At 39.3% G+C, this 72,089-nt stretch overlaps 1 protein-coding gene, 1 non-coding gene and 1 pseudogene across 2 annotated transcripts; 2 read left to right on the forward strand and 1 right to left on the reverse strand.

Annotated features, from left to right (window-relative positions):
- Positions 1-6,149: 6,149 nt before the first annotated feature.
- LOC100755049 lies at positions 6,150-27,257 on the forward strand (annotated as a pseudogene).
- Positions 6,584-6,775, reverse strand: LOC113831588. The gene has a single exon (XR_003484749.1). It is a non-coding gene; the product is annotated as a U2 spliceosomal RNA (small nuclear RNA).
- Positions 27,258-48,788: 21,531 nt separating the features above from the next.
- Positions 48,789-49,724, forward strand: LOC100754758 (olfactory receptor 8B12). Its single transcript, XM_027412220.1, has one exon. It carries the CDS (start codon positions 48,789-48,791, stop codon positions 49,722-49,724), a length of 936 nt encoding a protein of 311 aa, XP_027268021.1.
- Positions 49,725-72,089: the final 22,365 nt, after the last annotated feature.

Consider the following 72,089-nt stretch of genomic DNA (forward strand, 5'->3'; position numbering starts at 1 on the left):
CCTGGCAGCAGGGTCAGCTCAACACAGACCCCCACTACTGCATCAGGGCCATGGACTAAGACATGGCCATTGGCAGTAGCCAAGGCCTGGGAATGTCCTTGGGTGGTAAGCAAGTCATCCATGTCAGTCCATTCCTCACTACCTTCACCTCTTTAGATCTGTTTCTCTCCCCATCACATGAAATGCTCTCTCTCTCTGTCTCTCTGTCTCTCTGTCTCTCTCTCCCTCTCTCTCTCTCTCTCTCTCTCTCTCTCTCTCTCTCTGTGTGTGTGTGTCTCTGTCTCTTTCTCTGTCTCTGTCTCTCTGTCTCTCTGTCTCTCTCTGTCTCGGTGGCTCCCTCGCATTTCCCCATCTTGTACTCACTCACCAAAATGATGCCCGACCTGAGGGGAGTGATGTGGCTGTCCTCCACTGCACTCAGACCTGGAAGCACTGAGCATCTCATGGTGGATTCTGCTTCATTTATTTACTAAAACACCCTTTGCATATTGGTTATTTCCCCCCATTTTAACATCAAAAAAAAGGAACTCATAGTAAGATAAAACAAAATTCCAAGATCACACAGTTGGTGAGTGGAAAAACCAGATTTGCGTTGAGGAATAAGATTTCAAAGTTCATATTATAAATACTTAATTAGGATACAGAAGGAGCTAGTAACATTTTCCCTGGGATAATAAGTGTGATGACTCACATTGGTTATAGCCCAATAATAAAGGCTATTGAGAAATCTGCTTCAAGGAGGAAAGTTGTGTCCATCTTTGTACCCAGGTTCTGGGATGACTATAAGATGGACTTTTAGAAATTCCCAGAAAAAAATTGGTTACTATGGAAGAGCAAAAGTGAAAGTCCTTGAACTAAATTCACAAAGCGTGAGAGCCTTCTATAGGGAGGTATTATTGAAATCAGAACAACTTTTTAGGTGCTTAATTGGGTTTTTGCAGGTTTGGGGTTGTTGGGATGGCCTCTCCCCCTCAAATTAACTCTGGGTTCTCTCTTCCATTTCCCCAGTAACTCACTACTTTTAAGGATGGGAAAACACCACAACTTCACTTCTTTGAATTTGAAATATCATGTGAAGGAGGGAGGGACATAATTATCACTTCCTCCTCCATTAAGATTTAAAATACTATGCGAAAATGGGGAAGATAGCAGGGATTGTTGAAGCCCAGTAGGGAAAGGCTATTTTCTCCCAATAAAACATGGATATTTTATAGACTTATTATTTTTTAAATTTTTCTTTGACTTTTTTACATATGCTGTTATGTGATATTTGGTCACAAGACTGGAATTTGGGTTCTACCTCAATCCATTAGTGGAGTCATGCTATTTAAATACTCCAAAATTTCGTGATTTCAAAGACATGCTGTTGTCTCTTCCCATGAATTAATTTAAATGGACCTGTCAATCATGTACACAAGAAAACACCCCTTAGAAATCTGTAACTTGAAGAAATATGGTATGTCTGAAAATGTGATGAAAAGCTTGAAGGAAAACTACCACATTAATGATGTAATAGTATACAAATCTACCTCCAAAGGCTCTCCCACCTTGATGAAGTTGCTTTTGTCTTCTCTGCTTATTTTTTTGAGGTCTAACTCTGAAATTTTATTTTATTTTTATTTTTCCTCTTTGTATCTTCTTGAAAAAAAAAAACAGTTTGGTAACTTTTTATGGAATTAATACTTTCCCTATGACCCAGAAATTCCATACCTGGATAGTTACCCTAGACGGAAACATATGTCAACACCACATCCTGCTTATTTATTTGTTTTTTTTTTATGTTTTGAGATAGGGCTTTACTCTGTGGCCAAAAGGCTAGTTTTGATTGCTCTATGTGGTAGTTAACACTGTAAACATGGAAGAATCTAGAATCACCTAGTAGACAAGCCTCTGGCATGTCTGTGAGGGATTATTGAGATTACCATACTTGAGATAGGAAGTCTCACTTTAAGTGTGAGCAGATTAATTCTACTGATTTTTCCTGAGGTGTGGCCATGACAGTGAAGTCCCATATGCTTCTGTCTCTTCTCTCTGGCCAGGTTTGTGCTGTTTATTCTTCTGTTTTTCCTTTTATGAAAATAGATTTTCCCCCTCACATAATATACCCTGGTTATATTTTGCCCCCTCTCTACACCCAGTTCCTCCTTTCATTTCTACCCATCAGGATCCATCTCTGTTTCTTCTCTCATTAGAAAACAGGCTTCTAAGGGATAATAATAAAATACAATATACTATGAGATAAACAAAAACTAACACATTAGACTAGGACAAAACAAACAAACAAAAGGAAAGGAGCCTAAGAAAAGGCATCAGAAACAGATACAGATGAAGAGAATCACTCATTTCCTTGCTTAGGAATCCCATAAAACACTAAACTGTAAGTCATAATAAAGGACATATATGGTAAAAAGAGAGAAAAATCTATAAATGAAATAAAATAAAAATAAAAAGAAAAGTCCTGAGATGACATTATGAGACAATGAACTTCCCAAGATTCTGTAGAGTTCATTTTCTGCTGGCCATATACTGCTGGACATGCAGCTCAGCCTTAGAGTGGTTTGCTCCTCCTGTGAGACTCCCTTGGAGAAAAGTAAATTTTCATTTACAAGAGGTTATCAATTGGAGACAGCTCGGGTTGGGAATGGGGTGTGTGTTCATTCCTCCTTTCAGCTCTAGGACCCCACCAGGCGCAGACCTGGGCAGATCCTATACATCCAGCCTCAGTTTCCCATGAGTTCACATCTGCACCCATCCTGTTGACTTAGAGGACATTGTTTTCTTTCTGATCTCTATTCCCCGTGGCTCTTACACTCTTTGTACCTCCTCTTTGTCAGGGTTCTCTGAGCTCTGAAGGGAGGGATTTTTATGGAGACTTATCCCACTTAGGACTGAGTGTTCCAAGGTCTCTCCCTCTCTGCAAAATATCTGACTGTGGGTCTCTGTATTTGTTCCCATCTGCTGTAGGAGGAAGATTCTTTGATAATGGCTGAGGAAGGCACTAATCTATGGGTATAGCAGAGTGTCATTAGGAGTCATTTTATTGCTACTGTTTTTCATTTTTGAATGATAGCATTTGTTTTGCCCTGTGGTCCCTGGGCTATCTAGTCTCAGGTTTTTGATTACTCAAGCAGTGTTGGTTATGGGCTCCATCTAATGGAGTGTGCCTTAGGTCAATTCAGAAATTGGTTGCTTATGCCCATAAGCTTTGTGCCACCATTGCACTAGCATACCTTGCAGGCAGAACATCACTGTAGAGCAAAGGGTTGTGGTTGGGTTGGTGCTTACATTTCTTCTTTGGTAGGATATAGAGTAACTTCTTGTGCTAAAGATGCTAGAATGTAGGGTTGAAGACTGTATGTAGCTCGTGCTTCTTCTAATGCAAAGTAGAACCTCATACTTTCAGTGATTGACTCTGGAGTGTACTTGCAATCCATGGTCCCTGAGAAGCCTACGACCTGGTATACATGAACATATATGCAAAAATATTGCATACGAAACATCTTATATTCTACAATGTCGAGACAATATGTAGTTTAAACCAGAAATAAATAAAAGAAGGAAGTCAGTTTTCTGACACTCTAGCTTTGGAAGCTGGAGATATCACAAAAAAGGAGGAAATGTCAACATAGTTGTTTTTTGCTTGCTGTATGCACTGGAGCAACTCATTAGGTAACATGGTTTTAGAGAAGCCTGTCTAAGATTCATTTGGAAGTGAAGTAGTCATGGCAACTGTATCTGAAGCAACAGACAAAATCCCCTCAGAGCTTCCAGAGAACCTCCAACGTCATCTTTGTACTTGGATCCAAGAAGCCTGCATTATGGGCTTATTTTAATTTTGTTTTAATGAATTGCCTTTACCTTTCTTTTTTGGAGTGGGACTGGAATCCTTTGGACTCACTCTGGGATGTGGACAATTCTGTGTGTTTGACTGATGAAGCATTGTCATTGTCACTGTTGAGCCAAGGGTGAGCAGGTTTTCACTGATGTATACATATGGCTTCAAAATCTGCCCAGGCCAGTGTGCTGTGATTTTAGGTGTGCTCATCTAGAAGAAGATGGACTTCTGCCCTTATAAGGGTTTGTCATCTTCCCCAAGACCATTTCTGTCATTATTTTGGAGCAAAACCCTACTTAACATTGTAGCTCAAATTTCCCTAAATTGAGAGATTTGTTTCATGGCTACACAATCACTCATTCTTAAATACATATACACCCTGGAGAGCAGCAACAAAGCCAAGTTTCTACAGAAAACTTTACTAGGCCCTTTATTCATATTTATGGAATCACTTCTTTAAAATGGTTTTGACGTTATGGACAGCTCAGGGAAGAAGACCTGCTGCTGAAGGACAGAGTTGAGTGCTGTTAGTAATGTACCTTGACTTTGAGGAGCCCAGTGGGGTTGACTCAAGATTCTTCATTGTATTGTCTGGGTGTTCCACCCTTTTAAGTGGGGAATGACAGATCTTCCTTATGAAGCTGTTGTCAATAGTTAGTAGGACAGAATTATTTGTACATTGCTATTGGATCCTTTGTCTCTGCATGAGGTTCCTGAGCCAGAAGTGGTGTTTTGTATTTAGTATCAGTACAGAATAGCAACAATGTATTTTCCCATAGTGCTTTGTTTTTAATTGTGCATATAAAAATGCAACTTGAATGCTCAAACAGATTATTAAGAGCCACATGAGGCAAGGGTGGTTTTGTGTGTGTGTGTACGTGTGTGTGTGTGTGTGTGTGTGTGTGTGTGTGTGTGTGTGTGTGTGTGTGGGTGTGTGGGTGTGTGGGTGGTGAGGGCAGATTGCTGACAATGGATCTGTGAGCCCTCTGCAACTAGCTCCCTGAGGTCTCTAATCCAGAATCAAAGTCTTTCCAGCCCTGTGACCTGCCAGGACACTATGCTACTGTTCTGTGCAGAGACTGTACAGGAGCTCCAAGGAAAAGGCAGAATCAGAAAGCATGTTCTGCACTTTGGCTAGGGAACTAAGAAAAACTAGAGCGTTTGGTCCTAAAAGCAAGGAAGCAGAAGCAGACTGGTAGGAGCTCTCCCTTATTTTTCTCCAGGAGCTATTTGTGTTCAGAAGCTGCAGAGAGAAGCCATGTGGCTACAAACTAAAAGAGTAAGTGCCTGACTGGCCCATGGTGTCTAGCTGGAACTAGTTAGAGTTTGAAAGAAAGGAGCCTGAAGTTCAGAGTTCACTGCTCCTCCAACTCACTGGCCAAAGACTTGGTACAAGTGGTTTAGGCCCAGCATCCTCCCCTGTAAAATGGGCAGAGTTTTAATGCCATACAGCATTAGACATATTCTGTAAACATTTCCTTTCTTTTAGCTTTTAATGAATACTTTCACACATTTACACAATTACTATTATTGTTTAATAATGGTAATATAGAACAAGACTTTGGGTTACACAACTTCATCTTCATGCTCTGCTTACTATAGTCCCCAGTATAGATGGAAGGTCTGGACAGTGTCAAATGGCTTCCATCTCTATAGAATCACTCTAGAGAAGAGACTCAGGTTTTAACCAGTTTTATCTTGGCTGCAGAGGGAAGGGAGTACATAGGGGAGGCACTATGAAAGTTGGTGTGTCTAATTTGTCTATCCTGTCTCAATCCCTACTCTATATAGATCATGTGGACTCTCTGAATTGTATCAACATTCACTCTTCAAGATGAGTTTCACCGAGACAGTTCCCAGAATAAAAGCACTTGGCTACCATGGAAACAGAAAGACAAGGATAGAGAAAGACCACATTGTTAAAACTCTAAAATCTCTGCTCAGATGCTGTTTCCAGGAATGAGGGGATTTGAATCTTTCCATGACTCCTCATTTCTCTCACTGGACTTTCTGGGGGAGAAGGATGGCTAAGAACTCCCCATCCATGGAAGGCCCCTCCCCTGGGTGTCACTGACAAGCTAGCACTCCAGATCGAACTCTTACTGCTCTGAGGTCTCCCCATCACTATGGTGGGGAATGGACCTGACCACTGTGAGAGGACTGAACTCTCACCCTTGTACTTTTTCCCTTTAACATTGTCCTTTGGAAAGATTTAGCTTTCACTATTATCCCCTCTAAGCTAACAGATGATTTCCTTTGTAGGGTGTATGACTAAGCTTTCCGTTTATCACCTGAGTTCCTCACACTGTTAGCGATGGTATATGACAAGTGAGTATCTATCTGTAACCCCTGGTGTATGTACATGGGTGTCGTGCCTTCTCAGATCTGCTGACTTCACTAGCTACTTAGGTGTATTGACGATAAGGAGTTTTACAGCTATGGCATGCATAAGGAATAGTGTTTTCTGACCTTTTCTAGACAGTCTCATTTATGACTATATGTGGCATAATTTTCCTCCTTGAGTTGCCCTGCAATCAATTCTTTTTTTTTTTCCAGGTTACTTTACACTGTTTTATTTGGGAGGGAGTCCCATGTTCACTAATCAGTCATAGACTTCACTATTTCTCATGTGCTTCTTCACTCATTAATTCATCCAATACTGAAGGGTTACTAAGTGACATTTCATCAGCCAACTGTCTTCATAATAGGATTTACTGATGAGCCCAAGGTTTGCACTGTTCCCACCCCGGGACATGTACCACTCCTGGGAGTACTGCTATTTCAGGTCAATTTGTGGAATGGACAGAACAAGTGCCTCATTCCAACTCCCAGCTCCAAAAATCTATTTAGTATACTGTCCTTGGATAGAGGACATAGCAGACATTCAGCTGATGGGAGCAGATACTACACTTGATTTTAGCCCAAAGGCTGAAGAGAAATATCAAAACCAGATTTTTTTCCATTGCTGCAGCCACTGGCATCAAGGTTTTCATTGTTGCTTGATTTCTCTCTCCCCCCTCATCCCTTTCCCTCCTCCCATCCCTTCTCCCTTTTCTTTTTCCTTTTTTTCTTCCCTCCCTTTTGTCACCTCCAATTCACTCTTTTAAAAGACTGTCTATGTAGCTTCAGGTAGCCTGGAACTTGTCATGTAGAACAGGTTGACTTCAAACTTTTGGTGAGCCTTCTGCCTCTCCCTCCCAAATTCCAGGATTGCCACCACAAATGACTTTTGATTTTTATTACTCATATTCTCTGATCTTCTTTTTCATATTAGCTCCTGAGGTAAATGCTGGGAACTGGAGTCTTTTGAAAGAGCTGTACATGATCTTAACAGCTGAACCATCTTTCCAGCCCAGAATAAGCACTCTTTTGTTAAATTAATTTTTATTGAAATTAAAAACAATCTTATTTTACATACCAATCCCAGTTCCCTCTAATTCCCATCCTCCCACTATCCCCACCATCTCCCCATCCCACCCCAATCCACTCCTGTGGGAGGACTCCAAAAGCCCATTCAGACACTAGGGATAAATACTGGCTCCACTGCCAGAGGCCTCATACACTGCCCTGGCCTCCCAGTTGACACCCATGTTCAGGAGGCCTGGTTCAGTCTTATGCTGATTCCCCAGCTGTCAATCTGGGGTCCAGAGCTCCCATTTTCTTAGGTCAGCTGTTTCTGTGGGTTCTCCAGCATGGTCTTGACCCCTTTGCTCATCACTCCTCCATCTCTACAACTGGATTCCAGGAATTGGCTCAGTGCTTAGCTGTGAATCTCTGCTTCTGCTTCCATCAGCTATTGGATGAAGGCTCTATAATGGCATTTAAGGCAGCCTCTCCACTATTGCTTAGATTCTTAGTTGGGGTGATGCTTGTGGATTCCTGGAAATTTCCCTAGTTCCAGGTTTCTCGTTAAGCCTACAATGGCTCCCTCTATTAAAGTATCTCTTTTCTTGCTGAGCTGGCAACGGAATTGTGTTCCCCCTTTTCCACATCCTCTCCAGCATAAACTGTCCTTGGTATTTCTGATTTTAGCCATTCTGACAGGTGTAAGATGATATCTTAGAATTGTTTTGATTTGCACTTCCCTGATTACCCTAGATGTTGAGCACTTTCTTAAGGGTCTTTTGGACATTTGAGTTTCCTCTGTTGAAAATTCTCTGTTTAGATCCATACCCCATGTTTTAATTGGATTTTTTCATCGTGTTTTGGTCACTAGCTTCTTGAGTTCTTTGTATATTTTGGAGATCAGCCCTCTGTCAGATGTGGGGCTGGTGAAGAACTTTTCCCATTCTGTAGGCTGACATTTTGTCTTGTTGACTGTGTCCTTTGCCTTACAGAAGCTTCTCAGTTTCAGGAGGTCCCATTTATTAATTGTTGATCTCAGTATCTGCACTACTGGTGTTATGTTCAGGAAGCAGTCTGCTGTGCCAAATGTTCAAGGTATTTCCCACTTTCTATCTAAGAGGTTCAGTGTGGCTGTATTTATGTTGAGGTCTTTGATCCATTTGGACTTAAGTTTTGTACATGGCAAAAGATATGGATCTATCTGCAATCTTCTACACGCCAGATCCAGTTATGCCAGCACCATTTGTTGAAGATGCTTTCTTTTATTCCACTGTATGAATTTAGCTTCTTTGTAAAAAATCAAGTGTTAATAGGTGTGTGGATTAATATCATGGTCTTCAATTCGATTCCATTTGTCTGTCTGTTTTTTATTTTGTGCCAATACCAAGCTGTTTTCATTACTATAGCTCTATAGTAGAGCTTGAATTTAGGGTTGGCGATGCCTCCAGAAGTTCCTTTATTGTACAGGATTGTTTTGTCTATCTTGGGTTTTTTTTTTTTTTTTTTTGCAGAATAAACACTCTGAAGACTGAAAATTTGCCTCTTATCCAGGAACAAAAATACCTGTGCTGGCATTGGGATCCTGGCTTGAATCCCAATGTACTATGATTTTTATTATGAAATATTTTCTTGCCTTCCCTTTTTCTTGGAAGATTTAATTTCACATGCTAGGTAACCTAACATATTTAAGTAATTTCATGTTCTTTTTCACAGGATAATCTTAATATACCACACTTCACAAGAGTGTAAGAGGTGAAATACTTTGTTGAGTTGGCTTGGCAAAATGACAAATTGGTATTGGATGAATTTTTAGTGAGTGTGAAGGAAGCATATTTGATTTTATATAGGAATAAATGATTTGCTGGGGTGGAGCCCTAGGCAAACCTTATTAGAATACACTTTTTTTTTGCCTGTGTGTGAATAGATTTTTTACCCTTTTGTAAAAATTTAATTTAGAAACAAGCTTGTTTTACATGCCAATCCCAATTCCCCCTCCTCCCCTGCCCCCAACCGACCCCTTACCCCATCCCCTTTCTGCTCCCTAGGGAGGGTGAGGCCTTCCATGGGGGAATCTTCAAAGTCTGTCATATCATTTGGAGCACTGCCTAGGCCCTCCCCAGTGTGTCTAGGCTGAGAAAGTATCCCTCTATGTGGAATGGGCTCCCAAAGTCCATTCCTATGCTAGGGACAAATACTGATCCACTACTAGAGGTCCCATAGATTGCCCAGGCCTCCTAACTGACACCCATGTTCAGAGAGTCTGGGTCAGTCCTATGCTGGTTTCCCAGCTATCAGTCTGTGGTCCATGAGCTCCCCCTTGTTCAGGTCAGCAGTTCTGAGAATACACCTTCTTAAAGAGACACATATGGCAAGAAACTTATATTTAAAATATATGAAGACGTCCGATGTTATCTGAAAGCCCCTAAACAAAATAGGCTATTCCATTGCTTTTGCTTACCATAACTTGATGGCAAGACCATGTTGCTGACAGTGTCTCACAGTTTGGTCAGAGGACATAGAGAAATCAAGCTGATTCAGAAACTTCCTCCCTGATGCTTTCACAGACGGTGCTGTGCAGACTGCTGGAGCAGAAAAATCAATAGGCTTACCCAGTAGTGAATCTTGTGGGCTACAGTAATGACAGCTGGGCAAGATATGTCCATGGGTGCAATCATGACATGGATGTTATAGAGCAACAAACCACTTCTTGACTGGCTTGCTGAACAGGAAGAAATGGATGCCTGGTATTCTCTCTGGCCAAGAACCCATGGCTGAGGGCTCATAGCCTCCCAGGGTGAACCTATTACTGTTACTTTGTTAAATGGATACAGTATACTAAACCAAAATTTAAATACATAGCTACGTACCAGCATATTCCAGCTCTCAGTTCTCTCCAGAGAAGCCTTTTGTGCAATAAACAGTAATTAATGCAGAAACTCACAACTTGTCAAGTATAGGGAATATGTATCATGTCTGTGGCATTTTCAGCCACAAATGGGACATCTACATCACACTCCTTCCCTCCAAGGCTCAGGGAACATTATAGAAGAGGAAGCAGAATGTCTGGGAGGACCAACATAAAGCAGTGTCTTCTGGGTATGACAGATTGATGAATCCATAGCAGCTGTTGTTGCTTGCACAAGACTTGCATAACATCAAGCCAATCAACATTCCAGCATGGAAGGCAGAGGGACTGATGAGCTCTTACCCCTCCCTGAGGAGCTATTGACAGTTGATGGCAACTAGGGGAATAAAGTCAGTTTTCTTTAAGGATGTGGCCCTTTGTAGACCAACTATGATTCAATGGGTGGTCCTATACCTGTGCTTACATGGATAGTACAAATTGAACTCAAATAAAAAGGAGTAAATGAAACTTTGGGTGGAGGAAGAGGAGGGTGGAATTGAAAGGAGTTAGGGAGAGGAGTAAATATAGTCAAAACAATACTATTGGGACACAAATATAAGAATGCATTATATGCATATATAAAATTCTTAATTAAAACATATTAAACACACATATGAATGAAATTTATAGCTTGAAAGGAATAAAAAATATGCAGTTAAGTCCTCAACAATGGTTTGGTTAGTTTGTTTATTCTAGGTAGTATCTTTGATAGATAAGGATTAATATAATAAGGAGTCTTAATTGGGGTGGAGACTGGGAGGGCTGGGAAGAAATATGGGGGGTGGATAACTAAAATTAAAGGCCTTTATACACTAATCAAAACTGGCATCAGACAAACATAAGCAACAAAATAGACATGAACACATACACTTAAATTGGGACATTTGATTCTTTTTATTAATTCTTGTGTTTTAATCATATTTAGCCCCTCCCCAACTCCTTCCAGACTCATCATTCCTTTCTCTATCCACCCAACTTTGTGTCCTTTCTCCCCCAACAGGGGGAGACTAAATCCAACAGACTAAATCCAACTTGTGCTGCCCATATATTCTTCAGTGTGTGGCCTTCCATTGGAGTTTGGTCGACCTTATAGGGTCAATACTTTTGACAAACATAAGCTCTCCCTTTCCCAGCAACTACCAATTGCCTTTAGCTAGGGGTTGAGCTTTGTCTCCATCTCCTCTCTCTTTGCTGAGATTTAGTCTGGTTTGAACTTACACAAGGCTTGTGCATGCTGCCATATTTCTGTGAGTACATGTGAGTAGCAGTCCTGCTATGTACAGGGGACACTCTTTACTTGTATGCACTCATCACCTCTGGCTCTTACAGTCTCTTATCACTCTACATTTACAATGAATGATCCTTGATCCTTGAAAGGGTGGGATATGATATAGATGTCCCATTTAGGGATGAGCTTCTGTAGTCTCTCATTCTCTGTATCTTGTCTGGGTGTTAATCATTGCCTACTGCCAATAGAAGCTTCTTTAATGAGTGTTGAGAGATTAATCTATTAGTATAACAATAAGTCAATAGAAATCAATTTAATATTATGTTCATTTAGCAGCATACTAGTGGTAGGTTCATGCCCAGAGCCTATAATCTATTTATCCACATACTCTTGGTCTATCAGTGATATCAGGTATGAGTTGCATCTTTTGGAGTGAGCCTTAATCCAATAAAAGTGGTTGGTTACTCCCGTGATATTCATGCCACTGTTGAATCATGGCATGTCTTACATAGCCAATCCAGCCAATCAGTCAAATGTAAGCTCTCCACCTTTATTTACCTTTAACAAGTTGTTTTAGTTACATTAGATACTTAACATTTTAACTAATTTTTAGTTAGCTCATAAATTCCTGTAATTGCCCCTCCCCTCATATTTTGATGGAGATAAATATATGGAGGGCATGCAGTTGTAGTCTCCGTATCAATAATTGGGAGTGACTATTTTAATTTTTCCAATGTAGCATCTTTTAAAATATTCCAAGTTTCCAATGATAATTGAAGAACAACTTTTTGCATTGTTTTGCATTTCTCTTATTATGAGAAAGATTGAGAATATTGTTGAATATTCAGTGTCTACTGAGTTTTTATATGCAGTATTTTTGTATTCTTTGCTCCTTTTCTTCTGAGATTTTGCTTCTTTAGTTTTCATATGAATATTGGAGATATTAATTTATACTTATATTAGAGATATTACCTTCTACTTGAGGTATAGGTTCCATGTATTTTCCTTCATTTTGTGATTTGAATTTTGACTTCTCTTTTATTGTTTTAAAAACTTGCCTTTGGTTAAATGTGTTAATGTTTTATAATTTCTGATATTTTAATCACAGAAATCTTTATATCTTCCTAGTTTATGAAGTCATTTACCTAGTATTCCATTTTGTTTGTATCATTTCATGTTATTGATGTATAGTGTGAATGAATCCAACTTTATCTTTTTCCATATAGCTGTCCACATACCCCATTGCCATTTACAAAAATGCCCATCTTTTTCTAATTTTGAGTGCCTGCCTTTATCCTACAATAAATGTCAAGGAAGTAGGGCTATTTCTGTGTTTTCCATCCTGTTTGATTGGTCCATAGGTCTGCCAGTAATCTAATCCACACTGCTTTAACTATAGAAACTTCATTATGTTCTCTTATTGTCAGTGTGACTTCCTACATACTCTTCTTGGGGGATTTGCTGACTATTCATGTTTAGCCATAACTTCTGTAATTAATTTGGCTAGCTTTCACAAAAAATTCTGATAGTATAGACATATTAAGATCTTTTTTATTCTAAATTGACAAGTGAACTAAGGAGGAGGCTTCCCACACTCTGGATCTTGAAACTTCTAGTTTTAAAGCATCCCATTTCTTCAGGTTTGTATCAGTATCTTTGGCAATGATTAATAATTTGCTTTATTTCTCTTTTGCATACATTTTGTTGGTTTTATGTTTGGGAGTGCTATTGTGATAGCAATGAGAGTCTTATCTTACATTAGGTTTTCTGATTATTATTTGGCTATATGAATGATACTAATAAATATGTCAGTTTTGTACTTTGTAATTTAATTTGTCATTTACAGATTTTTATTTTTAAATGCTTCTTTTTGATTGATATAATAACTGTGGATATGAAGTTCAATGTGATGTTTCAGTCCACATATTCATTGCCTAATGATCAGATCAGGCTAATTAACTTAACTGTTACCTTAAACATTATTATTTCTTTATGGTGAGTATATTACAAGCCTGCAAAAGTTTGTGCTTATTTACTTCCAACTTTTATTATTTCCCCATTTACACCAACATTTTCTAATACCTTTAATATAGTGTTAAACAATTGTGAAGACTTTGAGCTTTGTGGCTTTATTCTGTCTTCTAATTAGGAATGAATTTCAAATTAAGTTGCTACCTTTTGATCTAAGATTTATGTATTTTGCTATTGATTTGTTTGGATCTGAATGTTCCCTAAATGCCCATAGGCTAAAGTCTTGGTCTCCAAAGCATGAAGCTTCTGGGAGGTTGTGGAATCTTTAGGATGTAGGGCCTGCTTGGAGGACCTTTGGGCCACTAATGTGTGTCCTCCAAAGAAATATCAGGACTCTGGCCTTTTTTTTCTTGGTTTCCTGTTAGGTAAATAGGCTTCCTCTGTCATGCACTCCCACTATTGTGTCTTCAGAAGCTCAAAAAACAAAAAAACAAAAAAACAAAAAAACAAAAAAACCAACCCCAAATGCAAAACAACCAGCCAACCACAATCACAGCAAAATAGCATATCCTCAGAGACCATGGACTAAAACTTCTAAAATAATGAACAAAATTAACTTTTTCTCTTCCAGGTATGAGGTGAAAGGAATTGTACTTTTCAACCTCAATTAGTTATTTAATTAATTGTTATTGAATCTGTCATTTTGGGGCAATTGCAGAATCCTAGCTGACTGTGAGAAACAAAGATCTCATGTACCTTTTACTCACTTTCTCCCACTAGTACGCTTTAGTAAGACTTCAGTACAATATAACAACTAAAATATTGCACTTGGTACAGCCAAGATACAAAACAATTCATCGATGCAAGGATCCCTTCTTTCCATTGCTTTTTCATATCTACACCTTCCTCCTCCAAAAAGGAACATATTATTCATGCACATTGCAACTTGGGTAAATTTCAATAGAACTATGCTGTATGAAAAAAGCCAATCTCAAAGATTAAATACTGTATGATTCCATTATATAACACAGTTGAGAGGAGGAAAGGATAGAAACAGGGAACATGTTAGTGGTTGTCTAAACTGAAATTATCCCTACTCTTCCCACTCCAATTTTTAAACACTATCTTCCCTCAAATTTTTATGGGAAAAATATGTAGCATTATTTAAGAAGGTAAACTTATATAAACAGCATCATCATTTGGTTGATATCATGTTTTAGAAGAAAACATTTTTAGTAATTGAGTGAAATTTAATTTATATTCACTTAAAATGCAGAAATTATGGAAATATGGAATAATTACTGAATAGAAGCATGAATCATTCATACAGTGAACTTATACCTTAGCCAAAATAATGGAGAATATGTACTGAATCTTGTCTCCCAGCATGAGGTATCTTTAGAAAAATGTCACTGTGATTACGCATGATCCTTCCCTGCTGTCTCTGTGTAGAACATCACTGATACCACAGAGCCAAAGGTAAGATGACATTTACTCCTCTCTCTTCCTCAAGCACTGGTTTTGAGTGCATTTTGGGAGTAAGTTTCCACTGTTATTTGATAACATAGAATCTGGAGGGTTTAAGAGTTGTAGGCGCTGGGCGTTGGTGGCGCACGCCTTTAATCCCAGTACTCTGGAGGCAGAGGCAGGCGGATCTCTCTGAGTTCTGGGCCAGCCTGGTCTCCAGAGCCAGTGCCAGCCTAGGCTCCAAAGCTACACAGAGAAACCCTGTCTCGAACCCCTCCCCCCCTCAAAAAAAGAGTCGTAGTTATTTTACAGAAAAAAACCATCACTATGAGATATTTTGCTCTGGAGAGGCTGTAGGTGCTTTAACTGAGTGATTGCCAGTTTCCTAGACTGCGGCATTGAATGTTCTTTGCAGGAAGACTCAGTAGGAATTCTAGCTGTGACCCAGCCTTGCTCCTCAAGCTGGGTCTAAAGAAGCTCATGCTTCTACCTTGGGATCCGCAGTCTTCTTGGGTAAAAAAATCCCATACAGAAGTAAAAGCGTGTTGTTACAGAAGTGTTTAGGTGAGTACGTGAAGAAGATGTCTCTGGGTTTCCTTTTAGATCTTTGATCTATACAAATATAAAGGAAGCCCCCCCCATATAAATCCTAATGGTCCAGGCATCACGGATGGATGGTGCTTGCTTTCTTCCGTTATGGATGACTTTCCAGAGACACAGCTGTCTTGAGATCATGGTCCCCATCAAACTCTGTTTTCCCAACATTTGTTTCTTAAGCTGATGGGTTTTATGATTCTGTACTTATGACTGACCATCTTTATCTCAGGCAAACTATCCTTTTTACTGTAGTAACCACTCCTTATCCATGGGATTATATTTCAAAGCTTGTCCTATGCACAAATATATTTTATGAGTTTAATTTATAGAGTAAGCACATTAAAAGATTAATAACAATAACAATAATATAGAATAATCAAAACAACATACAATTGTTTCTTGGAACCCATGGAGATCAGTTCCACAACCTGCCATGGATATCAGAATCCAGCTCTGCTTCAAGCTCTGAAATTAAGTCCCTTGTACACAGTGGTGCAGCATTTAGATATAATATGTGCAAAATTTCCTGTATAATTTAAACTATCTCTAGATCATTTATGATGCTACATATAATGTAAGTGCTATATTATTTAGGAAAAGTGTACATGTTCAGGGCTCTTTTAAAATATTTTTTATTTCATGGGTTGTTGACTTTGTACATACATAATCCACAGATACAGCAGGGGACTGATTGCACTGTAATAAAAGTTATTTTAAATCTACAAGTTGGTTGATTATGAAATTTCATAGCTGACATTCTTTTTATATCAGTTTTCTATTTTTTATTTATTCTTTCTGTCTTTTACATCGTGCATCTCCATCCCATTCATTTTCCCATCCCTTCATATCCATCCTCTGGCTTTGTAACCTCCTTCCCAAAATAAAATAAAATTTAAGAGAAAAAAAGAAAAGGGAAAAAAGTCAATCTCATCATGGAAGCTGTAGTGTGACCCAGTGAGTCACACAGTATACCCTTTTATCCACGTATCTTTACTTGCAAGTGTTCATTGCAGAGAGCCATTGGTCTGGTTCAAGACTACCAATGATGGTCCCTTACTGGAATTCCTCTTGGTTATCCTGCTGTTTCCCTGTGTTGTGGAAATCCTGCAGCTTTGGGTTTGCAGGACTGGTCCCTTCATGGGCTCTAGAAGATAACAGATGGGGTGGATATTGGGATGGGCCAACACATAACCCTGGTTCTGGACCTGGGTAGTTGCAGGGTTGGTCAGCCCACCAGCTCTCCCTGACCACTATGATGAACTTTCCTGCAGTGCCCTCCTGAGTTCACCCCTTGCAGTGATGAGCAAGGGGTGGGGCCAGTTTTCCTGCTTTCATCTCCTCAGGGTCAGATCCTTTGCACCTACACCTTCAGGGTCAGCTCTACTGTGTTGCCTATGTGTGGTTTAGTGACCACTCTCTTGAGTGGTGCAGCTGATGAGGGGCAGGACCAGATCTCCCACCTACCTTGGACATTGATAGGTGGAGTGGGGCATCTCTCCCCTGCCCATGCCGCCACATGACAGATGCACCCACACCTCTGCCAACAGGATAGGCTCTGTTGTGCTGCCTAGGTGAGGTGCAGGGCCTGCTCTCCTGAGTGTAACCACAGTTTTAATATCAGTTTATTTTAACAGACAAGTTCAGAAATACATGTAAAAAAGAATACACCATTGCAATGGTTATCTATTTAATGGATATATATATATATATATATATATATATATATATATATATATATCTCCCTGATGCTTTTGGCTTATTATTGAAAATAGATTCTCTCACACAGATTCTTCTCTCATACAACACATCCCAACCATAGTTTCTGTTCCCTCCACTCCTCCTATTACTCCACTTCCCCCTTTACTAGATCCTCTCCTCCATGCCCTACACTGTCTGGATGCCCAGGGACCTGAGACCAGATAGCCCAGAGTCCTAGAGTAGAACCATGACCTGAAAAAAAATCAATGAAATGATTCCTAATGATCTTCTGCTATAGTCGTCATTCCTCAGAAATAAGATGGGAACAGGAACAGAGACCTACAGCCAGACATTATGCAGAGAGAGAGAGAGAGAGAGAGAGAGAGAGAGAGAGAGAGAGAGAGGAGAGATCTTTACTGGGTCCTTCCTATTGGAGATCAGGAAATCCCTCTGAAGTGGGGGTGGGGATGTAGGAGTCAGAGAAGGACACCAGGAGGACACGGCTCACAGAATTAACCAATCAGGGTGCCTATGAGCTCACAGAGACTGAGATGACAAGCATGAGGCCTGCATGGGTCTGCATCAGGTCTTCTGTGTTTCATGGTTGTTAATTTGGTGGTTTTGTGTGATTCCTAGCAATGGGAGCTATTGTTTTTCTGACTCTTTTGCCTGATCTTGAGGCTCTTTACCTCTTATCAAGGTTGCCTTGTCCAGCCTTGATATGAGTGCCTTTGCCTAGTCTTGCTGTGTCTTGTCTTGTTTGGCTGTTGTCTCTTGGAGGTCTGCCCCTTTCTGAATAGCTGACATTTGTTGACTGTCATTGACTGTGGACGACTGAACCCATGACTACAGGTGGACTTCTATAATGACATACCTGGCAGAGCATCTAAAATGCAGATTGTGGGTCCCTCATCTAGAATCTATAGTTTGGTGGGATTTGAGTGGTATTTAAGAATGTTTTGTCATTTTGTGTGTAAGTATGTACGTTCAGGTGCACATAGTGAGGCACACACAGGGAGGCCGGAGGACAAGGGTGAAATAATTTCTCCCCTTCTGCCTTGATGTGGGTCCCAGGATTGAACCTAAGTCGCCAAGCTGACATGGCAGATGCCTTTACCAGCTGAGCCACTTTTTTTTTGGCCTGGACTTAAGAAGTTTAGTTGCTAAAAAGTTCTGGGGTAATGTTTCTGCTTCTGCTCTGGAGCCAGCTTCAGAACACACAGTTACTATGTAGTCTCCTCCATCCACATAACCGCATTGCCAGCTACCTACTCAAATGCTACTTCCTCAGTTTTTCCCCATGAGTTAGGGGTGTACTGATGTGTAAAGTTTATCTGTTTTTGAAGAAATTATGATATGTTCTGAATTCTAAGCATCTTTCGTCTGGAAAGAAGTGATGAAAGAATTTCAAGTAGTTTGGTCTTCCCTTTGCTTCTGAGAAGCACTCATCACTATTTGGTTTCCCTTCCTCTTGCGGAAGGATCATAGATAAAGTTCAACAGTCACGGTCAAGACTCACTTCAAGTGACTTCTTTGGGAGTTGTGATGGCTAATCCTGGTTGTCACCTGACTTCATCTGGAATTGATGAAAACCCAATCTGTTGGCCACTGATTTGGGAGATTTTCTTATTAGATTTTTTGAGTTGTGAAGATCCATCCTAAATCTGATCTACATCTTCTATTGGAAGCCCGCATAAAAGGACGTAGAAGGAAGCTTTGCTTTTTGCCTGCTTACCCTAACTGTCACTTGAAAGCTCATTTACCATGTTGCCATAGCTGATACAAACCCAAACTCTCCAGGTTTTCAGTGTAGAATGAAAATCAGTGGCCCTCCAGGACTCCTCCAGGACTCCAGGACTAGACCGAGACTGCAGAGACATTCAGTCTTGAGGATTGAACAACTAGTGGATTATCTGCCTTTCCTTTGGGAGACAGCCATGTTGGGCTAGTGGGATTATATCCTGTAAATTAGTCTAATAACCCCCCCATTTATTATCAGGTCTATCTACTGTGCTCCCCTAGAAAAATGGGACTTATACAGGTGCATTGCAGGCAAATCCTGTAGAAGAATGCAGAACTGAGGCAGATTGAAGAATACCAAGAAAACCACATCAAACAAATTCTAGGAATAGCTGACTGTGACTACCCCTGCACGGAGCTGCAACACCATAAATAAAAGACCCAGAGACAGATATTGGGGTTCAAGCTTCAAGCTGAGGATCAGAAAAGCAAAGCTCTTACCTCTGCCTCAGACGGAAAGGCGATCCTGGATCCAGCAAACATCAGACTGCAATTCCAGACTGCTAATCTCTCCTCAACATGGCTGGAAGATCCTGAGACTAATCTCAGAATGCCTTCCTATCCTCAGTGTGCCTGGAGAATCCTGAGACTAATCTCAGAATGCCTTCCCATCCTCAGTGTGGCTGGAGAATGAATGCCAGCTCTGAGACCCTGCTCCTGTCTTATATACCTCCCTAATGCTGAGATTAAAGGCATGCAATTACAAGTGCTGAGATAATATTTGTGTGAGCTGTTTCTCTTAGCATTGGATCAATTTTAGGTAGTCAGTGTGGCTTTGAACTAAAAGAGATCGGTCTACCTCTTAATCCTGAGTCCTGGGATTAAAGATGTGTACCTGGTTTCTATGGCTTATGGCAGACTTTGCTTTCTGAATCTTCAGGCAAGCTTTAATAAATCATAAATAAATAAATAAATAAATAAATAAATAAATAACATGGGGCCTTTGAAGACTATAACATGTCTCAGAATTGTCCTGAGCAGGGTTCAGACATCTGTAGTATTTTAGGCTTGCATACTGCAATCATGGCCTTGGGGAATACTTCAGGAAATATAACATTCCAAGCTCTCTGCACTCTTCTGGCCAGGGAATAGAATTCAGGCACCTTGAATGGAACTCTCTGGAAAGTAGCAGCAGGTGTTTGCCTTTGGCAGTTTGTGGAATATTACTCCAGGCTGGTGTGCATCACCAGAAGGACAGTATCTGGGTGTGGGTGGCTGGGGCACTGTGCAGTGATTGGCACACTTCCTGCCTGACATTAAGGAGAGAAGCATTACATCTGAATTGGTCATTTATCATTTGTGCAATGAGCTTCTCTCCTTCTGGATATATTTTCTGCTTTTTATACATGATCATGAGCAAAATTCATAACAGCATATGTATCTTTATTCTGATGCTTCATCTGTCAGGGAAGATTTTGGTTTTATTAATAATGACTCAATCACTTGCCTGTGGAAAGAAAGACAAAAGAATTGTTTGCTGTTGGTGGTAACTTGGTTTCCTCTGCCTTTGCTCCTCCCTGACACTGAGAGCTGGAGTCACTGACTGTGTCCCACTTAGGCTGGCCCAGTTCCATTTTTGATCAGGCTTGGTGATTTGCAACAGATTCTACTCCCTTGAGGGTCTTCAATGTCTCCTTCCTGCTCCTGGCTGTCTTGTCTGGCATGTGTGGTATTTGCATATGACCTGTCTCTTCTCATTTTGCTTCTGTTTTCCAGTTTGTTTGCAGGGCTGTGTTTATGATTAAGTTGAGTATTTTTGACTTATCTCATGTAAGTGCTGTGTGCTGAGTCCACACATGAGGGTGCCCTCCATAGTTTTCTGCTTGTTCATGTAAGCATATGTGTGGTAATGATGTCTACTTGACTTGGGATCCTTTTTGATTTCTTTAGATTTTTACATCTTACACCTATTTCTGCCATAGTTCCTATTATCTCCACCTATCCAGACCATATATATTGTTTCTTCCCTAGACATCTCATACGATAGAGGGTCCAATTCTTCAATAGTATGTTTTTCTTTTAAAGACAGATTCTTTTAAAATTATTTATGCATTGTTTTTGGTTTTTTGAGACAGGGTTTCTCTGTGTAGCTTTGGAGCCTATCCTGGCACTCGCTCTGGAGATCCACCTGCCTCTGCCTCCCGAGTGTTGGGATTAAAGGCGTATGCCACCAACACCCGGCTATTTATGCATTTTTAATGGGTTTTCTGTCTACATGTATGCCTGAATATAATATCAAATCCCATTATAGATGGTATGAGCTGGGAATTGAACTTAGGACCTCTGGAAAAGTAGCCTGTGCACTTTACTACTGAGCCATCTCTCCAGTCCCTAAAGACAGGGTCTTTATTGTCATCAGAGAGGCTTCTTCCAGAAGCTGATGGGAGCAGATGCAGAGATCCACAGCCAAATATTAGACAGAATTCAGGGCATCCTGTGGAACAGGAGTAGGAAGGATTGTAAGAGGCAGTGGGGTTAGGGACATTAGGAGAACATGGTCCACAGAATCAACTAAGCAGGGCTCATAGATGCTCACAGAGACTGAAGCAGCAAACACAGAGATTGCATGGGTCTGCCCTAGGTCCTCTGCATCTTACATTATGGCTGTTTAGCTTTTTTTTTTTTTTGTCGGATTCCTAACAGTGGTTGTGGATGTATCTCTGTCTCTTTTGATTGATCTTAGGACCCCTTTCCTCCTACTGGGTTGCTTTGTCCAGAATTGATATAAAGGCTTGTGTCTAGTTTTACTGCATCTTGTCATGGCATGTTAGGTTAACATCCCTGGGAAGCCTGCTCTTTTCTGAAGAGAAATAGCGAAGCAGTGGATCGGGAGGGTGGGGGACGTGGGGGAGGTACTGGGAGGAGTGGAGGGAGGGGGAGGCTACAGTGGGGATGTACTGTATGAGAAAAGAACAAATGCAAAGATGAAAAGAAAAATAATAAATACAAGGTCTTATGTAACCAGGCTGCCCTTAAACTCACAATGTATTTAAGGATAATCTTTTGATTCTCCCTTATCTAGCTCCAAAGTGCCGGGACTACAAACATGTGCTATTATAGTCAATCTATGTGTTACAGGTGATTGAGCCCAAATCTTGTGTATGCCAGGCAATCAGTATAAAAGTGAAATATATCTGAGCTCAATACATTTTTTTCAAAAATCTTCTCTGGGCATTTTTTTTCTATTCTTTCCTCTCACAAATAATGACAGAGTAGAATGCTTTCCCTGAGCTTAGGAATGTTTTTTGCAAGCTAATGCCACAAAGTCTACTGTGTTATTCAGTAAGTTCTATGTTGTGTGGGGAAGCAGACTTAAAAAACAGCCCTGTCATATCTACACAAAGCAGCAGGGCAACTCACTGAGCAATGCAGGGAAATGTCTAGGCTATGGAGAAAAATTAGTCTTGTAGCAGCTGCTCTATTTATGTTTATCATTATCCCTTTCTTTTTATCTATTTATTCATTTTTTTTGAGACAGTGTCTTCTGTGTTGCCAACCTTACAATCTGCCTGCCTTATCCTTCCATGTGCTGGGGTTCCAGGTATGTATTATTATACCTGGTCTTTGCTCATATTTTTCTAACTATTTTTCAAGATAGTTTGAATAACTAAATATCACAACAGTGAGTTCTGAGCTATAATTATGGGACTTTGGCTGAAGAATTTAAAATCAACCATGTGCCAAGGTGATATATGAGTTTTCATAAAAGGAAAATGGGGGAAACCATTTTTTTCTATATGGGCCAATTCTCTTTGACAAAAAGATGGGTAAATCTTATAAGTAGGGCCTAAGTTCTGTGCCTAAAGAGAGGAGGAGTCCTAACATTTTATCCATATCCATGGTCTTCGCCACCTTTGGCAGTTATCCTGCCACAGCCAGAGACCAACCTGGAAACAATGGCTGAGTCTCCTTCCTGAGTTTGCTCTGCCCTCTGAACCAGTGTGTGTATCCTCCTTTATGAACCCTTTTCCCATCAGGAGGGAAATCTTCATGTCCTTCTCTCCTTATGCCTGAGCTCATTAGATTTATTTTGGCAGAAACAGTAAAGGAATTAGAAAAGCACAGTGTGGCTGTAGATTTAAAGAGGGTAGCTCTATCAGTATTGAAACTGATCTGTTTTTTTAATTTAAATTCTTTAATTACTACTCACATTTATATATCCATCCCCCCATTCCCTTGCCCTCCCATTCTCCCATGTTCCCCACTAATCCCCACCCAACCCACCCCCCAACTCCTCCCCAGGGATAGTGAGGCCCTCCACAGGGAACCTTCAAAGTCCATCACATCATTTGGGGGAGGGTCTAGCCCCTCCTTGCTGTATCTGGGCTGCAATAGTATCCCTCCATAGGGAATGGGCTCCCAAAGTCCATTTGTACTTTAAGGATAAACACTGGCTCCACTGTTAGAGGTTCAATAGACTGTCTTGGCTTCCTAGCTGGCAACCACATTCAGAGGGCTTGGTTAGGTCCAATGATGTTTGCCCAGCTTAATGACTAGGGTCTCCATGCTCTCAGTACGTCAGGTCAACTGTTTCTGCTGGTTTCTCCAGTACCGTCTTGGCTCCTTTGCTGATCCCTTCTCCCTCTCCACAATTGGATTCCAGTAGTATGGTTCAGTGCTTAGCTGTGGGTGCTTGTTTCTGCTTTGAACAGCTACTGGATGAAGGCTCTAGGAATGGCAACACAGGTAGACATTAGTCTCATTATAGGGGAAGGGCATCAATGGCATCCTCCCCACCACTGCCTAGACTCTTAGTTGGAGTCATCTCTGTGTATCCCCTAACATTTCCCCTGTGCCAGACCTCTCTCTAAACCTGTACTGTCTCTGTCTATAAAGGCATCTCCTTTCTTGCCCTCCTCTGTTGCTTCCCTGTCTCAGTCCTCTTGTTCCCCCCCTTCTTCCCTTCCCACTTCCTTCCTCTCCCCACCCTGCTCCCACTTTGCTCAGGGGTTCTTGTCCCCCTCCCCTTCTTTGAGGGACTATGCAATGTTCTCTTGGGGTCCTCCTTGTTTCCTAGCCCCTCTGGCAGTGTGGACTGCAGACTGGTAATCCTTTGCTGTATGTCTAAAAAGTTAATTAAAAATTAGCATACCAAGTAATGGGCTACATCATATAGCTTATTGATGTATATAGCTATATGATGCACTGTGCTTTGTTGAAATTCACCCCTCTATTACCCAGTCCTCCCCGTGTCACTGCTTTCCTTCCTCCCATAAATAACCCTCTTGTACCCCCAAGTACTTTCATATCTTATGTGTATGTTTAAACCTAGATTCTACATATAGGCGGAAACAAATATTTGTATTTCTTATTCTGGCTTATTTTACTTTTATTTACTTACGATTTCCAGTTTCCTGAGATTGACATAATTTCATTCCCTTTTAAGATTGAACAACTCCATCATGTATATTAATTCTACACTTTATTGTTTCTTTAAAAATAAGGGTTCAGGGGCTGGCCGGATGACTTAGCAGTGAAGAGCACTTGCTGCTTTTACAAAGGACACAGGTTCTGGTCCCAGCATCCGAATGGCAACTTACAGCCATCAATGATTCCAGTGCCAGGAGATTCAAAACCCTTTCACATACATACATACATACATACATACATACGTACATACAGGCATTCACATACATAAAATAGAAATAAATAATTCTCTTTTTTTGGTTTTTTGAGATAGGTTTTCTCTGTGTAATTTTGGAGCCTATCCTGGCACTCCCTCTGTAGACCAGGCTGGCCTTGAACTCACAGAGATTTGCCTGCCTCTGCCTTCCCAGTGCTGGGATTTAAGGTGTGTGCCACCAATGCCCTGCAATAAATAATTCTTTAAAAGTGTAAGGGGCTGATTTATTTTAAACAAATTATCATTTATTACCAGGGTACAATTTCAAACACTCTAGATTTTCCATATTACATCCATTAAAAAATGCCCTCTTTAAGTGACCTCAATAGTGATTCACAGCAAATTCATCCACCTTTGTAGAAACTCACTTACACCGAGAAATATACCTGTCACCAAGTGATAAGTTGCAGTGCCTTCCCATGATATTTATGTTACTAAGTTGGCAGCTATCAGGAAATACAACTTCAATAATCGAGAAACACCACAAAATGTCAGTAAATACAAGTTAGCACTGACCCTAAACAATCCCTTTTCTGTCAGTGTGTCTCACCATTTATCAGTGATAGAAAAAGCATCCAGAAAACATCATTTTCATACTTCCAGACTACAAAACCAGTTGCATTTGAGGAATTAAAAAATTAATGTTGGGAAGAGAGATGGTTGTATTTTTTTAATTTTAAAAATTATTTTACTATATATATGTACACACATATGCTTTGCCTGCATGCATATCTGTAGAGATGGTAGTAGTTTTTAATTAAAAATATATATAATGAATTGCCTGCAAACATATCTGTATACTAATGAATGCTTTGTATCCACAGAGGCCAGAACAGGGCATCCTTATCTCTGGAACTAGAGTTACGGGGACCCATGTGGCCATTGGGAATTGAACTCAGGACTTCTGGAAGTGTTCTTAACCACTGGGCAATCTCTCCAGCCCCCATGATTTCATTTTTACATAATACAAAACAATTTTGAGCTCCTCATTTGCCCCCTATGGCCTGCTTCACCTCGTGTCCTTCCGCTGCTGCCTCACAGAAATTCTTCGACTACCCACAGTCCTTCGCCAGAGGAGACCAATGTCCCGGGTGCTGGTACTTCATCTCACTCGGGCCTATGCCAAAGATATAAAATTTGGTTGGATGCTCGAGCCTTAATGCTTGAAGGTGTAGACCTTTTAGGCAATGCTGTAGCTGTTACAATGGGGCCAAAGGGAAGAACGGTGATTACTGAACAGAGTTGGGGTAGTCCCAAAGTAACAAAAATGGGGTCACTGTTGCAAAGGCAATTGCTTTAAAGGATAAATACAAAAATATTGGAGCTAAACTTGTTCAAAATATTGCCAATAACACAATTGAAGAGGCTGGGAATGGCACTACTATTGCCACTGTTCTGGCACATTCTATTGCCAAGGAAGGCGTTGAGAAGATCAGCAAAGGGGCTAATCCAGTAGAAATCGGACATGTGTGATGTTGGCTGTTGATGCTGTAATTGCTGAACTAAAAACAAACAAACAAACAAACAACAACAATAACAACAAACAATCTAAACTGTGACAACCCCTGAAGAAATTGCTCAGGTTGCTCCAATTTCTGCAAATGGAGACAGAGACATTGGAAACATCATTTCTGATGCAGTGAAAAAGGTTGGAAGGAAGGGTATCATCACAGTGAAGGATGGAAAACCCTGAAAGATGAATTGGAAATCATTGAAGCCATGAAGTTTGACAGAGAAAATATTTTCCCCTATTTCATTAACACATCAAAAATCCAAAATGTGAATTCCAAGATGCCTATGTTCTGTTGAGTGAAAAGAAAATTTCTAATGTCCAGTCCATTGTACCTAATCTTGAAATTGCTAATGCTCATCGAAAGCCCTTGGTCATAATTGCTTAAGATGCTGTTGGAGAAGTTCTAAGCACACTGGTTTTGAACAGATTAGAAGTTGGTCTTCAGGTTGTAGCAGTCAAAGCTCCAGATTTTGGTGACAATAGGAAGAACCAGTTTAAAGATATGGCTATTGCTGCTGGTCGTGCGGTATTTGGAAAAGAGGGAGTCTGAATCTTGAAGATGTTCAAGCTCATGACTTATGAAAATTTGGAGAGGCCATTGCCACCAAAGATGATGCCATGCTTTTGAAAGGAAAGGGTGACAAAGCTCAAATTGAGAAACGCATTCAAGAAATCACCGAGCAGCTAGACATCACAACTAAGTGAATATGAAAATGAAAAGCTGAACGAGAGACTCTCTAAACTTTCAGATGGAGTAGCTGTGTTGAAGGTTGGAGGAACAAATGATGTTAAAGTGAATGAGAAGAAAGACAGAGTTACAGATGCTCTCAATGCTACAAGAGCAGTTGTTGAAGAAGGCATTGTTCTAGGAGGAGGCTGCGCTCTTCTTCGGTGCATCCCAGCCTTGGATTCATTAAAGCCTTCTAATGAAGATCAGAAAATAGGTATAGAAATTATTAAAAGAGCACTAAAAATTCCTGCAATGACAATTGCTAAGAATGCAGGTATTGAAGGATCTTTTGTAGTTGAGAAATTCTGCAGAGTTCCTCAGAAGTTGGTTATGATGCAATGCTTGGAGATTTTGTGAACATGGTGGAAAAGGGAATCATTAATCCAACAAAGGTTGTAATAACTGCTTTACTGGATGCAGCTGGGGTGGCCTCCTTGCTAACTACAGCAGAAGCTGTAGTGACTGAAATTCCTAAAAAAAAGAAGGACCCTGGAATGGGCGCAATGGGTGGAATGGGAGTGGGTATGGGAGGTGGCATGTTCTAACTCCTAGAATAGTGCTTTGCCCGTATCAATGAACTGTGATAGGAAGCTCAAGGCAGGTTCCTCAGCAATAACTTCCAGAGAAGTCATCTGAAGAAAATTACTGAAGAGAAGGCTGGCTGATCACTATAGCCATCAGTCACTGGTTCCCATTGACAATACATAATGGTTTACTGCTGTCATTGTCCATGCCTACAGATGATTTATTTTGTAGTTTTGAATAAAGACATTCATACATTCCTGATACTGGGTGCAAGAGCCATGTACCAGTGTCCTGCGTTCAACTTAAATCACTGAGGCAGTTTTACTATGTTGTTACAGTCAGGATTATAGTGCTTGTGTTACCAGATGAGAAGTTCAGAAGCAGCCTTTCTGTGGAGAATGAGAATAATTGTGTCCAAAGTAGAGAAGTATCCATTTATGTGACAACTGTTGTCTCCTAAGGCTCAGTAAACATTGCAGAAGAGGGACTGGGAAGATTGTAAGCACCAGAAGATCAGGGAGTTTGCTGTAAGAGTGTGTTTTCTAGTAATACCAGAAGCTACAGTCATAAAATTTCACTAACACGGCCACCCACATGGGAGCTGAAAAAGGATGACAATGATCATGGCAAACCAGACAGAGAAAGGCCCAAGAGGCCTCAAACCTACACACAGAACTATAGGAAGCTGAGAAAAGCTGGACATGGGATAGGAGGCAGCAGATAGCAAATACCAAGTTTTTGGTAACGGCTCTAGCCACAAAACCTTCCATACTGTGTCAGTGTGTCTCTGCTGAATTTGAAGCCACTGGTCAGATGGCCATGTTCAGAAAACACACATTTACAGCTTATGCCGCATAAGAAGGGAACATCCTGTTCCTTATATTGAGTTTGTCCAATTGTTCCCCACAATGACAGATTGCTCCCTAGACACCTAGACCTTGGCACACCTTCCAGATTCTCAGCTTTCATCAGACCACTGATCTCAGAACTCCAGACATTTGGAAGAATTTCCATTGCAGTTCCAAAATGACTTGCAGAGCTCTTCAGCTCATTCCCAAGAAAGAGCATTGGAAATCAGGAGCTCTTCATTGGCATTTGCCAAACGACCCAAATAAGCCATCAATCAATAGTTCTCAAACTGCTCTGTTTTTCTTTGTTTGAACTTCTCTCATACCACCTAAGGGTCAAGGAAGTTCCACTGCACTGGGTTAATCCCTCTGGGAGGGCCTGTCTTGGACCTGACAAAGTCATTATACTGGAATTCTTTTACTAAGAGTCTCAGTTGTTGATTTGGTTAGACTAAACCACACTGTGGTAGGAAGGGAAATTAACTTGTCCTAGATTATTGTAATTTTCCACTGGTTACTGATGGCAGCAGCTTTTATGTTACGAATATTAATTCTAAGTTGTCCAAGTTTCCCTCATGTTTTCTCTACACATACATAGATTACAATAATTTCTTCAGGTGTCCTTCTAGCATTGTTCTCCTGGGAAGTTCTATTTTCTGTCCATTTGATTATGACTAAGTGGTTCAAGGGATTTTCAAATAGAAAACTAAAAGAGAGAGAGAGAAAGAAAAATCTAAAGAAAAAACACAGCCCAAACAAACAAACAACACCCCCAAACAAAAAACACCAATGCCAAACACCCAAAACAAACTATGTCCAGCTGGTACCTGGAAGGTTGCCCCAGCAAACCAAGACTACCAAGACTACTTTATTTATAGGTTAGATGAAATCAGCTTCATGAGGGCAAGCTATGCTGGGTGGTCTATCCTTGTCTTTGTGTCCAGCAGAGGAGGAGCAGAAAGACTCAAGGGGCAGGAGTCAAGCTTCTTCTGAAGCCAGGCATTCTCATCTGCTGATGGACTTGTAAGTAGGTTCTGTATCTTGGTTATTGTCATCACTAGACCCATAGACATGTATGTGTAAGCACCTCTGTGCAGTGTGAAGTGGATCTTTCAATCTTCCCTGAGCATCCCATGTCTTATTTCACAAACAGTTACCTTCTGAGAATGTAAAACACAGAAGAAGAGAGCACAAGTCTCCTGACTCCTTCACACCCAGCAATTCACTCTGGACTTAACTGTGCATGGTTTTACTGGGCTTCTAGGATTTTGTTTTCTTTTCTAAAAAATTAGTTCCTTTGCTTGTAATGCCATCCTCCATCCTCCACCCACTGTTTTGGATCCATTTATTATTTGTGACTCACAGCAATATGTTCCTAGTATGTCATAAACCTCACATATAATATCAGAATATACTATAACAACTATAGCAGGATCTTATTAATAACAACATAAAACAATATATATATATATATTTTGGCAAGATTTCTGAATGGAGATTAAAGTAAAATTAAACACATGATCCACAACCAGAACCCTGGCCCGGACGGGTGACCTTTGCCCAGATTTTGGTCAAACTCCAGATTTGGATTGGGTGGCACATCCTATTCACCAGTCAACCTTGTTGTTTTCACATAAGACACAGAACCAGTGAAACAGAATTATTGCATGCTCAGGTCTCATTGCAAAAATACAAACAATATGAAAGGTCAAGAAAGGATCTGTCTCCCTAAAATCCACCAGTCCTGTAGAAACGTTTTCTAATGAGATTTACCTAGATGAACCCTAGAACACAGAACTTAGAATAAGAATCATAAATTCCTTCAAAGAATTCAATGACTAAGGAAAGCACAAAGAAACATCTCAATAAACTTAAAGAGAATAAATGCCCGAATGATGCCCAAGAAAACACAAACATAATGGCTGAATGAAATGATGAGAACAGCTCAGGATTTGAAAACCAAATTCAAGAACGAGACAGAAATATTGAAGAGAACTCAAGCTGGAATGGAGATGGAATTGAAAAACTCAATACCCTGATTAGAAAACTGGGGGTAAAGGTAAATAGAGTGGTTCAAGTAAAGGACAGAATATCAGGATTTGAAGATAAAACAAAGGAAATAAACCACATAAGTAATGGATATAAAAGCAGTTTTTAAATTAATGTGCATTAATGTGTATTTCTGGGAGTCCAGAAAAGGTGTCAAATCCCCTGGAGCTAGAGTTACAGGCAGGTGTGAATCACTTGATGTGGGTGCTAGGAACTGAACTCAGGTCTTCTGAAAGAACAGCTAGTGCCCTTAACCACAGAGACATCTTTCTAACCCTGAAAAATGCATAATTATTTTTTCAGAAAAATGGTATTAACTTTCATAAAATTGGTAGTTGTCTATTTCCTGAATTTATTTCCTGTAGAAATTCAGTAAGTAAAAGGGCATAGTTGCATGGTTTGTGAAAAACAGACCTCTTCCATGATATTGACCACTTGAAATGTACACATGTATTACATATTAAATAAGCATTTAATTAACAAAAATGCTGTAGTGTTAATAAAAAACTAAGTCTGGAGGTATATTAATGGCTTTTTATTATTTTATAAATATGTTTAGAGAAAATTGCAGTGGTGTGTATGCGCGCGCGCGCGCGCGCGCGCGCGTGTGTGTGTGTGTGTGTGTGTGTGTGTGTGTATTCAACAGTTATTTTTATGATACATAATCCAGAGTTCTATTTGTTCTATTTCCATTTGAATAGTCAAATTTAACTTGTTATTTTTAAAATCACTATTGTTACAAAATGAGATGAGAAATAAGTTATTGCATATTATTAGTACATAAACATAATAGTCAGAAAAATGAAATATACACAATGTGGATGAATCTGTATTATGGAACAAAATAAACCAGAGAGTAAAATGCATAAAATTCACTAATAGGTAAGATTATTCTGTAAAGGTAGAATGCTGATTATGGTAACTAATTGGGAGGCTGATGGTGCTACTGTAAGGAGTAGCTATGAGGCAATCTTTGAATATTGGAAATGTTCTATATTTTGATTGAGGTAGTGATTATAGATTTGCTGAACTCCAAAGACTTTTCCCTTTATATGTCTATTTATAATGTGGGTTCAGAAATGCATACATGTTGTAAATGAATATGAACTAAGACCTTACCAGATGACACTCAGGCATAAAGAATAATCTGGCAAAATTAAAGTATAAAAGACTACCAGGAGGTGATGGAGAGAGATTGGAAACAGACAGAGCCTAGTGGGGAAAGGGCACTTACTTGGAGCAGGAAGGATAGATAGAATCAAGTTAAATTTCACATTCATAGTAGTATGATGGCTTGTTGTCAGCTTGACTTTGTTTTGAATGAACTGCAATCCAGAAATGGAGGAAATTTGTGAGAGATTTCCACTTGGTTTGAAGTGGGTGAATCCACTTCTCATCCAGACCTTTGAGGCAGGAAGACAAGCACCGTTAATCTGGGCCATACCTTCTCCTGGAGGTCTATCTGAAGGACATGGAAGAAGAAAGCTTTTGCTCTTTGCCTGCTTGCCCTTGGTTTGCTAGCACATCCATTAGAGCCTACTTCTTTGGGGATTCCAACATTTACAGGAGACCAGCCTAGGCATCAACCTTGTGAACTGAGCAACTTCAGTGTTCTTTGACTTTCCATTCATGCCAGTCATTGCTGGATTAGTTGGATTGCAGCCCGTAAACTATTCTTATAAATTCCCATAAAGTTCTGTGACTCTGGGGAGAACCCTAACTAACACAGCTGGTATTAATTGAAGTTCCCATGTAGAAAGCCTACAGTCCCTTCATATTGTGGAAATAAAAAGCTAAAATTAAAATTATAAGTGTACACATTTAGATTTACAGGAAAGAACAGTTCAAAAATTAACATGACCCTTATAGGCTGAACAGGCTATGGGGATATATATATATATATATATATATATATATATATATATATATAACTAAAGTTAAAATGGAAACCTATACAAAATGTATGGCGAAGTTTGCTAAGGTAATAATTTGCTATGTGAAATTTTATCATTGTCAAAACTGGTGAAGTAAAGATTTCATAGACATAAATTGTGAGAGAAAACAGGATAAATTTCCATCAAGGTTGTTATGGCCTTTCTTGCTTCTTAAATTAGGTGACTGGGGCATTGTCTTAATGCAAAACTAGTAAATCCACAGGAGTCCGTGAACATTTCCCAGCATCATGTAGAAGCAGAGCATGGTGCTGCAGGGCTGTAATCCCAGTGCTGAGGATACAGAGATAAGCAAAACCCAAGGACCTCTTGCTAGCTAGTTTTGGTTCAGTGAGAGACCCTGTCTCAAAATATTAGTGTGAGCACAATTGAGCAAGACATTTGCTGTTGACCTCTGGCATCCAAATGCACATGCCAGCATGCACATGTGAGTATACACAACACACCCAACATCCCCCCAAATAAGGTTTATATCAAGAAGCAAACTAACACCAAATGTAGTACAGTTTGTGGGAACAAATAAGGAAGAGAGTGAACTCTGTCCTGGAGACAGACCATTGTGCTTCAGTTGTAACTCTGGCCAAGTCATATATTTAGTCTCACCCCACATCCCAAAATGAAGGCTTTAATGCAGTTAAGCACGTTGAAACCAAATTGAACATCAGTTAAATGGGTGGCCTGAGTTCACACACCCAATCTTTGTTCTGTATGTCATTAATGAGAGGGCAAGACAAAACCGCAAGGATCCACCTCATTCAGGAGACCTTCAGGAATGGTCACTAGCTGAAGCCCAAGGCTTCCCCTTTAATTACCAGGTCTTAGCCCAAAGCCTGGCAAGTTACTTAACCTTGACAGTTCCAAGACCAGAACTATAGCTTTTGGGCCCTCATTTTGCTCGTCCTGGGATTCCATCCAGAAGACCTGGCATGCAGTAAAATTATGAATGTAGTATATGTTATCAGTTGCCTTCCTGCCTTGCCACATAGGCCCCTCCTCAGAGTAGCTGAATTGGCAGTGACTCTTACATCACTGGTGCAATTCTCCTTGCTTCTACTTGCTGCCAAGATCTGAAGTTCTACTCTAGGAAGTTTTTGGCACTACACAACTAAGACTGTTGATGATCACCCTCCCTAGGGCCCCACATAACTACCACTGACACTTTGATAACTAGCAGTCAGCGGGGAGGTTTTCTACTCAGTTCTAGCTGCATTTTTCTACATCCTTTAAGAAGAGTGTGTGGTGTTTTCAGTAATAGAGTTTCAGCATCTAGTTATAGTGGGAAAACCATCAGCAGTGGCCACAGCCTATACTGTTGGTGGTCCCCAGAGGCCTCCTGACAACTCATAAAGTATTTCAGTTAAAACCTTAAATAGGTTTTACAATTAGGTTACAAAGACAATTTCATGCTTTTGTGGCAAGCACTTTACCAACAGTGATCTCCCCAAATCTTTGACATATATCTTTAAAAACTGTTTCAGTAACACTGTTACAAGTGTGAGGATAGAACATCCATAAGTCACAGCAATAGAATGGTGGACTCTAACATTGGAGGTTAAAGATATCTATAGGAGGCATTAATATGTTAATGTTTGCTATGTAAATTATAATTATGTGTATCCTGACATTATTATTTGGAAAATGGGAAGATAAAACACTTTGGAATGTTTTTGACTATAATAATAATAATAATAATAATAATAATAATAATAATAATAAATTTTGTGTGTGCTTTTTTCAAGACAAGGTTTCTCCGTGTAATAGTCCTGGCTGTCCTGGCATCTGCTCTGCATATCAGGCTGGCTTTGAACTCCCAAAGATCTGCCTGGCTCTGCCTCCAGAGTTCTGGAATAGTGTGCTTCACCATTGCCTGGCTTTGACAATAGTTATTAATTTTCAGCCTATTGCTCAGGTTGGAGGTAAAGACCTTTTTGTAAGTTATCAGAGAAATCTAAGACTCCTGAACTTTATTATTTATTGATGGCTAATATTAATGATGAATCATCTCTCATTGTTTAGCAGGAGAGACAGCACCAATCAGTGAATTCCTTTGTCTCTAAAGATATGATTTTTAGAGGAATGAGTTACTGTACCTTCAACAGTATTTACCTCTACAGGATCATAATTCTTGATTGTCATCAACTAAATCTTCATTGAGTATGTTATAGAGTGCCAGGCACTGTCCCAAGCCAGCTTGTGTGATTGTCTCTTCACCTAACTGAGAATGGTTCAGTCTCTAGTCCTTGTCTTACTGCTTTGGATTGGGCCACAGTTGATACTGTTGCTTTGTCCCAGGTCCTCTGATAAGTGGGTACCAAGTCAAAATAGGTTATGCCATCTGTTAAAAGAAATAAGTAAATTAAAGAAGCTTGGAAAACCATCTGATTGGAAAGCTGATGATACAGTTATCAGAGGATTCTTAAACACCATAACCCCATATCTGGCTTTAATATCCTAGGCGCATTACTGTCAGTCTGCCTCCAGGAGGAGCTAGACTGTAAATGTGGCTGATCTCTAACTCTCCTTTAAGAAGGAAGTGAGTCATCTCATCCATACTTCTTGAAGTACCTTGAGTGGTACATTTTTATCATTACTCTAAAGAATTAAATGTGAAATACAAATATTTATTTCATTTAGACATTCTTAAAAAGAAAGTTTATTTTAAAGCAAAAAGTTAGAGCTACTCTTCAATATTTATAATTTGATGTAGTAAAACACTTAAGAACAATAGCACGAAGGATAGAAGAGGAAATGGAAGTAATGTTACATAATGTACAACCTGCTACAATACTATTTCAAAATAAAGTTTGTCAAAATAAAATTGTATATGCCTAAAATTATTAGCAACAACTGATAAGATGAGATAGTAATTGAAAACATAAACAAAGTACTAAAGAAAAAAAACCTAAAACAGAGGTAGGAAAGGAAGAGAGACCAGATGGGATGAATAGAAAACAAATAGAAATCCTGTAGACTCCACTCAATAATTACATTAAATATAAATGGTCTAAACTTGCCAATTAAGAGACAGGGAAGTTAAATTGGGTGATGAAAAATCCATATATATATATATATATATATATATATATATAGTGATATTACATATGAAACAGATTTTTTTCTCAAGATTATGAGAAACAGTATGGAGAATCCTTTAAAAACTAAAAATAAAGCCACCATATGATTCAGCAATCCAACTTCCAACTACTGGGTTTATAACCTAAAGAATGAAATTGTTTCATCAAAGAAATATCTGTATCCTTATGTTTACTATAGTACCATTCACTATGATCACTTAATAGCCAATGTCTCCATCAATGCATGAATGAATAAGGAAAATGTAACAATAGAATGCCATTCGGCCATAATAATCAAATCCTGTAATTAAGGTCAATATGGGTGGAACTGGAGGTCGTGATGTTAAATAAAATAATCTAGGCATAGAAAGACAAATTCCACATGTTATTACTCATTGAAATTGAAAAATAAATCTTATAGGAGAACAGAGTAAAGTAGTGGTCACCAGGGACTAGGAAGTGCAGGAGAGAAAAGGGGTGGAAAGATATTACATAAGGAACATAGCACGCAGGTTGGAGGATTAGTGCTGGTTTACTAGAGCTTAGTAGGGTAACTATTAACTGTAACAATATGTGATAGATTTCACAATAACTAGGAGTGTTAAAGTTCCCAGAACACAGAGATGTTACCCATGAGAATACTAGCAAGCACATTGATCTGGTTACTGCACTTTGAATACATGTATTGTATTATCATAATAGTCCCCATAAATACATTCAAGTATTATGTATCAAAAAACTAAAAGTAGGAAAAATGAGGAAAAATACACGGTGTAAGACCCAGTCATACAAAATTTGGAGTAGCTATGTTAAGTTTTGACACAATAGATAGCAGGTCATGGAAAATACTAACAAATACTGTTAGAGATATTTTATAATAACTCTCGTCAGTTGCAGAGTGCTTGGCTCACCTGTGCATGCCCTGGGTTCAATACCAAGATCAACAGGAGGTGGGAAGTGAGAGAGAGAAGAACGGAAAGAGGGAGAGGGAGAGGGAGAGAGGGGGAGAGGGAGAACAAGTAACTGAAGTCAACTTAGAACTCCAAATACATTAAACAAATGTTGGGACAACTGAAAAAAAGATATAGAAAAATTCATAGCTCAAGCTGGTGATGTCAACAATAACTGACAGAACATGTAGACAAAAAAACCCCACCATAGACACAGAAGACCTGAACAGTACTATCAACTTGTATGAAGAGAGTGACATTTATGTAACATTTTACCCAACAACAATAAAATACACACTTTTTCAAGTGCACATGGAAAAAATCACTAAGACAGACCATATGCCCAGACATTAAACAAGTTTCAATAAATTTAAGACTACCAAAAACATACAAAATATGTTCTCTTCCTACTGTGGAATTAAATTAGAAGCTAAGAGCAGATCTCTGAAAAAATCTCTGCGCATATGGAAAATAAACCAACTATATACTTCTAAATAACATAATTGCTGAAAAACAAACCCTCAAGGGACATTAGATGATATTTTAGAGCTAAATAAAAATGAAAAATCTGAACATTGTATGATTTAACTAAAATTGTTTTTATACTTGCATCTATATTATAGAAGAAAAATTGAAAATCGAAAATCATTAACTCATTCCCCAAACCTGTAAACAGAAGAAAAAATTAATGTAAATAGAAGAAATAATTAAGATGAAGTATAAATTAATGAAATACATGATCAAAGATGAGTAAGGAAAAGTCAGTAAAAATAAAATATAGATATTTTAAGAGATCAATAAAATTATTGATAGATCAATCAAGAAAAGTATAAAATAAAACTAATAATATCAATAATGAAGACAGCCAATCACTACAGATATTAGACATTAAAAGTACCTAAAGGTTGTGAATAGCTGTGTTAATAAGTTAACAACTTAAAGGTCCTGGAAATTTATTTGAAAGATAAAAATCAGTAAAATTTACAAAAGAAGAAAGAGAAACTCAAAATAGTCTTTAGTATGTTAAATTAAATAAATTTGTTCTTAAAATCTTTCCAGTGCCTTAAGTAAGACATCTTCATATTGAATTCTTGCAAACATTTAGCACTAAAATATAGGTAAATTGTGATGTGGAGAAAATTGAAGTCTGAGGCTATAATTTATTTCTCCCATTTGAAGTTCCCTTTGTTTTTTGGGGGTGGGGGTGGGGAGAGTTCTGCCAGTCATGGATCTCACAAATATTTACTAAAGTCAGACTTTATACCTTACACATTCTGCAAGTGTGGCATTATTCCCAGTGAGTTTAAATAGGGCCATCATATTTCAGTGACATTAGGACAGCTTCCCCAAGTTCACATAGCTAAGGAATTGCTGGGTTGGAATTTGATTCCAGGCCAGTTCAACATCATATCTTTTTGTCAGTTGTTATTCTCAGCTTTATTTATTTATTTATTTATTTATTTATTTATTTATTTATTTATTTATTATTTTAGAAGCACTCTTATTTCATATCAATCCTCCCATCCCCTCACCCTCCCATCATTCCATGCTCCCCACCAACCCCACAGTCCACCCCCACCCACTCCCCAAGGATAGTGAGGTCCTCCACAGGCCACCATCAAAGGCCATCAGGTCCTTTCGGGGAGGGCCCAGGCCCTCCTTCCCTTAACTGGGCTGCAATAGTATCCCTCCATAGGGAATGGGCTCCCAAAGCCCATTTGTGCTCTAGGGATAAACACTGGCTCCACTGTTGGAGGTCCCATAGACTGCCCTGGTCTCCTAGCTGGCACCCACATTCAGAGGGCTTGGTTCCCTCCAATGCTAGTTCCTCAACTTTATGACTAGGGTCTCCGTGCTCTCATTAGGCCAAGTCAACTGTTTCTGAGGGTTTTTCCAGTACCTTATTGGCTCCTTAGTTTATCCCTCCTCCCTCTCCACAACTGAATTCCAGGAATATGGCTCAGTGTTTAGCTATGGTTGCCTGTTTCTGCTTTGAAAAGCTACTGGATGAAGGCTCTAGGAATGACAACTGAGTTAGTCATCAATCTCATTATAGGGGAAGGGCTTCAAAGGCATCCTCTCCACCACTGCCTAGATTCTTAGTTGGGGTGATCCCTAACATTTCCCCTGTGCCAGAGACTTTCTCAAACCTGTGTTGTCTCCCTTTATCAAGGCATCTCCTTTCTTTCCCTCTTCTATTCCTCCCCTGTCTCAGTCCTCCTGTTCTCCTCCCCCACTCCCTTTCTCCCCCCTCCCCTTCCCACCTCCCTCCTCTCTCCCCCTGTGATCCCAATTTGCTCAGGGGTTCTTGTCCCCCTCCCCTTCTTTGGGGGATCATTCGTTCTTCTCTTGGGGTCCTCCTTGTTTCCAAGTTTCTCTAGTGGTGTGTATTGTGGGTTGGTAGTCCTTTTCTCTTTGTCTAATATCCAAATATGAGTGAGTACATACCTTGCTTGTCTTTCTGTGATTGAGTTACCTCATTCAGGATGTTTTCTTCCAGTTCCATCCATTTGCCTTCGAATTTCAATATTTCATTGCTTTTTTTCCCCACTGAGTAATACTCCATTGTGTAAATATACCACATTTTCTCCATCCATTCTTTGGGTGAGGGGCATCTAGGTTGCTTCCAGGTTTTGGTATTACAATGCTGCTGTGAACATGAACATATGTCCTTGTTGTATGAATGTGCATTCTTTGGGTATATGCCCAAGAGATGAATTGCTGGATCTTGAGGTAGACTGATACCCATTTTTCTGAGGAATCATCATACTGATTTCCAAAGTGGTCATACAAGTTTGCACTCCCACCAGCAATGGAGGAGTGTTCCTCTTTCTTGACATTCTCTCCAGCACAGATTGTCATTGGTGGTTCTGATTTTAGCTATTCTGGACAGGGTAAGATGGTATCTCAGAGTTGTTTTGAATTGCATTTACCTGATGGCTAAGGATGTTGAGGATGTTCTTAAATGACTTTCAGCCATTTTATATTCCTCTATTGAGAATTCTCTATTTAGTTCTGCGCCCCACTTTTTAATTGGATTATTTGGTGTTTTGATGACTAGCTTCTTGAGTTCTATGTATATTTTGGAAATCATCCCTCTGTAGGATGTGGGGTTGGTGAAGATCTTTTCCCATTCTGCCTTACTGACTGTGTCCTTTGCCTTACAGAAGCTTCTCAATTTCAGGAGGTCCCATTTATTAATTTTTGATCTCAATGTCTGTGCTACTAGTGTTATGTTCAGGAAGCTGTCTCTTGTACCAATTTATTCAAGGGTACCTCCCACTTTCTCTTCTAAGAGGTTCAGTGTGGCTGAATTTATGTTTAGGTTTTTGATCCATTTTGACTTAAGTTTAGTGCATGGCAATAGATATGGTTCTATCTGCAGTCTTCTACATGTCAGCATGCAGTTATGCCAGCACTATTTGTTGAAGATGCTTTTGTACCCATTGTATAACTTTAGCTTGTTTGTCAAAAATCAGGTGTTCATAGGTATGTGGGTTAATATCAGCGTTTTCAATCCGATTCCATTGGTTTACCTGTCTACTTTTGTGCCAGTTTCAAGCTGTTTTCAAGACTATGGCTCTATAATAGAGGTTGAGTCAGAGATAGTAATACCTCCAGAAGTTGCTTTGTTGTACAGGGTTGTTTTGGCTATCCTGTTTTTTTATATGAAGTTCAGTATTGTTCTTCAAGGTCTGTGAAGATTTGTGTTGGGATTTTGATGAGGATTTCATTGTAGCTGTAGATTGCTTTGGCAAGATTGCCATTTTTACTATGTTGATTCTACCTATCCAACAGCATGGGAGATCTTTCCATTTTCTATTATCTTCTTTAATTTCTTTCTTTAAAGACTCAAAGTTCTTACTATACAGGCCTTTCACAAACAACATAAAGTATCTCGGGGTAACACTAACCAAACAAGTGTTCTTAGATTAGGTTTGCCAGTATTTTGTTAAGTATTTTTGCATCAATGTTCATGAGGGATATTGGTCGATAGTTCCCTTTCTTAGTTGTGTCTTTGTGTGGCTTGGGTACCAAGGTAATTGTAGCCTCATAAAAAGAGTTTGGCAATTTTCATTCTGCTTCTATTGTGTGGAACAATTTGAGAAGTACTGGTATTAGCTCTTCTTTGAATTTCTAGTAGAGTTCTACACTGAAACCATCTGGCCCTGAGCTTTTTTTGGTTGGGAGACTTTTGCTGACTACTTCTATTTCATTAGGAGTTATAGCTCTAATTAAACTGCCTGTCTGTTCTTGATTTAGATTGGTAAGTGATATCTATCCAAAAAATTGTTCATTTCTTTTATATTTTCAAATTTTGTGGAGTACAGGTTTTCAAAGTATGACCTGATGATTCTCTGGATTTCCTCAGTGTCCAATGTTATGTCCCCCTTTTCATTTCTGATTTTGTTAATTAGCATGCTCTCTCTCTCTCTGCTTTTTAGTTTGGATAAAGTTTTGTCTATCTTGTTGATTTCCTTGAAAAACCAACTCTTTGTTTCATTGATTCTTTGTATTGTTTTCCTGGTTGCTACATTGTTGATTTCACTTCAAGCAGAGGAAGGAGGGTGGAGGGCTACAATTTGCATTTATTTGATCTCCTTCAGTTGTCTTACTGATGTAGCTAGCACCTCAAATACTGTATTGAATAGGTATGGAGAGAGTGGACAACCTTGTTTTGTTCCAGATTTTAGTAGAATTGTTTTGAGTTTCTCTTCATTTATTTTGATGTTCGCTAAGACTGTTGAGGTATATCCTTGGTATCCATAATCTCTCCAGGACTTTTACAATGAATGAGTGTTGGATTTGTCAAAGACCTTTTCTGCATCTAATTATATGATTGGGTGGTTCTTCTCTTTCAGTTTGTTTATGAAGTAGTGGATTACATTTATTGGTTTATGAATGTTGAATAATCCCTGAATCTCTGGGATGAAGCCTACTTGATCATGGGGGATGATTCTTTTTGATGTGTTTTGATTTGGTTTGCAAGTATTTTATTGAGTATTTTGCAACTATGTTTATAAGGCAAATTGGTCTGTAATTTTCTTTGTTGGATTTTGTGTGGTTTGGGTATCAGCATAACTGTAGCTTCATAAAATAAATTAAACAATGTCCTTTTGTTTCAATTTGTGGAGTAATTTGAGGAGTATTGGTGTTAACTCTTTGAATGCCTGGTAGAATTCTCTACTAAAACCATCTGGCTCTGGGCTTTGTTTGTTTGGGAGACCTTTAATGGTGGCTTCTATTTCACTATTGGTTATAGGTCTGTTTGCCATGCTTATTTAACTTTGATAAGTGCTACCTTTCTAGAAACTTATTCATTTATATTAGATTTTTAATTTGGTGGAGAATAGGTTTTTAAAGAATGTCCTTATGATTCTCTGAATCTCCTTGGTGTCTATTGTTATGTTCCCCTTTCATCTCTAATTTTGTTGATTTGGATATTCTCTCTCTGCCTTTTAGCTCATTCGAGTAAGGATTTGCCGATTGTGTTGATTTTCTCAAAGAGCCAACTCTTTGTTTCATTGAGTTTCATTTTTTGTATTGTTTTTTTCTTGTTTGTTCTATTTTCTTGATTTCAACCTTGAATTTGATTGTTTATTACCGCTACTCCTTTTGGGTGTGATTTCATTTTATTCTAGAGCTTTTAGGTGTGCTGTTAAGTTACTAGCATGAGATTTCTCCATTTTTTTTGTAGGCCCTTAGTTATATGAACTTCCATCTTAGAACTGCCTATTATGTCCCATGAGTTTGGTTATGTTGTGTATTAATTTTCATTCAACTCTAGGAAGTCTTATTTCTTTCTTAATTTCTGTCTTGATCTATTTTTTTTCATTCCGTAAGTATCCATGAGTTTGTAAGGTTTCTGTTGTTGATATCCAGCTTTAATCTGCAGTGGTCTGATAGGATGCAGGATGCTATTTAAATTTTATTGTATCTGTTTAGACTTGCTTTGTTGTCAATTCTGGAGGAAGTTGCATGGGGTACAGAGAAGGCATATTCTTTTATGTTGGGGTGAAATGTTCAAATACCTGTTAGGTCCAATTGGTTTATAATGTTACTTAGCTCTAGCTTATCTCTTTTTAGTTTTTATCTGGTGAGAGTCAGGTACTAAAGTCTCCCACTATCAAAGTGTGAGAGTCAATATTTGTTTCCAGCTGTCACAGGGTTTCTTTTATGAACTTGGGTGTCCTTGCATTCATTGAAAAGATGTTAAGGATAGTAATGTCCTCTTAGTGGATTTTTCCTTTGATGAGTATGTAGTGTCATATTCTAGCCTACATCTTATTAGTTGTGGTTTGAGGTCTATTTTTGAAGATATTAAAATTGTTATAAAGCTTTCTGCTTAAGTCCATTGGCTTGGAGTATGTTTTTTCATCCCTTTACCCTGAAATGATGTCTATCCTTGATGCTAAAGTATGTTTTTTAGATGCAGTAGAATAACAGATCTTGTTTTCATATTTAATCTGTAAATCTATGTCTTTTTATTGGGGGAATTAAGAAATTTATGTTGAGAGATATCAATGAATGACATTTGTGGAATTTTCTTATTTCGTTGTTATGGCATGTATGTGTTGTGCATGTGCGTGTGCGTGTGCGTGTGCGTGTGTGTGTGTGTGTGTGTGTGTGTGTGTGTGTGAGTGTGTGTGTTTTCCCTCTTTTCATTATTTATTTATTTATTTTTACATCTTGACTGTTTCCCCTCCCTACTCTCCTCCCAGTCCCTTCTTCCCACCTCCCTCTTCCCCTCTCTCTCCCTTCTTTCCTTTTTTCTTTCTTTTGAGACAGGGTTTCTCTGTGTAGCTTTGCAGCTTGTCCTGGCACTACTCTATAGATCAGGATGGCCTCGAACTCATGGAGATCTGCCTGCCTCTGCCTCCTGAGTGCTGGGATTAAAGGTTTGCACCACCTATGTCAGGCTTAAGTTTTTCTTTTCTTTTTTTATTGCACTTCCCATCTTATCACCAAATTTTGATTTGATAATCTGGAATTATTCCTTGTGTTTTCTTAGGTGTTGGGTGTGATTACCCTATTTAGGTTGGAGTTTTCCTTTTAAAATCTGTAGGGCTGGATTTATAGATAGACATTGCTTAAACTTGGTTCTATCATGGAATGTCTTATTTTCTCCACCTACTGTGATTGAGTTTTGTTGGGTATAGGAGTCTGGGTTGGCATCTCTAGTTTCTTCGAGTATACAGAATACCTGTTCAATCCCTTTTGGTTATTAAAGTCTCCATTGAGAAGTCAAGTGTTATTCTAGTAGTCTGCCTTAATATGTTACTTTGTCTTTTCCCTTTGCAGCTGTTAATATTCTTTCTTTGTTCTGTGCATTCAGTGTTTTTCCAAAGGGACTTTCATTTCTGGTCCAGAAGTTTGGTCTTCTTTATGCTTCTTTTACTTCAATAGATATCTCCTTCTTTAGGTTAGGAAAATTTTCTTCTTTGATTTTGCTGAAAATATTTTCTGGGTCTTTGACCTGGGTTTCTTTTCCTTCTTCTATTCCTATTATTCTTAGATTTGGTCTTTTGTTAGTGCATCAGATTTCCTTTTTTTTTTGTGCCAGGATATTTTTTATTTTTTTAATTTTTAATTTTATTTTATTTTATTTATTTTTTGATTCTTCAGCTGAGACAGCAAGAAAGATGGTTACTGTACACAGTTACACTTGGCTACAAGTGAGAACAGAATAAGTCTAGAACTCGGCAGGTTCCCAGCCAAGGGCCAGCAGAACTGTTTGGGTTGTAAGGAAGGCAGGCAGGTCTCAGAGGTGGTGTCTCTGAAGCAGATGGTGAGGTTCCAGGTCTATTGAGACTTATGCTGACAGTAGCACACAGTCCAACAGCTTGTACAAGCATCCTGTCCTGGCCTTCGGAATCCCTTACTTCTGCTCCTCGGCCATGCTGTGTGGATCAGCTGGTTTACTTGGACCTCTGCCTCATCTTTCTTCTCTTGCATTTCAGCCTGCACATTCACTTCTTCCTCCCCTTTGCTCTCATGGTGCAGGAGTCCCAAGGAAGATGGAGCTAAGGTAGAGAGCCAGGATATATTTTAAAGGTTAACATTTTCTTTGACTGAGGTATCCATTTATTCTATCATGTGTTCAATGACTGAGATTCTCTCTTCCATCTCTTGCTTGCATTTTGTTGTTAAAGTTTGCCTCTGTGGTTCTTGTTCTAGTTTCTAAATTTTTCGTTTCCAGATTCTCCTCAGTTTGGGTTTTCTTTATTGATTCTTTTCCTACTTTCAGGTCCTGACTGTTTTTTTTTTTTTTTTCATTTTCTTCCACTGTTTGTGTTTTCATAGATTTCTTTAAGGGATTTTATTCATTTCATCTTTAAGTATCTCGGTCATATTCATAATGCTATTTTAAAGTCTTTATGAGGGGGCTTTATCTATCCTGCAATACTCAGGGCCCATTATGGTAGGGTTGCTAGTCTCTAGTGAAGACACACAGTCTTGGCTAATATATTGATGGTGTTTTAGGCATATGGGATTTGGAAGGCCATAATTTATGTGCTGATATCTGGTCTTGTCTTTGTTGGGTGATTGTTTTGTTTCTTGATTTCTGATGCCCTCTGTGGTTCTTAGGAGAATGTGTTGCCTGTAGGAAGTTATTCTGGGATCCTGATAGGTGTAGTCACTGATGTTCCAAGTATAATGTATCTCTAGGTATTAGGAGGTGATACTTAGAAGGGGATAGGCTGGGGGATGTGTTGGTGAGTGAGTCCACATGAAGGAAGAAAGCAGGGTGTTATCTATCTATCTATCTATCTATCTATCTATCTATCTATCTATCTGGGTGTCTAGTAGGATCTTCTTAGTTCCCTGGAATCAGAGCAGAGAGTGAGGATTCCCACAGAATGCCTGTTGGAGTTGGGAAATGGGATGAAGCAGTGAGATCAGGGAAGTAAGTTTGGAGGGGTAGATCTGTGTGCTCTACTGGAGGCCGGGTGAGAGGGAATGGGAGGCTGCAGCAGGTGGTCTGCTACAGAGTTGGGGATAAGACTGTGGCATTGGATTTGGAGGAGCAGAGGGTGAGGTGAAGATCTGCAATTAGCTTACCCGATTCCTGGCCAGAGTTGCCTGTGGGTTCCCAGGGAGTACCCACTGGAGTAAAGCAATGGGTTAGGCGGAGAAGACTTGGGAGTTCCACTGGAGCTGGGGGCAGCTGGGGGAGGGTGGCCTCAAAAGGTGGTCTGCTGCTGAGCTAGGGATGAAATGTGAGTGGGTAGGGATTGGGGGTGGGGATTTGGAGAGGAGGGACAGGTGAAGGTCTGCAGTTAGCCTACCTGCTTTCTGGATGGAGTGCTGGAGAAGATGTTTAAGGACCCTGAATGAGATGATCAAGTATGTAGAGAGGAAGAGGCACAGATCACCAAGAACTGAAGCCTGGGAGTTTTGGAGCCTAAAAGATGAGTAAAAGGAGGAGGAAACAGATGGGAGATGCATCTATCAGATTACAAACTTTTGGGAAAGAAGCCATTTCTTTGGACTTTTTTTAAATTTAGCATTTGACATGATAAATGTATGTATTAAAATTAATGTTACATTAGATGTCTTGTAGATGACATTAATCTATGCACATCCTTAGGGTCCAGCTGAACTTGTTTTGTGTTGGAACAATTCAACTGTCATCTTTCTTCGGACAGGCTGTCTGGTGTGTTGCAATTATAGCTGTTCTTGAATTTCTCTTGTGTAGAGTGGACAGTCATTCTCAGCACACCACATGCTATTTGATGACATGCCAGATTCTTGGAGGCTAATGCATACACCATATGTATAAAAGCCCCCCTATAGTGCATATGCTTGCCCCAATGAACTTGTTATAATCCCCTTTTCACTTGTAATTTTCTATTAATAGTAAATCAAGCAAGGAAGCTATTATATAGAGTTTCAAGTTAGGGGAAGAGGGACAGTTTTGTATCAGGTAACTAAATCAAGGACATATTTCCTTGCTTCCCTCTCACTATATTGCAGAAAGTTAACAGTAGAGACATAGAGAAGCCCTGGTTCACTTGAAATAAAACATTGATGCACTGAAATGAAGTTCCCATGGAAACCATTTGTGAACCATTAACCTCAAAAGAACTTTCCCTGGTGTTATATCTTGCATGTAGAACTCTCCAAAGCTCCTAGAGACAAGCAAACAATTTATGAATCCTTAAGGTCTCCCCCTAGCTGTCATGGTCTCAAAGAATGCTTGCTCTGTGGGACATTATGATTATTTTTATAACGGTTTGATATTATGCATTTCTCAATTATGTGTAGTGGGCTTAATAACAGAAGACAGAAATCATTAGTCTCCATCTGAGATGTGGATAGTTATGTGTTAGTTGGCCAATGAGATGCTGTTATGGCTGAGACTGAGTTGGGAGTTAGTAAATACTCATTGATATATGTGCACTCACCACAAAACATAAACCTGCTGTCATGTGTATGGTGGTGGTGGCTAGGTTTGGCTGGAGGGAGATGGACTTTTGAGTTAAAATTTTGAAACAATTTCAAAAAGTGTCTAGGCATAACTTGGCTAAAACTATTATAAACACTTTGATAACTAAACCTTGAATTTCCTCAAATGTTATTTCTTGGCTATGAAATTTATCATCTTATTCTCTGGTAAGAGATGTAGAATGTAAGTTGTTAAACAGTGCCTTACCAGAACTTACGTTAATCTCAGTCAGTGATCTGTAGAGTTGACTCATGATTGCCTAAATCCCCGGCAAGGTCTTCCACACTTCTGTCCTGTTACTATATCCAGAAATTTCTCCCATTAGTGTCACTCACTCTTCTGAGCCAACTTACCACTTTTAAGTTTCAGGGCAAAAATGTGATGCCTTGGGGGAGGTCTTGTGTCAAGCAAGCAGTGGATACTGGTATGATAGTCGAATAATTGATTTCCTCAAACAACACTTCTCAAATCTTATGTTCAGATGTCAGATAACTAGTTAAAACTGGAATGTTTCTCCCCTTTCTACTTCTCTGAGTGGTTTAACTTTTCTTCACAGAACTTTTCCTGTTCATGTTTTTTTTTCCACATTTCATATATATCTTCTCTCTTCTTGCACTTGAATAATGCCCTATAAGTATACAACTTATTATTTTCCTATATGGGATGATGATGATGATGATAATAATAATATTTATTATTCTACTCTGGGGTAGAATAAAGTAGCTCAGAAGAATTTCTATGACCAGAAGCTGTCCAATGCATTCTTGGTCAAAGCCATCAAATCCCTATTGCTAGACTTAGGGACAATGCCTGGCCTGTCAGACATTAACAAATGATAAGTATCTGTCAAGCATTTGTTTTTAATCATCACTATTAATCTGTCTGAGCAGATAATAGGATGAAATAGTAAACTTCTTTATATTTTAGCTTGGATATAGTCAAGTGATTTTTGTCACATGAGTGAAATGATGACTCTCCTCTTCGGGTGTCTGAGAGCCTCTAACTTTACTTTTCCTGCCTCTAGTACTTTTTACCCTTCTTTAAAACGACTGTTAAAAAATCTATTTAGAGATTCTAGATCCTTGTAATTAATTACACTGCTTCAGAGAACTTGTGACACTTCCAGGGAGACAGTGTAGGCAATGATTCAGACTGTTACTGGAGTTGGAGAGATCAAAGGGGATTCAAAACTCTGGAGTGAGCCTTCTCATTTATAAACTGACAAAATTTTTAGAACCACTAAATGATGTAGTATATATTTATTATGTACAACATGATGCTTTTAAGTATGTAACCATTGTGTGATGGTTAAATGCAGCTAGCTAAAAAGTGCACTAATGTATGTATTTGGGCACAAACAGGACAGCATTATTTGTACATTGTTGTGATGCCTGACACAGTGCTTGGTAAATAGCAAGTGCTCCATACTAGATGGTAAAAATTATTTCCCCTTAATACTTTGTGTTTAATCACGTTCAAGAAGATGTAACTTAAAGGAAAAAACAACTCATTAAAAGCCACTTGAAGCATCATCAAGGGTGCAATGAAACATTTCCTTAGGAAGGCAGACTCTGGGGAAATGGTCCCGTGGGAGCTCACTGAGATTTCCAACAAAAGCCTCAGCTCCCTGCTTTTCACGGTGCTAGGGAAAGATGCTTCCTGCTTCCCTAGTAGCTGTCCAGGAGTCTTACATCAAAAGAACAACCAGAGAGCTAGCTCTCCATCCAATTCTGCATGAGAACCAAGATAAACTACAAGTTTTGATTCTAGATGCAGAGAAGTAAAAGTAGAGCTGTCTGTACAGTGCACTATCAGTTTCCTTTCCTCTAGACCAATTGAGTCACCCAGAAGGAAATGGATGGGAGGCAGTAAAGGTAGGCTCCAAGCTGAACCAGTAAACCGGTGAAGCGTGAGCGTTTGCCTGACCCACAGCTTCCTGCTCCATAGCAGTTAGCAGCACTCAGCTCAGGATCCAGGTGATTGTAACTCCCCTGCATTAGCAGCTCAGTAGCATTGTGACTTCACCTGTAAAGTTCTTCACCTGCAAAATTACAGACCGGCCAGCGTTTAGAAAGTGTTCCATAGTTAGTGTCAGTAAATGTTCCGTTCTTTTATTCTTGCCCCCTCCTTTGGCTTTCCCGTACTTCATGGTGTGTAACTACTCCCTCTTTCTCTTAATAGCTCATTTTTGTTTGTTTGTTTTACCTTCACAGACACCCTGGAGGAGAATGGCCGCAGAGAACACCTCCTCGGTGGCAGAGTTCATCCTTGTGGGCTTAACAGACCAGCCTGAACTGCAGATCCCATTCTTCATCATATTTCTCATTTTCTATGTGGCGACTGCGGTGGGAAACCTGGGCTTGGTCACCTTGATAGGGCTGAACTCTCACCTGCACATTCCCATGTACTTCTTCCTCCTCAACTTGTCCTTCATAGATCTCAGTTACTCCACTACACTCACCCCTAAAATGCTGGTGGGGTTTATTCTGAGAAAGAATATCATTTCCTATGAAGGGTGTATGACTCAGTTTTTCTTCTTCTGCTTCTTTGTCTTTTCAGAGTCCTACATCCTGTCAGCAATGGCATATGACCGCTATGTTGCCATCTGTAAACCGTTGCTGTACAGGGTCACCATGTCTCCCCAAGTATGTTCTTATCTTTTGTCGGGTGTCTATGGGATGGGGGTTTTTGGGGCTGTGGCCCATATGGGAAACCTACAGTTTATCACCTTCTGTGCTGACAACATCATTAATCACTATATGTGTGACATCATTCCCCTCCTTGAGCTGTCCTGCAACAGCTCTTTCATCAATTTGTTGGTGGTTTTTATTGTTGTGACCATTGGCATTGGAGTGCCCATTGTTACCATTTTTATATCTTACGGTTTCATCCTCTCTAGCATTCTCCACATCAGCACCAAAGAAGGCAGGTCAAAAGCTTTTAGTACCTGCACTTCCCATATTATTGTAGTCTCTCTCTTTTTTGGGTCAGGAGCTTTTATGTACCTCAAGCCACCTTCTAGTTTGCCCCTGGATCAGGGAAAAGTGTCCTCTGTTTTCTATACTGCTGTAGTGCCCATGTTCAACCCATTGATCTATAGTTTGAGGAATAAGGATGTCAAGATTGCTCTGAAGAAGACCTTGAGCAGAAAAATCTTCTCATGAATGTGCTTTGGAATTAACACCCAAAGCTTTATTAGGAGATTTTTAAACAGTTATTATTTTTCAGTAGTGAAAGTCAGTGCTTCCTACACTATAACAATAGAACTTAAAACCTCATTCTCAAAAATATTTTAATTGTCTACTCAGTTGCCTCGAGATTATTCTTTATTTTGCAGAAATTGTTTTTATAATGATAAAATATGCCTAAAAATAACCCAGTCCAATCTATTCATATAATGTGCTGCAAACTGGTGATTTCTAAAGGTTTTACAGGGTAACTACTGATGTACATGCTCCCGACACTAGCGCTGGAACTGACATACAGGCCTTTGAATTCCAATAACATTTTTTTCCTTTTAGACCCATTTTCTTGTTCCACCCTTTCCATGGCCAGTTTCATCCCTTTAAGCTTGCCACAGATGTTTGCATTTAAACAAATCTGACTGCATTTTCAGCCATGCCATTCAGCTTAATCTTTGGAATATCATTTTTACAAGCATATTGGAGGTGAAAACTTAGGTTGAGAAAGAAATGTTTTTAAGACACTTCAAGTATGAGAATGAATGAGAACAATGGACCCAAGAACCAGGCACCTGCACTCCCTCAAGTGGTATTCAGAGCCTTGCAGACCCAGACTGCTTCTCAGATACCTTAATGACTGTAAGATGCTCCATAGGACCTTCATTCATTCGTTCTTTTTCCATAAATGGAGACAGAATTTGGGACTTCAAAGGTATGGAAAATAGTAACAGGTTTGGACGTATGTTAATTATATTGGGTAAAAGGAAATAGAGCTTTATAGAGAGATTTAGAAGGATAATGTTTTTAAAAATCAGTATACATCGTTGACAGGAATGCTTCTTTGTAAACTCTTTGAAAGATGCTTTGAATTATGAGTTTTTCTTAGGAAAGTTCTCTTTATCATATTAGAGAAAGCAGTTTGGAAAACTGTCTTCTTTTCCCCTTTGGAATGATTCTATTATTCAATAATGTACAAGTTTTCACAGAAGGTGAAGCTCAGTGGAAACTATATTTCCAATAATGAGGTTGAGTGCAAGACTGAATTCAGGTACATGGATTAGGGGGAGGAATGGTGGGAAATTAGTACAACGTAGGCAAATGAAAAAGTGCCCAACTTCTTTTGCTTTTTATTTAGGAATATTATCATATAATATTTGTACAAAATAATGCATTTCACTTTCACTTTTCATACGTATAGCGAGTTTATTTCTATCATGACCACCTCCCACTATCTCTTTTTATACTTTCTCCTGGTAGGTGCCCTCTCCTCACAAATAGCCTCCCTTTAAGAGTGGAAACCATTTTTGTTTAAAAATCTAGATTCTGCATACAAAGGAAAATATGACATTTACCTTTGTGTGTCTGATTTTTTTCACTTATTATTGTGTTATGTAGCACAACCCTGTTCCTAGAATGGTCTTGTTTGTAGCTGAATAAAACTTCATTGTGTATGTATATCAGATTTTCTTTATTCATCCATCTATTGACAGGTGTCAAAGCTGATTCTATAATTTTGGTTGTTGTGATTTGTAAGAGACAGGCATGTATAGGTATTACTATAGTGTTCAGACTTTGATTGCTTTTTGTCTTTATTCAGTGGTTTAGCTGGATCATATAATAATTCTAATTTAAGTTTCCAAGGAACTTCTGTATTGTTTCCATAGTAACTAAACCAATTTGCCTTCTCACCAAGAAGTAGGTACAGGTTCTTTTCCCCCAAATTTTGATGGCATTTTTTTTCTTTTAATGATCTCCTGACTGAGGTCCATTTCTTTTAAAATTGAGGTGTGATCTTATACAGCAAAGTATATGAATATCAAGTGTTTAATGGATTTCCCCCTCAGTATGTAAGGTTACACAGCACCACTTAGACCTACAGTAGGCAATTTCCAGCATTTCAGAATGTTCTGGGCTGTTCTTTTCCAGTAAAATTCCTAGTAAATTCATTCTCTTCCTGGAAATACCAGTCCTTCTCCCTCTTTTTGCTTAGGCTTGAGCTTCATATTAGGAGTCTATATAAATAAAACAAAATAAAATAAAATAAAAAGTGTATTTACTTTTCATTTTACTTTATTTTGACAGTGCTGGAATCCAGGGTCATGCACATATCAAGCATGTGCTCTGGTATTGAGCAGCATCTATAGCTTACCACATTATCTTTTGACTGCTGCCTATTTTCCTTGTGAATGGCATCACAATATTTTTCTTAAGTTTTGCTCTTTAGTAAGTACTCTGCTGTCCAAATGCACAATTTTATTTGCTATTGTCTTAGCGGGTATTTGTTTATGGAATCTACATATTATCAATAAAGTTTCCATGAAAATTGTCAAGAAAATATTTTGTCTAGAGTGTACTCTTTTTTTTTGTTTTGTTTTGTTTTTTGAGACAGGGTTTCTCTGTGTAGCTTTGGAGCCTATCCTGGCACTTACTCTGTAGACCAGGCTGGCCTCGAACTCATAGAGATCTTCCTGCCTCTGCCTCCCGAGTGCTGGGATTAAAGGCGTGTGCCACCAACGGTGGGCTAGAGTGTACTCTTATTTCTCTTGGGAATGTACATATGTGAGTATCCTGGACCACAGGATTTCTATTGTTTTCTTTTATTGAATTTATTTTTTCCATTTTTAAATTTAAATTAGAAACAAGATAGTTTTATATGTCAATCCCAGTTCCCTCTCCCTCCCCTCCTCCCCCGCCTCCCACTAACTCCCTACATACCCTTTCTGCTCCACAGGGAGGGTGAGGCCTTCCATGGGGGAATCTTCAGAGTCTGTCATTGCTTTTGTAACAGGGCCTAGCCGCCCCCCCCCGCCCCCGCGCTTGCCCCTGTGTGTCTAGGCTGAGAGAGTATCCCTCTATGTGGAATGGGCTCCCAAAGTCCATTCATACGCTAGGGACGCTAGGGATAAATACTGATCTACTACCAGAGGCCCCATAGATTTCGGAGGCCTCCTCACTGACACCCACATTCATGGTGTCTGGATCAGTCCTATGCTGGGGTCCATGAGCTCCCCCTTGTTCAGGGCAGTGTTTCTATGGGTTTCACCATCCTTGACCACAGGATTTCTATCACCAAGTTATCTTACAAAGTTTTAAAACTGTTTTTGTCTTCACCAACAGCAGTTAGGTAAGGGTCTTTCTTTTATATATGAACTTTTGCTATTTTCAGTATTCTTACTTTAGCATTCTCCTGGCTGGGCAGTGCAATAGTACTATAAACAATTTTTAAAAAGTTTCCTGGAGAAACAGTGATGTTGGAGATTTCTTATATGTTTATCAGCTATTTGGATATTGTCCTCTGTGAAGTGTCTAGTCAGTCAGTTCTTTTTCTTACTTAAAACTGTGTTAGTCTCTGACTGTGTGTGTGTCTGCTCATGTGTGTAGGTTCATGTCTGTGGGTGCACATTTGTATGGAGGCCAGAGATCAGCATCAGGTGTCATTATCCAGGTGCTGTCCACCGTGTTTGTTAATATGGGGTCTCTTGCTTGGCTTGGAGTCCACTGATTGGTTAGGCTGCTTGGCTAAGAAGCCCCGAGAGCTGCCTGTCTCTGCATCTCTGCAACTGGGACTGTAAACATGAGCCATCACACCTGGCTTTTTTACATGGGTCCTGTCCTCATGTTTTCACGGCAAACATTTTGTTAACCCAGTTTTCACCAATCCATTGTTACTCTTAAGAAAATTGATTTAAGTTTCAAAAAACAAATTTGGATCCAACTTTTTTTTCAGAAATATATAATAACAGTTACTATTTAAGTCTATGACTTGGTTCATTTACATGATTGTTTTATGTCTTTTGGTGACACGTATTTAGTTTTAATAGTCAATATACCAATTTTTCTTTTTGTTATTAGTGCTTTGTTACATTTACGTTTTCTTATGCACAAGTCTCAAAGATATTTTCATATAATCAGATCTTTGATTAATTTCAAATCAACAGTAATATAGTATATAGAACTATAGTTGTATTAGTTGTATTAGTTATTGTATATAGAATGAGAATGTAACATTTTTCAAAGACATTAAGTTGCTTTCACATCATTTATTGAAGGGACTATTTTTCTTTCAATTGTTTTGGATATCTTCATGTGGGCTTATTTGAAGATCAAGTGACAATAATTTTATGGGACTGCTTGGAAAGGAGGCTGGAAGTCAAAGTACTATATCCTGTGGCCAAGTGTTCAATGGACATGATAAGAAATGACATTCTTCTCTTGTTTTCAAATGGAATCATAATTTTTTTAAAAAAGCATTTGATACCTTTTATTTTAAGTATTTAAAATTTAAATTTCAAAAAATTATCACTAACATGTAGAAATACAGCTTCTCTTTATATATTCAGTGCATAGATTTTGCTAATTTCACTTATTGATTCTAGAATTTACTAAAATATAAAAAAATCAGAAAATCTTATTTTTATATTTCTATCTGTACAATTATGTCATTGCAAAAAAGACAGGATGATTGTTCTTGAACAGTCACGTCTATTTTCCCTTTGTATTGATACTTCCTACATAGTGGTGAATAGAAATAAAAATAATGGAGAGGGAGGAGCGATGAGCAAAGGGGTCAAGACCATGCTGGGGAAACCCGCAGAAACAGCTAACCTGAGCAAGTGGGAGTTCATGGACTCCAGACTGACATCTGGGGAACCTGCATAAGACTGAATCAGGCCCCCTGAACTTGGATGTCAGTTGGGGGACCTGGGAAGTCTATGAGGCCTCTGGCAGTGGAACCGGTATTTATCCCTAGTCCCTGAATGGGTTTTGGGAGCCCAGTGCCTGTGGAGGGATACTTTCTTAGCCTAGATACATGGGGGAGGGCCTAGGTCCTGCCCCAAATGATGTGACAGATTTTGATGATCTCCCATGGAGTGATCTCCCATGATCACCGTCCTTGAGGAGTGGATTGGGTAGTGGGATGGGGGGAGGGTTGGTGGGCAGAATGAGAGGATTGGAGGTAGAGGGAACTGGGATTGGTATGTAAAATAAGATTGTTTCTAATTTAAATAAAAATTAATTTTAAAAAATAATGACTCTTCCTGCCATTTGCTATGTCTTTAGAGTAAAGTAATTTAGGATTTTACCATGGAGCATGATGTCTACTTTTTCTATACTGTTGCAGAAAACAATGTTTGGGTTATGAGTGAATGCCTAGGAGTTTCCATTTAAAAAGGGTTTTCCCCTTAATAGAAAATTCTTCAAAAACAGGAGAATGCTAAAAACAACACAGTTAAAACAATTTAATAAAAATAAACTGTCAGAGAAAGACGTGTAAACCAAGGCAATGTAGTAAGCATTATGATATAATGGATATAATGCTAGAGGAACTTCCTTGTTCAGCCGAGAGCTGCACTCTGAAGAGACTGACAGGCGTAGCTTCCTGATGATCACAGTCATGTAACCTGTGTTAGGTTGAGAATAAAGAACACAATTTAGAGTTTTGTTTCACTGTACATAATGATCTGCGATGATGTCTAGCAATGATCCCGAGACCATCTGAATCCCTGAAGATGTAACAGATCAGAGACAAATTGTTCCTGTACAAAAAGTAGGAGTTCTTTGTTAAAAAAAAAGACTTCTATTCTTCAATACTTATGTTCCTCCTCCTACATGTAACCATCACCAGATATATTATAGATATAATTGCTAGATTATAGGCCTGTTTCTTTAAGACACTGGTCAATTTAAGAGACCAGATCTTATAGCCTGAAGAAAGTAGCCTTCTCCTAACCCAGTTCTCATCTTAGGACTGAATTGGGAAGCTGTTCTGTGCATGTTAACATCTCCTAATTAATCGTATCTGGTTCCTTTGTGCTCATTGTCACTTCCACTATGTTGAACTAAATCAGTTGGTGTGGAACTTCCTACTGCTCCTGAAAACATATAAAAGTCAGATATCCCCTTCATTTGGGGGATTTCTCTGGACTTCACCTGCCACTCTGTCTAGGCTGCTCTCTCTCTCTCTCTCTCTTACTCTTAGTTTAAGCCATCCCTTTAAATGAAGTTCTTCACCAGGTTTTAAAGGGAAGCCAGTCTTTTCCCTAAGACCCTGGTATGCTCTTTCTGACACAGTGCATTGTTCCTTTGTAATGCTTATCTCTCTCTAGGAAAATGATGCCCTCTACTTCTCTTCAACCCAACCCATTTTTGGATGGTAATTATGTGTCAGCTCCTTTTATGAACCAACCCTCATTGCTTCTCCTTCTTTTATATTTAACACATCAAGCACAGCTCTATTTCTGTTGGTGCTTACTCGCCTCTCTATACATTCATTCGATAAAGTTTCAGAAAAGATTATTTAATTGTGTGTCTTCCAATAGAAATGTTCTGGAAAGGAGGGAGTAGAGGGAATTGCTGTTGAAGAAAATGACTGGACACAGAAAGTCCTGAGATACTGTTACCTGTCACCTTAGGTTCCATGTATGTTAAAGAAGTTAGGGAACAGAAATTGTTGGAAGAAAATGAATTTATTTGCAGTTCAGCCAAACAGGGGTATATGAGTGGGCTGCAGGAGGTCTCTCCCCCATGCTTGTGATCATTTTACAACTTACAGAAAATCATGTGGCAAAGGTTATAACATGTAAATTTATGTATGAGATAAGTTAACTAGTCCTTTTGATGGGAAACCCCTCACTTGTTCTTGTCTGGCAGGACTTTTTGTTAGGAGTAGATGTAGTGGAGGCCAGCTTCAAGCGCTGACTTCTGCACATCTACACTGTAAGTGTAAAAAGATGGTAGTTTCATAGCTAGAGGGATGTGTCCAAGGACCTTTCTACAGATTACTTCTTTTCCTGTCTACTCATTTGTAAAATCTAAAACATTTAATTTCATAAATAGAGAGAGATGGAGGAAATAGATAATGTAATTATAGTTTCAAAACATGAAAACAGTTGTTAAAAATTAATACCCGGCAAATGGAAGCCTCAGACATTTACCACTGGACTAAATAGTAGAGTCAGTGCAAATCTTAGCCTGCAAACATAAAACTGAAAAGTTAAGCCACACCAAAACTTCCAACTGTAGATCTGTTAATCTCAGTTCCCATAACCCAGTATATCACATCTGTTTTCACCAAAAATTAACAAGGCATATGGAAAGACTAAAGTCGAAAGAGATGAAATGAGCAATAGAATCATACTTGGCGACCATGCTGGAATTATCATTGAAAACTGCAGGTAAACTGAGGGCATTAATGGAAGTAGCAGAGAATAGTGTCAGCAGAAAATGAGAACTATAAGAAGAAATTGAAAGAAAATACTGAAAACCTGTGTAACAGAAATAAAAAAATTGCTCTTGATAGGCTCATCAGTTGACTGGCCATAAAAATCACTGGTTTTGAAGATATGTTATGGAAATATCCCACAATGAAATGTAAAGAGAAAATGCAATGGAAGAAGGGGGGCAGAATCCACATGAATTCTAACATGCAGTGAAAATAGCAGAGGAAAAGAAAAAAAGAACTGAAGAAAATGGAAGTGGCACCTGTGCTGACAGTTGTTGAGAATTAGCCATAGACTACATCCATGTATCCAGACCTCACTAAGTACAAAGCAGTATGATACTGAGATGTCTCCATCCAGTCCTGTCATCGTCTACTAGCAGGAAACCAGCCAAAGAGGAAATCTTGAAAGGAGTCAGAGGAAACATACCCATATTTTCTAAAAGGTTTTGTCCATAAAGACGCATGAACAAGGGTTTCCTAGATTTCTATTCAGAAACCACACAAACAACAAAAGATGGGTTGGGATGTAGCTCAGTTGGCAGATGGCTTTCTTACATTCTTGAAGCCCCGGGTTGATCCTAGACACCTTGTTAAGTCAGGCATAATGATGAAGAATGTACTCCTGTGGATGAATACTTAAGAGCATTATTGTAGAGCATTATGAGAATTCTATTTTTAAGTTTTTTGGGGAACTCCATGCAAATTTTCATAATAGCTTTTGTTAGTCAGGATTCTCTAAAGGAACAAAACTGATAGAATATATATATCTTCTCCCAAGTGGCCTGGAACTCACCATGTAGACCAAGATGACATAGATGTGTGTAGGTAGGTATGTGAGAGGGGCTTACATGCTACGAATTCAGTTTGGCTTCCATGTCCTTGTTGGTGGCAAGGGGATAGAGTATACATAAAAAATTTGATAAAGGGATATGGACAGAGCACTGATGGTGTGTGGTGCAGTTTTCAGCTGACAGAAATGTTTTCATGTCACTGCTTTGCTATTAGTGACAAACACACAAACAAAAAAGCCCATCACATCTGAATCTCCCATTTGTTTCTTGAGCTTCTCTTCTTTTTTTGGTGTGTTTATTATATTTTTAGGTTCTATCTGTTGAGGGACTTCTTTCTTCGCTGCTGGTTGTGAGTCAGTTACTAACCCTTAGAACAGAAGGTGCCAGCTTGTTTGCTGTTAGTGATATCTTGGCTTTCTCTGTCTTTGCTCTTTTTGGATGCTTAGAGTTGCAGCCATGGACTCTGTCCCACTTACCTTGGTTCTACTCTTTTTTTGACAAAAAGCTGCAGTTATCAACAATCCCAAGGCTCTTCTCCCTTGTCCTGACCTTCATGCCTGCTATTTGTGGGGTTATCTGGGTGGTGTGTGTCTTATCACTTCACTCCCTGTATTTCTGAGGGTGTCTCTGACTATGACTATGCCAGCTAGTCAGTCTGTCCTCCAGTCTCCCCTCTGACTTACTCTGTCCAGTTCCCTGATGTCTAGCTGATATGGGCTGTATTAGCTGACTCTTGCCTCTGTCTTAGTGAGCAATTAAGGGTGAGAAGTAGGTTGAGGTATATTTAGCATTCTGATCTGTTCCTGGGTTAGTACTGTAGGCTGAATCCACCCACATGGAGTCATATCCAAGCCAAGTAGCCCTCTACACACTGCTTCTTTTTGTCCACATCAGCCTACATGTGACAGTCAGCCTACATGTAGTAAAAGTGACTTTTTAATTAATCCTTCACTGTTCCTTTGATTTTGCATCACCGTACCTACAGTGTCATAAACCACAAGTCTTATCCTCCTCTTGGGTTCTAATCAAGAGGGCTCAGCTGTTGAATCAGAAAGTTCATCTTCCAAGCTCTCATCTTGTCAGCTTAGGTGACCATATAGCTCAAACAAAGGCAGGCTAAGCCGGTCGCATTTATACATTTGTGCATACATATACATACACATATATGTATGAAACAATAATAATCAAAGGAAAAGAGGCCCCCAGTTTCAGAGTGGGGGGCATAGTAAGAGTTAGAGGAATGGTATCTGAGAGGAGATGGAGGGAGAAAACAGAAAGTTGAAAGTGATGTGATTCTATCTTAATTAAAAATGTATTAAAACATAAAAATGAGTTAGGTTTCTAGGATTCAAGAGCAAAGCCTACAAACATTTTCATTTTGGTACATAAGAAGAAATATTATTGCGAACAATTCCTGTGAGAGGTCTGGTCTCTGGGCAGAGCAAGCATCCCCTGTAAGTGAGCATCTATCTTTCATGTTATTTTAGGATAAAGAATTTAGTATATTCTAATTTTTCTGACATTTCATTATTCACCCCCTTTAAAAGGTGGTGTTACTCTCCTAAGTGTTAGGATTGAAGTCCAACTGAGTGTGGGATGTGCTCTCCTCTGTCTTGAAGAGAATTCCTAAAGCTTTCCAGGTTTGGCTTTCACCTGGCTCACAAAACTTATATGTGAAGTAGAAGCAATTAGAAAATTTAGTAGTTCAGTACTTATCTCTAGCATAGGTGTGGATTTTGGGAACCCATTCCACATACAGGGATACTCCCTGAGCCAAGACACACAGGGGTGGGCCTTGGCCCTATCCCAAAGGATACGATATACTCTGATGACCCCCTATGGAAGGTCTCATCCTCCCTGGATAGCAGAAAGGATATGTGATATGTAGGGTTTTAATTGGGGTGGTGATAGTAGGGGAGGAGGTGAGGGAGAGGGAACTGGGATTGAAATGTAAAACAATCTTGTTTCTAATTCAAATAAAAAAAACATGGGTGGGGGAGAAAATTTAAACCTGGATAGAGATCTTAGCTCTACCCGCCACACAAATTTATCTACATTAAAAATTAAAAGCCCATATATATGAACTATTTAATATAGCTTTTGAAACAAATTCTCACTATGTAGTTCTTGCTGGCCTGGAACTCCCTTTGTATGCCAGGTTGGCCTTGCACTCATAGGGAGCCACCTGCCTCTGCTTCCTCATGCTGGGACTAAAAGGGAGTACAACCACACCCTTATCATTTTATTTCTTTTTGAGATAGGGTCATATATTTAGCCTAACTTGGATTCAAATTTGCCATGTGTTATGCAATGACTTTGGATTTCTAATCCCCTGGCCTTCATCTTTCAAGTGCAGGGATTACACTATGTAATTACACTAAGACAGATTACTTATTCCCCTAACTTCTCTGCTCCCAAGAATATTTTTTAATATACCTATTGATTTATCAACTAATGCCCCACCCCAAAAGGAAGTAGGTGTTTTTGGAAAAATGCCGTCTTTGGTGTGGTTAATTCCTCTGGTTGGAATGATTTGCCTTCTTTCCCACAGGTCAGCTTATAATTATCATTCAGGACTCAACAGCAATTAGTTTCCAACATAGCTCAACTGGACCAGACGTTTCCATAGCAACAAAGCTATAACGGTACACAGTATCTTAGTGAAAATGTGGGCTCAGTAAGTATATGACCAATCATCTGTCTTGGAAGCACATATAATAAGGAATAATTATTCTGCAATTGAAAAATTCAAAGAAATGGATAATGAACTATTTCATAGAGTGATCAATGGGAAGCTCAATGGAAATTATTTATACAGCATCATTCACGAAACAGATATTTATAAGACTGACTACGTAAGACTTAATGCCTACTATATTCATGACAATGAATCATTAAATGAGTTATACGGTGAGACCTAATGAACCTCATCAAAATTAGGGGATTACTTGATGGGTAATTATTTTCTAAAACGCACCTGAAAGCTTGATTTGGCATACACAGTCAACACCTGTCTGTGTAACAAGTAGATCCTGCTTGTGCTTATCCCACCATCACTGAAATTTCAAATCTGTCTTATTCTCTTTTTAGAAATAATAATTAATACACAAGATTAATTAAGAAAATGGCGACCTTAAGAGGATTTGTTTGTTGTTATTTTCTATCTATGAATATTTTGGCTGCATGCACTGCACATTTCTCTAGTCCTTATTGCATGTTTTTCCCCCTGCTTCCTGAATCCCGCCTCCTTCCCACAGGTGCAGTTTTGCAGTATGCTCCCTTTACTTAACAGAAATCTGAAGCTCTACTCCACAGACATTCTGAGCCATGGGAACCTTGAGCTCTGGTTAGTGCATAGCAACAAGAAAGAACTGAAAGGACAGCAAGTGCATAAAGTTTTTGGATGTTAGCAACAAGCAAAAACATCTCATTGTGAACTCCGCTCTCTTTAGGTCTTGAATCAGAAACGTGGGCTCTTTCTTCAGATGAAAGTGAGCAGCCTAAGGGGAAAAAGACACTAAGCTGAGAGCTCTAAAAACAAAAACTAAAAAATAGCCCATGTGTATCACAGAATAATGAAGTCCTCTAGGGTCCACATGCCACCCCAGCCTGTGGAGTGATGTGGTCTATTGGGCATATTTTGGGTTTAAGAAAAGAGCCAAAGGTACTGACATGTTTGAAGAGCTATCACAACTTGACTGAAGGAACTTCACTGAAAGCAAATGCTGCATATCAGTTTTCTATTCAACATCAGACCTGTCATTGCCCTGGCCAGTCTCACTTTAGGGTGGCTAAAAGTTATATATTGCATGTGCTGACACTGAAGTAGCATGGTCATTCTTGAAGCTATTGGGAAACCAAACCGAGCCAAGCCAAGCCAAGCCAAACCAAACCAAACTAAACCATGATGAGAAGCTTTGGAACAGGGGCCACTGCTTAAAAACAAAACAAAACTAAACAACCATGATGTGAAAGAAGCCTTGGAGCAGAGGCTACTGGGGAAAAAACAAAAACAGAAAACCACTCTGAGAGCGGTGAGTGTGCACCTTGGAGCAGGTGTACTATTTGGGGCATCCCGTTGCTGGAAGAGCGAATAAGAACTTGGACAAGACTGACCAAAACTTTCCTATTTATAAACATTTGCATTTGACTATAAATATTTGCATTTGACAGGAACTCTCTCCCACTGACCAGGCTCTGCAGAGTCACAAAGGACAAAGGGCGCAGCAGCAAGTCTTCAAATGAGGGAAACAGGGATTTGGGAAGGCAGTTCTTTTTCAAAAGGCTTTGAAAGTAAATACATTGGTGGCAGAAAACATCTTTTTAGAAGGCTTACTGCCTGGATGCCAAGCCTTGGTGGTGGAAGTTGAAGGAAAAATGCAAGTATAGCAAGGAAGCCTTTGGCCTTGGTTTTTGTTTTTAAGGTTTTTATTTATTTATTATGTATACAACATTCTGCTTCCATATATATCTGCACATCAGAAGAAGGCACCAGATCTCATGATGGATGGTTGTGAATCACCATGTGGTTGCTGGGAATTGAACTCAGGATCTTTGGAAGAGCAGTCAGCGCTCTTAACCTCTGAGCCATCTCTCCAGCCCTGGCCTTGGTTTTTTTTATCATCATTTTAGAGAAAGAGAAATTGGAAGGAATGATGCTTTCACCCATTTTGTGAACACATAGGTGATTCGAGGCTGAAGTTCTCTCAAGGATTAATTTTATTAGCAAATAACTTGGAAGAAGTGGGTCAGGTCTAACTCCCATGTGTTCTCTCCCATCTCTTTTAAAGAATATTAAAAAATGGTGCATTACGTTCATGACAAAAATGAAAGAAAGATGTTGGATTTTTCTGTATTCTTGCCCCTACATAAAGGTAACCTCTATTACCATTATATAGCAGCAGAATGGTGTATTTGTCACAGATAAGCCTACAGAGACATGGTTTATACCAAGGCTCATTTATTTGAGTATTTATGGATTTGAAACCATTTATAATGTCATGCATCCACCATTGCAATAAACTACACAGTAGTTTTGCCACCCTAAAAAAATCTGTGATCATCCATAGTCTCTTCAATAGAGATTTAGTAGTGGATGGAAATGTCAGAGCCCAAATAATATCCATGGTAAGGTTTTGAGTAGTTCACAAGGAAATGGAAAGAAAACAAGGAAGACATAGAAGTCTTTGTCCAGAACATGCTCCATGCCAGTCAGTACCAGGCAATAATACTATCTAATCAGAAACTTCAGAGGTGAGGAATAGAACCTCACAGAAGAGATACTTATCGTGGTCAAGAGCCTTTGAAGCGCTAAGCCCTGAAAAGATTATTGTATCCTAAATAATGAGACACAATAAAAAATTTAAAGGTTTGCAGGCATTAATAAGTAACTTGAAGTTAAAATAGCTCATTTCTATGTGTGCTATTGAAAAATTCCTCACTTTTGTCTTTGTCCCTTCATTTTTTTTTTCTTCTCTACAAAGTGTGTTACCATTTGGAAGTAGACAATGGCAGTAACTTACCACAGGAAAACACCTGAGAAAAAGACAGGGCCATTGATAAAGATGGTAGCAGTAGGTGGAAACCTTATGGCTAGCAACGTGGTTATCCAAATCACCTTTAGAGGTTCATTCAACTCCTTTAAGTTGGACCCCTGTGTAAGTCAGCAGGGTACCCCACAGCATGTGCTCTGCAGTCATAGCTGCTAAAAACATTCTACTACAGCCGTGGGCAGGCAGGGCTATCCAGGATGAAGACAGGCAGATAGGACAGGCAGGGTGAGGGTAGGGCAGCTTCAGACAGCTGCACTGAAACAGAGGAGCGTCTATGCTAAAAGCAGGACATACTTTGAATAACTTGCCTGTCTGTTGACTGGGACACTGGTAATTATAGGAGGGCTTACCCTTGGAGTAGGATCTTATGGGTGTGGGGAATCTAACCTTGGACTTTACTTGGGATTGCTGCCAGGCTGCTTCCCCTAGGCTTTTAAAGTGGGTGGAGTCCCATGGCTTTCCTACCCTTTCATCATTCAAGTTTGGGATATGTTGGGAAGGGGGAATGCTTTGGATGCCAGGCCACTCATTTAAGTGAGGTGTAATTTGATTTGATTAAAAATGCATTTCAGGGCCCTTATTTTGTTGTGTGGTGTCAGGTTAGAGAGGCAAGACTTAGCACTGAGTGTTTCTTTCATTGTGATCTTTCTCTCAGGATGTTCAGCCCTGTGCTGTGACTTATCCCTACAAACTGGCCTGAATTTCATACAGATTTTATATTTCAGAATCCAATCTTTTTTCCCCATCACATTTCAATGGCCTTTTAAGCATCTCCTTTATACTTTCATCTTCTGGAACAATCTAGAGTTACATGGCAAGATGATGAACTTTGAAATTTAGACCCCACTAATTTGAAAACCTGCTAGTGGATTTATAAAAATCTCAGGAATGTATCTAAATCGTGGTTTTTCTCTTCTGTAACATCAGAAGATAATACTGTCTCCCAAGGCTTTGAGGATTGAATAAGATATAGTATGAAATGGTTTTGAAAAATACTATTTTTAAATGTGTCAGCTCTTGCTTAAAAATGAGCCACACTGTGTCGGGACTGTGGGATTTGCATTCACAGAGGGCGGATTGTGGAGGTGGGACAGAAGAAATGTGTAGAACTACACCCTATGTCAGGAAGATGGGATGTATCAAGAGAGAAGTTACAGAGAACTTCTGTGCCTCCCCTGATCAGATGGAAGAAACAGTCTAAAAGGAAGGGGATGCTGACACAGCAGAAGGAGGACATTTGAAGAAGTTCTACTAAAAGAAGCACTGAAATTTAGTCTACTTGCTTATGAAAACCATGAGAGAAAACAGATTATCAGTGTGTAAGATTTGGTTACTGGAGTAAGAATATTTAGATTTATTTCTTAGGGCTACTGTTTCTATGAATTCTGGAAAATTGAACTATCTCAATAAATCTCTATCTCCTCATTTATAAAATTAACATAAGAACACTATATAGTCCACGGAAATCAAATGCACATGAGTAAATGCTGAGGAAACAATGCTGAAGTAAGATTTCATGTTAGATATGTAACTTGTTCATGCCATACAGTATGATATTCTATTTCCTTAGGGGTTACTTCAACTATTGGGTGAATTATAATGAAATTAATTTATACAAAATTTCCTCTTATGATATAAAATGTCCCTTTTCCAGCTCTGGTCAATATAGTTTTCTTTATCATTATTAAATGAATTTTTTGAAGAAATTGTGAAACCTGGAAAATACAATGAAGAAATAAGAGAATTAATGATAGGAGCTGAAGAAAAGGAGGAAAGGAAGATGGGGAGGAGTGATGAGGGCAGAGGGTTGGGTGAGTAGCTGGGGCATTTCCCTGTATGTTTAAGAACCATCTGTATGAGCCAGTACAAGAGTCTTATAAGTGTGCTCTTTGAATGGAGAGGGCAAAGAAGTTCTGTGCCTCTCATGCAGTTTTCTCTTATTTCTAGTAATTGTTAGACACACAGGGAATAGGTGTAGTGTTACCCTGAGATACTTATATAGTTTTAAAGCAGACTATTCTTATAGGGAGATATAGGAAGAAGATCTGAGAATATCCTAAGCATGGTTGGAAGAGACTTTGCCCTAGAATGGTTTTCTAAAACTGATCTCTATAGTAAGAAATTACCAGTACGGAGTCAGGTAGAAATATAAGGGTATTTAATAGGGAAAAGCCTTACTTACAGAGCGAACCAGCCAGCCGGTGGTAGTCTGTACAGCAAGCAGCAAAGAGAAACCGAAACCGAAAACGCAGTCCCCCTACTCACTCTGACCATGCATCTCCTTTTGTGGGACTCTCTCTCTCTCTCTCTCTCCTCTTTAAGGACCTCTATCGTCTTCATACAGTTATTTTTAAGGTCATTTTCTTGTACTTTAGGCACATTGGAATATTTATGCCTTGCTGTTGAAGAATAGCTGGGTTTTGGTGGTGACAAACTGTCCTTTCTGTTATTGATTGTGTTCTTACACTGGCATTTAGAAATCTGTATTTGGGATAATTATAAGTCTAAGTGTTGATTCCTGTGTTTGTCTTGGTTGGATATGTGTTTTGTTCCTTGGTTTCTGTTTCCTCTCTGGGCTTCTGGCCTAAGTGGCCAAGGGTTCTGGTGACTGGTGATTCTTCAGGTCTAGTAAGGTGTCTCTTACAGGGTTTTGGGGGCCTTGGGTCCCTTAAGCTGGTCTATCCTCTAGTAAAACTGAAATCCTTTTAGGTCTCTAGATCTGGCTTGGCCTTCAGTACAGCTGCTATCTTCTCCTGGGGTGTCTAAGACCAGCTTGCCTCTGGTAGAGCTGCTGGGCTGTTTTCCCCACTGGTGTGGTGTGTGCCTGGGCCTATGGAGTCTGCTGTAGATTGGGGAATGGCTGGCCAGAGGGATGGTAATGAGGTGGGAATGTTTGGGCTGCTGTGTGGGTCTGGGGGAAGCAGAATCCAGGGGCTGGCAGCAGTCCAGCTGGCAGGCTGGTCACTCACCTGCTTGTTAACTGATAAGGCTGCAGCAGAGCAGTGATCTTCACCTGGATTTGGGGCAGGGCCCAGCAGTGATTCTGGTGCTGAGATGGGAGGGTGTGGTCCCAGAACAGGTGGGACACTCACTGGTTGTGCCTGGTGTGGTCTGTGCTTCAGTGGTGGAAGTCCTCTGGGCTTTGGGGCAGGGCTCAGCAGTAGCAGGGCCAGGGACTAGCTGCTGATGGCAATGTGTTGGCCTGGGGAAGGATGGGGGATAGAATTCAGGGAGGAGTACAGTTCTGCTAGCAGGTGGTTCACTCACCCATTCTGCATCACTTTTATCTCAGTACATCTTGTAGGCAGATCAAATTGTAGGGTGAAAGTTTTGTGGATGGGTTGATGTCCCAGTCTCTCCACTGGAAGTCTTGCTTGGTTACAGGAGATGGCCAGCTCAAACTCTGTATCCCCTAGTGCTAGAAGTCTTAGCTAGGGGTCATCCTCATAGTTTCTGGGAGTTTCCATTACACTAGGTTTCTAGCTTGCTCCTGAGATGCCCCCAATTCCATTTGTCTTCCCAGTCCTCTCTCCCTCCATTGCTCCTTACCTGATCCTGCCCCTTCCACCCGACTCCTTCCACCCATGATGTCTACTCTAGTTCCCCTTTCCATGAGATCCAGAGTTAGTAGATGCTGTTAACTTCAGAAATCAATTTTTCTTTCTTATTATCTAGGACATCTCCATACATATATACATATATGCACAGACATATGAATGTGAAAAGACATGGAAAATAAAGCTACATGACCTAAGTCCAGACATATTTAGATGACCTATCCTGGAATCACAGTTTAACCAGAGGCATTATAAAAAAATGAACAAGTTACGTAAATGTGATAATATAATAAGGATGGAAATGTGTTCAAGTTTTATTGTCTGTACAATGTGGAATACTGTCCAGGCAATTGGGTTTATCTTTAATTTCCAAATATAACTTCTTGGTCTCATATCACAGAATTTTCTACAAATTTTGGGGAGAAGTTAGATAACAGCTAAAGCAAGAAGCATGAATGGGATGAAAGTGTTGCTTGTTGACTCCTGAGCCTCATTTTAGGAAGGATCTGTCAGTAACAGACTAGCCGAGCTTGGGTAAAACCAGTCAGGTATCAAGGTCATAGAAATGTTAAGGCATATGCATAATATTTGAAATGTGAAGGATATTCTCAAAAAAGTCTTTGTAAATACTTTTTATTTTTATTTTTAAAAATTCCATACAATATATTTTGATTGTATTCTTCTCTCTCCCCCAGAGTCCTCCTCCCTATCCATCCAACTTCATGTTCTTTTTCTCTCTGAAACCCACCCAAACCAAACCCATATAGACCAACACATACACACACACACACAAAAAAAAAAACAACAACAAGAAACCTCTCCGGAAAACATGGAGTCTGTTTTGTGTGGTCAACTACTGAGCATAAGGCCCACTCTGGAATGTGGTTGATATATCCAGTGTTGCTCCACTGAAGAAAACTGGTTTTCCTTCTCCCAACAGAGATCAATTGCAAGCAACTTGACTAGGGGTAAGGTTTTGTGTCCACATCCCCTTTCTGGTGCTGGGATCTTTTTTGGCTTGAACTTGTATGCATGCTGTCACAGTATCTGTGAATTCATATGTGCACCATCTCGGTTGTGTCTGGAAGACACTGTTTCCTTGGAGTAGTCTACCATCTTTGGTTCTTACAATTTTTCTGCCTCTTCTTCCACATAGATACCAGAGCCTTGAGGGGAGAAGTGTGGTAATGACATTCCATTTAGAGTTGAGTGATCCAAAATCTCTTACTCTCTGAGTTGTAGGTCTTTGTGTTAATTACTATACACAGCAAGAAGAAACTTCTCTAATGAGGGCTGAGTGATGTACTGATCTATGGGATATTGCCATATAGAGACTATGGGTAGGGATAAGTAATAGTAAGGGCCTTTATAAAAGTCATATGGAAACCTACTACTGTAGAAACTTCCTAAAATATATACACATATAAAGGGAATTTAACTGGAATAACCATAAAGGAAGGAGACAATGCCCCAACCAGACATCCCCTAGTACCAGTAATTGGTTACATCTTTTTGAGTCATTGGCCAAAAGGGCCTCATAGATCCATTCCACCCAGACATTGCTAATGCTATTGGTTCCCCTCCACACCCTATATCACATACTTATACTGGTGTTCACCTAGAAGCGTGACCCTTACTGACTAGTATTCACAGTGCTGGAAGGTACTATGTACACTGTGGGAGGAGACAAATCATCATCAATCTCAGCTACAATTCTTATTAGCTACGAAAGTGACTTGCCTGTAAGATATACCTCTTGGTATAATAGTGGCAGAAATGCTGTAGGAGTAACAAACCATTTTTTGGTTGTTTTTAGGACCTGCTCTGTGAGGTGGAAACCAATAGCTGACTGTAAATAAGGCCAAGAACCTAAGATAGGTCATGGGACCTAGGGAAAAAATAACTATTAATAGTATTCTGCTAAATGAACACAGAAATAAAGTGACTCCTAAGGCCATATGCTTTCATTATTTTGACCATATTTTGTTGTGATTGTTACAGATACGTGGATACATAGAATTTGTCAGTTGTCATGTGAGTTGACAGAGATTCATTTTTCATATTTATGCAAAGCTCAGGAGAACATTGTGGCTTGCATGGAAACCAAGAAACTTCAATAAGGATGGAATAAACTACTGGAGGTCATAGGAAGCAGGCTTTGGACTACTAAGAGGCTGACTCTTTCTTCTCTTCATCTGAGATGCCGCTGATTTACCTGAATTATTCTGAGGGCAATGAGGAAACTGAAATTCTAGGATACTTGGGCATAAGTAAGTTCACTTGCCTGGTACTCACCATAAAGCCAGTTTCTCAGCTAGAGTGCTTTATCAGGAGACCAAAGTAGGGATTAGAATTTATAGGCAGGCAGCTTGAGACCTTCTGATGCACCTAGTGGTTGATAAAATGTGTAATGCTGGCCTTAATTTTAGGTTGTATACTGTATGCACACATTCACACATACACAAAATCACATACATACTTTCATTATTCAAATATAGACACACATATATGGGTACATACATTAAAGACTAAATAAAAATGTAAAAAGGAGATGTAGCATTTTGATTATCTATACCAAATAACTAGGTCTGTTTTGTATATAGTAACAAACTTACTAAGTGACAAGTTTCTTAAGAAAAAAAATCAGAGCTGGGAAGTCAGGTTTGGGTTTCATAATCAATGTATATGGTTTTAGTCTGGATGGAGAGGCCTATTAGGAATAAAAATCATATTAATTTTGGTTGCCATTCTTGTATTGTGCAAAGTGGACATAACCAGTTAGGACTACAGTTTATTTTGCATGGGATATAAGAGACGAAGAAACTTTTCCTTCTTTGGTGGGCATATAAGCCCAGGTGATGCTAGTATCAGAAGAGAACTAAGACCAGACTGTGGCACTTTCAGCAGACTGGACAACTGCGTGGGACACATGTCACTGGCTTCTTTCCTTGATGTTCTCTCTATTGCTGGGGCCTCAGGCTCCCCACCCTTGGCCTTTTTACTGTCTGATCTTCCTGAATTGTCCCAGCCACCTTGTTTCTCTCTCCTACTGTTTTCATTCTGTTGGTTTCATCTTAGTTTGTTTTTCCTGGCTCCACTAATTAGGGTCAGTCTATGCATTAAGTACTGAATACACATAACTACCATACATTTTGGGTAGATGCAAGTTTGCCTGGTGGAACAAAAGAACCAAAACAAAAAAGGTTGTTAAAGTGAACTTTGTTTATATGTGTGCATTTGAATGTGTGTATTTTGTAAGGTAGCATATAGAGAAATGGATTCTTTCTTGACATATACATAGGGCCTTATTTTTCTTAGTTCTTACGTTCTTCCACAGGCTTACACCAGATGGTTGCCTCTCTGCCCTTAATTATTCCTACCTTTTTGTTTTCTTACTACTCACATTGTTTTACCTCAATTGAGAGCTCCTCTTCCCTCATGATCCAATTATTAGTTCCATAACACCATCCTTCAAAGAAGTAAACACACATCGGTATAATTTTATATTTCGGTTAAAATTTGGACTTTAGATACAATTGTTATTGTCCGTGTAGCATCTGATAATACCACATCTCTTGTGATTTACATCAACAAATAAAACATATGAAAATACAACTGGAATTTCCTTTTGAATGATTCCTTGATGCAAGTACACAGAGTCATTTATTGAATAGTAAACAAAGAGGCAAGGGTCACAGATTCCAGGACATGCTAGATGATTGGTTTAGATGGCTGGTAAAATGGTTTTCCTCCACTAGATGTTATGACTGTAAGGTAAGAGTAGGTACAGAAAGGTGTGTGAGTGAAAGCTACTCCTTCTACTACACCTGGATGATGATGTTCAAGAGAACAGTTCAGAATGGTTAAAAGCTGGAGCCCTGGAGGTTATAGAGTGTTTGCATATTTACAAGAATATCGATTTGAGCTTTATTTTTAAGCTCAGCATGGCCACACATATTTGCAATTCCTGAAATTAAGAACCTAAGGCGGGAAGACTCTAAACCTGGGACACATAGTGAAACCTTGTCTCAAATAAAATAAAACAAGTCTTATTCTTAAATGTAACCTCTTACCAGAAAGCCATAAAATATCAAAGATAATCTTGAGATCTAAAATTAGTATATCCAAAATAAAAGTATATTTTAAATAGAAAGCTGGTATGAAAAGGTGAGGAAATTTGAAATAAAGAAAAACATGAGATAGAAATGCAAGAAGGGAAGCTAACTACTTCATTAATAAAATTCTACAAAGGTTATTTGGTTGGTTTTAATACTAACAAGAGTAAGTTTGAGGTTTACATGATTTCAGGAATGTTTTTGAATGAAATATTTTCTCAAATACCAGGAGCTAATAATGTGAGTGCTGAGAACACACAGGTGGACTGGCATCGGAAACAGGCCCCTTCTGGGTCTTTGTGAGTAGGCTACTGAGGTGAGATAGGAGAAACACGGGGTGGAATTCAGATTTGAGGCTTAGAAATTACTGTCTTTATTGGGCTGAGAACACAGGAGGAGACTATTGTAGGGATAATACAAATTATTTTCCATAGTTGATTTTTAGGTGTGTGTGAGATATTCAAGTGGAGATGTTTGGGGATGTGAGGACAGTGTAAGGCTGACCTATGGTCAGCTGTCAATTTCACAACATGGAGCTATCTTAGCCACTGTAAATTTATTTCATGTTCATCTTTGGGGCTTACTGGTGTGTGGCATTGGCCAGTGGTCAATGCAATGGAGTATATACATATAGTAAAAATAAGATGTGTGAACAGGTGTCTACGAGCTGTTCCAGGGCTACAGGCTGCCAACACTGCCTAGAAAAATATTTACATTATATAATAATGCAACAGTAGATATATTGTAACTAATTTCAACAGAGCTTAGGCATTCTTGAGCTTGACTACCTAAGTGGACTGTGTCTACAAAGCAAACTCATTATAAGTTTAATAGACTTGTCTTTCCCACTTGAACTGATGTCCTGAGGGGGAAAAAACACACCCCTGTTAAAAATTCTTTCTAGAAGGCCAATTGCTGGATTATGGAGAGTTAGAATTTTACAGGTTGGAAGGCAAGACTATCTTTGGCTCTCTAACTGGCCATTTATTGCCTACACTGTGTGTGACCTAACATGATTGTGCCTATTAGGTGAATATTTTCACAATCTCCTCCTATTTTCCACCATTCTAAAGGCTAAGAATATCATCAGGTAGCATCTGAGGTCTGCAG

The sequence above is a fragment of the Cricetulus griseus genome, chromosome 4 (genome assembly GCF_003668045.3).
Source record: "Cricetulus griseus strain 17A/GY chromosome 4, alternate assembly CriGri-PICRH-1.0, whole genome shotgun sequence".
NCBI lineage: Eukaryota > Metazoa > Chordata > Mammalia > Rodentia > Cricetidae > Cricetulus > Cricetulus griseus.

Excerpts from the sequence above, each read along its gene's own strand:
- LOC100754758 (XM_027412220.1), top strand. The coding sequence starts at position 48,789 with ATGGCCGCAGAGAACACCTCCTCGGTGGCAGAGTTCATCCTTGTGGGC.